This window comes from Cibotium barometz, chromosome 22, assembly GCF_041138505.1.
Source record: "Cibotium barometz isolate CiBa-2024 chromosome 22, ASM4113850v1, whole genome shotgun sequence".
NCBI classification, from domain to species: Eukaryota; Viridiplantae; Streptophyta; class Polypodiopsida; order Cyatheales; family Cibotiaceae; genus Cibotium; species Cibotium barometz.
Window position 1 is genome coordinate 15,591,072 of NC_141067.1, and position 72,089 is coordinate 15,663,160.

Genomic DNA, 72,089 nt, shown 5'->3' on the forward strand with positions numbered 1-72,089 from the left:
TTGTATATAAAGACCATATTAGGGGGTTTGGGAAAATCCCATTACTTTTGGAGTTTGGGTTTCAGTCTACTTTTTGGTGTATCTTGAGCATACCAATTCCAAATTTGTTGGAGAATGTGGATTTAGAATCTACTCTTCAAGAGCTTTCCAATGATATGTCACGAGGGGGTTTTAACAAAATCTTGAAAGGGTTCACCATGCCCCCCTTTTTTAATCTCGCAAAATGGGAATTGGGATTTTCTCAAACTCCCTAATATGGTAAGGTGGATGTTGGACTTGATGCAATCTTGTTCACTGAAAAGGAAGTGCATGTACCCATTTTTCTATATTAGTATCTTGTTTCCTAATCAACTTGCAGATAACAGTAAGCCTCATATTTTTAAGATGTCAACTATTGGACGTGGATATGGGGTGGATCTTATAAATAGGATAACACCAGGTGGAAGTTTTGGAGAGCAATGGATCCATTTGATCATGTACACAGGGTGAAAGGATGGAATACCATGGGTGCACATGTGTATGACCCACATATCAAGGAATTTCTCATAATAACCATTGGTGAATTTCAAGTTGAAGATAAGTTTGTTTTGATGGAGAATGTTGAATGAGGTGATGCTCAAAAATGGATTCTCTTTTTCCCAGTTCTTCAGGGGCTTCATGGGTGGCAGATGTAGCACAAGCAAATTGGTTGGCCATTAGAACAGTTTACAATAGAGGGCCTAAAAATGTGATGGAAGGAAAAGAAAGGACATGTTCATTTCACTAGGAGATGAATACGGTCGCACATGCTAAGAGATGTGTCAAAGAGCAACACCTGGAGCAACATAAATTTATATGTAGAAAGTGAAGGACAAGAGGCTCTGCAATAGAAGTAGAGAAATGGAAAGAATCTATTTTGTCATTCTCGACTCTTGAAATGTAAAGGATGGGGAACTTCCAGGATTACTTGAATAGTTCGATTGGTGGGATGTTCCGGTTTCTCAATGGGGAGCTACACTCCTTGAGCACCATGAGGATATGGGATTTGTTCTCCAACTATGAACTTGTCTGAAACAAAACATTCAAGCATGAGGGTTACACATGGGTACTCCAAGTACATATCACTTTATGAGGCCTGTAGTGTGGATCTAGAAATGAAAGTCCTGCAGAGTGCACACTACAAGGCATTCATGTCTACCAAACATCTTGGTACTAGACCACCATTGGAGAAGCTAAAGAAAAGATTCATGGCGGGGAAGGGTGGAAGTACTTTTGATAAGAAGTTGGTTGACTTGACACATTCAATGATATCTGAGGTAGGATACATTCACCTGAGATGTATGAGCCTCATGTGGAGAAGAGAAGTGTGAGGAGGAAGAGAGGTGGTATGGATCCTAGAGTAATACTTCCAAAACAGATAGTCATAGACAAGAATACTCAACATTCATAGTAAAAAGGGTGGATGGGGGACAAAGAAAACCAAGACAAGTGCAAGATGAGCATCTAAAAATATGCAAGGAGAGTATTGTCCACGAAATAAACTTGGCTATCTGTGGGACAGAACCAAGGAGTGAGGTCATGTGTTTTAGTTACCTGCAATCAACCAATAGTAGATGTGGAAAATTCATCAATAAGCTTGGCAAGAGTGCAACTTCTGACATGCCTGCACCATGTTTTAAAGGAAGGAGGAAGCATCCCAATGGTAAAACATGGCAATAAATTTGGTCTTGCAATGTCAATGTCATGCATACTTTGACCTTGCACGATTCCATCATTGCTTTTCGTGGAGCTGCACCGAGAATTTGGCTAATTTTTTAGGGTGCAGTGGTGACAGAGGAGAGAGATAACTTGAAAAACACGGGATTTATTTTGGAGGGTGATGGGGAGCTTGTTGTACAAGGAGAAATTGGTAGGGAAATGCCTCCACACCAAGTCAAGAGAGACCAACAAGAAGGGACGACAAGCTTGTGCGGTAGAGATCGAAGTTGAGCAAGTAGTTCCATGAGAGAATCGATCGAGAAAAAATGATGGTAGCTGAAGTGGTGAGGGAAAATATAGCTGTTGAGAGGGAGTGCCATGTATTTTTCCTTAAGATAGAAGGATCTACATCAAAAGAGTTGACATATTCAATCACCATATCTGAATATCCACGGTGCTCATGTGAGGATTTCATGCAAAGGGAGGCTGGGAAGAAATTGTATATGCCATGAAAACACATTTACTATGTGTTAATCAAGGTGCTGGGACTTCATGAGGTGTTGCATCAGCTCATCCACCAAGCAGATTTGTCCAAAGTAGAATTGTCTACTGCATTGCGTGCTAGAAATGCCTAGAATGGATGTGGATAGTGACCTCCCATTTTATGCATATTTTTATGACTTTTGTTGCTGGTATGTTTCAGTATTCACGTGGGGGTCAGGCGTGATATTGGAAGTTTCTATCTTTTTGAGTGGACCTTCCTTTGTGTCTTTATATAACCTAGGTGTAGCAAAATGCTTGACTATTTTGGGGAGAAGGAGCGTATGCTCTAATACCAAATGTTGGAAATAGGGTTGCAAGAATGCACACACATTGGAGAAGTGCAAGAGAGTACAAAATGAGATGATAAAAAGATAATGAATGTGTGTTATACAAAGAAGATAAGTATACACAAAGATGGGTGTATACTAGCATGGGAGAAAAAACCTCATAAAGAGAGAAAACGTACCCCCGCTGTCCTAGTGTGTTTACACACATCACTACCAAATATGGTTACTACCAAATATGGTTACAATATCCTGTTCAATCTTTCATCTCCTATAGCTCACACCTCTCTTAGGTATGCACTCACATTCTCCTCAAATCCTCCTCAATATTAACATGGTGAGCGCCACAAGATCCTAGGCCGCTAAAGGGAAGTCATTTGAAAGAAGAAACGGCCATGGCTTCTCTCCCTCTTTCTTGTTACTTTGTCATCGAGAAACCCTTCAATAAAACCTTGAAAGAAGAAACGGCCATGGCTTCGCAAGCCCTCTACATGGAAATAAGCTGATCATCGCATCCTCCATGCAGCTGTCCACAGTCTCTCGAGTAACTCCAGCTGATTTCTCAGCTGATTTACTCGTAAGGTGCAGAGATCGATGTCTCTATTATCGAATATATATATTTATACCTTGAATAACTCCAGCTGACGAACTTGCAACTAATTAATCACAATTTCAATGCTCGTGTTCAACTACGGCACTAGTGCTAACAAAATGGCTGTATATCTATAACTGAAACTAGTTGTTTGCTGAATGGATCGAGCCCCAGCCAGCGACACTAGATGGTAACTGTCAATTAGATAATATTTAATTATAATGGGACCCTGAATAAATTGTAAGGAAGATTTATGTTATCGAGCAGAAAGACCGCGGGCTTTAGCCCAAGGGTTGCGCCCTCTCGCATTGCACTAATGTCAAGGCTTTTTATGGAGTATTTAGGTCTATAATAGTTTTGATTTACATCTTATTTTGGCTTTAGCACAGGCATTATATTTGTAGCGGTAACGATGACATATTTTATATACACATGGTAGGTCCAAACGTAATGCACAAAGGCTAGTATTTATAAAAGCATAGACCCAATTTTGGAGGATGAAGCTATTATTTATTAGCTCCAATGGTACACTTCGGCAATACATGATTTAAATACCGACATCAAGATGGAGACACTCACACTAGGGGAATATTGTACCTATATGCTTGTGTCTTGTTCTTGTGCTTTTTGTTTTTGTGTGTTCTCAAGCTTTTATTCTATGGTGATTTCATCTCATAGAATTTCTTTATCAAATCTCCAACTCTTTAGAACAATGTCCTAGTGTTACACCTTATTTTGAGAGCCCATGACATTTTGGTCATCATTGCTATTTATTAAATACTTTCTTATTGCTATGACATTTTTAAATACTATTTAAATTACTTTATCTAAAAAATTAAAAAATGTAGTATTAAACTTGTTTTTTTCTTTAATTATCTTATCTCAAAATATTTTAAAAATATGACGAACATCAATGTTTTAGATTAGTTTACATTGCCTCTAAATCACTTCTTCAATGCACGGCCTTGTCTTCATTTTGGTAAAGGAATTATGCTTTTTTTTAATTCCTATCCTTTTTTTGTCCATGAGTCTCTACCATGGATTGATTGGTATCAAAATGGTCAAAATGGTAGGACCATTTGCACATGCACAAGATATGTAGAAGAATATAAGTGTAGGCAAAGTAAACACAACACGTGTAAAACGATAAAGGTCTAGGTAGTGTGGTCAAATAGTCTACGTCTTTGAACACTTGTACCACAAATATATCAAAATGGTCAAAATGGTAGGACCATTTGCACATGCACAAGATATGTAGAAGAATATAAGTGTAGGCAAAGTAAACACAACACGTGTAAAACGATACAGGTCTAGGTAGTGTGGTCAAATAGTCTACGCCTTTGAACACTTGTACCACAAATTCTAGGGGTAGCTAAAATATTCATACTATTTTGAAATCAAGACCTTTCTTTTATGTCACTATAACTCTGGACATTCCCTTGATTTTGGACAAAGGTGCATACCCAGATTTTGATTCTAAGATAGTAGGCTCTCACCCAAATGTTTAGCCTACACCTTCTAAGATAAAAGGCAACTCTCTTACCCAAATATTGAATACCGACATCTTCTAAAGTAGAAGGCTCATAACCTGGTGGAAGCTTCAAAAAAAACAAGGAAAATTTGATGGTCAAGCCGAAAGCTCTCAAATTTAAAATTATAATTAGAAATTTTAATAGTATTCTTTAAATTCATGAAATTATTCGAGTTTTTTTCCATTTAGAAAGCAATACAGTGCAAGGCCTTTTTTAGAAGGTACATTCTTGAAAATCGAGCCCTTATTTTGGAAATAAAAAACACCCTTGGAAATGTAATGTTGAGAAGCTTTCTATGTGATGCTTCATTCATGCATGGCTTTTCCTCCCATTCAAACTTGAATGTTCTCGGTCATCGTCACGCAATAGTTTACATGTTAAGAACAATCAAAATTTTAGATGGGGACACTTTAGAATCTGAAACCCGAAGACTTCCTTTGAAAGGCTTATTTCAACATTATATGTTTTGGAAAAGGACATATACAACACTATTTCTCTCCCAAAATTATGCCTTTCTTTCAAAGGACAATGTTTATTTAGATAAGTCCCACCTCGAATGTTACTCCAATGCAATTTGCAACCTTCACATTCTAGCTCTGTTAAAAGTTTCAAAAAAATGATTGAAATTCCAACATGGTCCCTTTGACTTTGGTAGCACGTTGTCCTATAAACAAACTCCTCCAAATAATGAGGTGGGCTGAACTAATGCTAGGGAAAAAAAAACCCAAGCCAATGAGAAAAAACACAAGTTGGAGTACAATCGGTTTTCCCTATTCAAAAGCTCATTAATAACCCGTTTCTATAACTAAAACCCTATAAATTTTATGGGTTTTTTCCCTCAAATTTCACCCAGTGCAAAATACACCAAAGGATGGTTGGTTTCTCTTTCTATTCATAAATTTTAAAAATCGTGAATTAACTAAAGGCACATATGCAAGTGTACCTTGAAACCTGTACATAGGAAAATTTGAAGGTGCAAGTGGGCCTCGAAACATGTACACACACCACCACATATATATCATTTACAACATATTGCACCAAGCAACCAATGGGTTTCAAAGTGTGATAATGTTGATCACCAACAATTATATTTTCATTTGTATATTATTTCTACAAATTCATTTTTATTAGCACCAAATGTCTTGTAGACATTTGAATATTTCTAAAAATTACTTTTTATTGACACCAAATGCCTTTTAGACATTAACCAATCAACAATAATATTGTGAGTTTAGCAATGGATCGAAGATAATCTGATAAAACAATATTATTGTCTTTTATTTTCCCTCAATTTATAATATATTTTAAGCGAGCTATATTACAATTCAACCCAATAAAACTAATAATTCATTAGTTAAGAAAAACTTACATATCAACCAATAAAACTTATATTACAACTATTCTAGTTAACCTTCTTGATCATTGGCTCGACATTTATCTATTTTTTTGTGTGCTATAGCAGCTAGCAGTGCCACTACAACCTCATTGTATTACAAGGAAGTTGAAGACAATATTCTAGCTCATGTTGAAGATGATCTTAAAAAGATACTTATTATGTGATCATTCAATTTTTGATATTGTGATCAATCGTAGATGCTCCAAACTTGATCATTGACTTGCTATTGTAATTAGTAGCTTTTTTAGTGCTAGAAGAAAACCTTTTATGCAACCTTCTATCATCTATAATGTTTATGATGTTTCAAATTAATCTAAAAGTAAAGGAGTTGACGAGCTTATTTTTTCCACATTAAAAGACATTCCACTTGAGTACTTTTTCTTTCTTTAGACCAATTTGTCATGGTGGGGTGAAACCCTTAAATGCTTTTTGTTCTTTGGTCGATTCCATTGTTAGGGTGTTTACTTCACCAATTTTGCTATTATATGTATAAGTAGACTAAAGAAAAAACATAGGTGCTTCTTTTATATTGAGTTAACGGATTTTTATAATATGCCTACTATATCTTCATGATGAGGAATTTGGATTTTTTAATCCCTTATTTGACAAAACATAGGTGGCACAACATAGTGGAGAGGAGATGTAAGAATGGATTGACACAATTAAAGGGATGTTTTGCTCAATGAGCCTTGGGGAGATATCTGTTTTTGCATATGACACTGCTTGGGCTGCCCTGGTGCCTTCCTTGAATGATTCAAGGTTTCCTCAATTCCCAAAGAAACTCGATTGGATTATCAAAAACCAACTTCTTGATGGTTCTTGGGGATATAAAAAACTCTTCCTTACCTAGTATGATAGAAAGTTTTAGCACACTTGCTTGCTTCTTAGTGGCTTTGAAAACATGGAACATGGGCCATGATAACATCCAAAGAGGTAAGTGTTTAGCATCACAAGATTTATGAGTTATGAGATCACTGTATAATCAAATACCATATATGTCAAAACTAACATGCTACATGATTTATAATTATCAAGTTGCTCAGCCCTTTACTAATGTTACCCAAGATTATAGTAATTATTTTTACTTTCTTGCCATGATTTTATTTTCATATGCCCTCTTCTAATGCTACTTCATGTTAAGACATGCTTTATTGAAGGTCCTTTGCTACTTGTGTTCTTAAGGTGTGGAGTACGTATATAAACATTTAACCAAAACAGAAGCAAATGTGGAGGATCAAATGCCCATTGGATTTGAGGTCATCTTTCTTGCCATATTGGATGCTGCAAGTGTTAACCCATTCCTAGGGTTAACAAGAACTACCACCATTATCTTACATCAAGGAGTCAAGGGAGATACACCAAAGGGTCATACATTCAAGATATAAAGTAATGGTGTCCAGAGCTACAGCTTGGACAAGAGCCCGTAATGGTCTAATGGAATACTTAGGGCGATTCTCGCATCAAGAGCGTGTGGCAGCATGTAGGATGAAGTCCCAAGTGATGTACTTTATGGATATATTATGAGAGTAGTAATTGTAATAGCATTAGCCCTCTTATAAGCCTAAAGTGCCCAACCGACCACACTTTAAGTGAGTGTGAACACTTATGGCCATTTGCATAAGTGAATATCTCTCATAATACAACATACTCTCCCATTGTGCAATTGATTCTTGCTCTTGCTAATCTCTCTCCATAATGCATGCTAGTGAGTGTGTGTGAGTGGAGTGAGGTGAGAGGAGGGACAAGTACCAGTAGTACAATGCAGCAGTGTGACAATGCTTGCGGGAGGCACGATGGAATTGCTTCTCAAGGAGTTGAAGAGCTTCGAGACCTCAGTGGTTATGAGCTTGGCCATTGGAAAGATCCGCATGACAGTTGCAGTTCACCAGGTATTCTCTTGTTGGATGTATTTCAAGGGGGGCTAGGGTGAGCTATAACAGCAAGAGATCTAGGCCTAGATCTTCCTTACGATTCACCCCCCCCATAGTGATAAAAGCTAGGGTAGACCTCGAAAAGAATATCAAAAGGTATATTTTCTTTACATCATATTGGATTTGAGGTCGTCTTTCCTATAATATTGGATGCTGCAAGAGATCTAGGGTGTAGATCTTCCTTACGATTCACCCATGGTGATAAAAACTAGGGTACACCTCGAAAAGAATATCAAAAGGTATATTTTCTTTATATCATATACTCTTACTTATTATAATAGTTTCAAATCTTTAAAATGAGTGTAAATGGAGTGCTTTATATTTTTCGTACGTTAAATGAACATTAAACATTAACAAAAACACCCCTGTTTGCAGGCTTGTATCTCTTAAACCGTGAATCTGATGAAGGCGCTCTAGTGCTCATTGAAAAGCTAACATTGTGCTCTTCAAATTCGGTCTTGGCCATCTGAAGTCAAAATTGATCGTTTTGGCTTCCAACTATCAGCCTCAAAATTCAACCCACAAATTGAGGCAAAAAACAACACAAAAAGCTCAAAAAATTACAAAAAACAGCACAAAAACGACTGTGGACCAGATTTGAGCTACTTTATGAGGGTCTAAACGATAGTCATGAACGACTCAGAGAGACAAAGTTGTATTCCAAAAATACTGTCTCTCTCACACATACTTTTTTCTAATTCCTTTTGGAACACCCTGAAAAACGTGCTGTGAAACAAGGAAAAATTTCCCAGAAGTTTTTTTCATCTTGAGACAGTGATGGAAAATAGGTTTTAGGACCTCCTCTTTCATCTGGGAAGTTATTAGTATGCACTTTTCCCAGAAAAATATCTCAGGTCGTTCAGGTGCATGTAGCGTCTAAGCTAATTAGGGCCCCAAATAGACACTCGTTTGACCCAACGAGGAGTATGCCAGGCCTCTTGAGGCTGTAATGGGTTGTGAGAAAATATAAAAAGCAAAAAAAAAACACGTGCTTTCTCATTAAGGAGAAATTAACAGCATCAAGCATGGTAACGATAGAGGGACTACTTGGGCCGACACCCTCACTAAACCCAATGGCTGACATCTTCGAGCCATTAAGATCTATGCCCCTACTATAACTCCCAATACCATTGGCCATGCCTACAACAAGCATGTCATCGGGTTTTACGCTCCTTGTCACTTCAATCCCACCAGGATTTGGTCCTTTACCTAACATTTCAACCAATCTTATAGGAACCAACCCTTGGATGCCCACACCTTAGATATACTGACTTGTCTAAGAAGGGGGGTTTCCCAATGAATCAATGAGTCTATGCCCCACCCAAACCCGCTATTTATTACATAGGAAAACCCTTGGACACTATCTGAAAAAATAGCGGGTGTGGCAACACGTCTTGCCCCTCGACGTCCGATGGTGGTGAAACTTTTCGATCAGAGGGGTAGGATCCCCATTGACTTGGTCGCAAAGATTCACCACCATTGGGAACCGTATGATAATGATGCCCCACCCAAACCCGCTATTTTTTGCATAGGGGACCCCTTGGACACTGTGGAAAAAATAGTGGGTGGTACCAGACCCTCCCACCCATCAAGCTTCGAGTGGTGGTGAAACTTTCCAAGTGGAGAGGTAGCAGTCCCATGGACACGCTTGAAAAGTTTCACCACCATCGGACATCGTATGATAATGATGCCCCACCCAAACTCACTATTCATTGCATAGGGGACCCCTTGGGCACCATGCAAAAAAATAGCAGGTTGCAACACATCGTCCCGCCATTTGGTATGTGATGGTGGTGAAACTTTGCGAGTGGAGGGATAGCAATCCCATGGACTCGCTGCTGTGAAAAGTGTCACCACCATCGACACTGTATAACAATGATGCCCCACCCAAACCCGCTATCCATCGTCCAATGGTGGTGAAAATTTTAAAGCGGAGGGGTAGTAGCCCTATGGACCCGCGCGCAAAGTTTCACCACCATCGGATACGGTATGATAATGATGCCTGTAAGATTCCTCCCTCCGGCTTTTGAGGTGTGTAGGTGTAAGAACCTCCCCTTCTGATCTTATAATTATTCCCCTCTCTGAAATAAAAGAAAGATCTTGTTTTACCCTACTTTGGCCTAGAGAGAGAAAATATCTAGAGGGAGGTAATTCAAAATTACGATATTTTTAGATATAAAAATCCTCCTAGTGTCTAAAATGGTTTCCCCTGAAATAGATATTCAAAAAGAAATTTCCAATGTGCAATTGGAATAAATTGAAATCAAGTAAAAAGGACCTTAGCCTAAGGGTCTAGATTTTTAAAAATTTTTGAATTAAGGTTCCTATGGACCAATTAGATTGATCCAAATGTAGGGAGGAGATAAATGGAAGAATAAAAGAAAATCCCCCAAAAATGTGTAAATGCTCACATAACATGAAGAGTTGACTAAGGACAAGGTTATTAGTTAAAAAAGAAGAGATATTTAGAAGAAATGATGCATTTTTGACACTTTAGTGTGGGAAATTCCCCTCATTAAGGAGGCACCTAATTCACATGTGTGGTTGAGTTTTAAACTCACAAATAATGAGATATTTTCATCCCTCCTCTCTCGTGCTTCAACTAGATCCAAAAAGTAAGCTAAACTGACCTAAAAATGGTCAAAAATTGACCAAACTAATCTCGAAAATTCTAGAATCAGTTTGCTTGGTTAGAGGCTCACTTTTTCCTATAAATGAAGCCTCCCCCTTTGTAAATGGTTAGTAGTGTTTTATGCACTGCTACTCTACTCCTCCCCAGAGCCAAAAACAGTGAATTCATTGGTAATTCATTTGTTTTTGACCATTTCCTCTTCAAAAGAATTGGTGGCCACTCTTGTTGTTTGCAAACAAGAGTAGATCCCTCAAACCATCAAGCCAAAGAAAATCTCACAAAACTCCTAGTAAGTTAGAAATTCTACTTTTTCTTATTCTATTTTATGGTTTTCTGATTTTTGCTCTCTTTAAAATGAAAATGGATGTTATGCCTTGCTGGAAAGGATTTCCCCCTTCTCTTCATTATTGAATTCAGCCTTTCTTTATCCTAGATGTGTAATCAAATTGATGGAATTAAACTTTTCATATTGTTTACTCTTAATAAAGTGGAAATTGATTAGATTAGAATGATTTAAATCATCTTGGATAATTTCTAGTAAATTTTAGAGTGAAAATTTTAAAAAATGGTTAGCCATACAAAGGAGGTTATGGCAAAATTTTCTTAAATTTGGTGAAATAAGTTTTATCTTTTTATTATTCAAAAGAGTAATCCCCACCGCTTGTGTATTCTAAAAGTGTTATTTTTATTCCATGCATAGAAAAAGGCATATTAGAAATATTTTTATTATAAAAGTGTTATTTTCATTAGAATTAATTTCTATGCATAGAAAGATGCATATTGGGAATATTTTGATTATAAAAGTGTTACTTTTATCAAAATTTATTTTTATGCATAAATAGATGCATAAAAGAATTTTTTCATTATAAAAGTGTTACTTTCATCAAAATTTATTTGTATGCATAAATAGATGCATAAAAGAATTTTTTATTATAAAAGTGTTACTTTCATTAAAACTGAATTTATGCATAAATAGATGCATAAAAGAATTTTTTATTATAAAAGCGTTACTTTCATCAAATTTTGATTAATTTTGATTTTATGCATAGAAAGATGCATAAAGAATTTATTTTTATTCCAAAAGTGTTATTCTCATCAATTTTGATTTTATGCATAGAAAGATGCATAAAGAAATTTATTTTTATTCCAAAAGTGTTATTCTCATCAATTTTGATTTTATGCATAGAAAGATGCATAAAGAATTTTTGTTATTCCAAAAGTGTTATTCTCATCAATTTTGATTTTATGCATAGAAAGATGCATAAAGAAATTTTTTTTTATTTCAAAAGAGTTATTATCATTAATTTTGATTTTATGCATAGAAAGATGCATAAAGAAATTTATTTTTATTTCAAAAGAGTTACTCTCATTAATTTTGATTTTATGCATAGAAAGATGCATAAATAAATTTATTTTTATTTCAAAAGAGTTATTCTCATCAAAATTGAGTTTATGCAATGAAAGATGCATAAAAGATTTATTTTTATTTCGAAAGTGTTATTCTCCTTAAAATTGAATTTATGCATAAATAGATGCATATATGGATTTTTATAAAAGTGTTATTTCCCACTGAAGTTGTTCTTATGCATAAATAGATGCGTAAAGAATCTTTATATCAAAAATAAGAATTCTCTTACATTCTATAAATAGATGTGATGAGATGGGATGCGAATCAGATAGATGGGAAAGAATGGATGGATAGAAGTGACGAGAATGTGAGGTGAATAGATGTGAGGAGATGTAATGCGAATCAGATAGATGGGAATGAATGGATGGATGGATGTGAGGAGAATAGAAGTGATGAGAATGAGAGGTAAATAGATGTGATGAGATGTGATGTGAATTAGATAAATGTGAATGAATAGATGAGATGTGATGTCATGTGAATCAGGATGTAAATGAATGATATAAGATGTGAATGAATGTGTTAGTATGTGAATCGGGATGTGAATGAATGATATAGGATGTGAATAAATGTGTTAGCATGTGAATCGGGATGTGAATGAATGATATAGGATGTGAATGAATGTGTTAGCATGTGAATCGGGATGTGAATGAATGATATAGGATGTGAATGAATGTGTTAGCATGTGAATCGGGATGTGAATGAATGATATAGGATGTGAATGAATGTGTTAGCATGTAAATCGAGATGTGAATGAATGATATAGGATATGAATGAATGTGATAGCATGTGAATTGGGATGTGAATGAATGATATAGGATGTGAATGAATGTGATGTGATGTGAATGAACGATAAGGGACGTGAACGAATGTGTTAGCATGTGAATCGGGATGTGAATGAATGAGATGTGATGTGAAATGGATGTGATAAGATGCGATGTAAACTCGATAGATGTTAATGTATGTGAAGTGATGAGATGTATGGGTAGATGCAAGTGGATAAGATCTGATAAGGATAAATGAGAAAATAAGTGATGAGATAGAAAAAGATGTGATTAGATGAGAATGGGAATACTTATGAAATGAATGTGGATTGATGTGTGGATAATGTGGATTAACGTGAATGGATGTATGGATGATATGGGTTGATATGTGGATAATGTGGATTGACGTGAATGGATGTATGGATGATGTGGATTGATGTGTGGATAATGTGGATGGATGTTTGAATGATGTGGATTGATGTGGATAGATGTATGGAAGATGTGGATGGATGTGTGGATAATGTGGATTGATGTGGATGGATGTATGGATGATGTGGATTGATGTGGATGATGTGGATGGATGTGGATGATGTGGATGGATGTATGGATGATGTGGATTGATGTGTGGATGATGCGATTAGATGTGATTTGATATGGGAATGATGTGATGTGATAGGGATCGATGAAGAAAAAAATTGTGGGAAGATGAGAAAAGATGGGGACTAATGTGAAAGGATGTGGAGTGTGATGAGAAAAGATGGAAATATTGTTAGAACTATATTTGTATGTGAAATCTGTTTTTAAATGACTGTTTTATGTCAAGAATGCTGGGGAAGTATTTTGACCATCTTGTGAATGACTGCTGAGATGGAGAGTCAATGGAGGACGTCTCGCGCAGCAAGGTCGGCCGAGGTCTTGACCAATGGTGAGCTTCCAGTACAGTGGATGAGGGACCAAGGAAGCGGCCTATGAGTGAAGCGCTAAGTGACCTGCGAAGGATCCTAGAGAGTGCTGACCATACGGTGCTTGGGCTCTTGGTCACCGAAGATACCCACACATACGTCGGGGAAGATATTGGAACAAGGAGTAAGAGTTGTTTTCTGAATTCGGGCATGGATCTGGTTGATTGACCTTGCTGGTCCTCAACGGATGAGTCCATGGCTCTTTTATATGGATGTGTTGGTTGATCTTGCTGATCTTCAACGAAGACTCCATTTTTGTTAAAGTGAATACTTGTTGGTTTACTATGAGCTAGGAACTATCGAAAAGGCCCCTGAGTGGACAGGGGGTGAGCGTTCTGGTTGCCAATGATGCCATAAGTACACCGATGAAGGAATGTTTGGAAATAAGGATTCAATTGGATAATTAGAGGATTATGATCAGTGACACTATGGTTTCATTAAATGATTGTTTGGAAGACTGTTGAATCTGTGAAAAAGGCAATTTCATATTGGGTGTGTAAGTGGTGTGACTAGTTTTAAGTTTGCATGAATACCCGGCTAGGGGGCCTGGGAACTCTTTTCCCTCGTACCCCGGACAACCTAACCAAATTCTTAATTGGATCCCATCACTACAGTGGTTGTGCGGTTGGCTAACCCATGGGACTCTGGATGAGATTAGGCTGGACTGATGGATCCCTAAATTGAGACTCAATTCTGTTCAGGTTCGATAGATAAATCCCGGACAAAAATTGTTCTATGGAAAAGAATCAACGGCTGTGCCTCTCAATGAGGAAAAAAGCATTGGTCTCTATGATCCAAGTACAATCTTTCCTTGATCTGACTATGGGACTTACGGGTTCGATCAGATCAGTTTAGTTAGTTAAGGCTTTTGACTACATTAGAGAAAAGTTATACTGGAGGAATCGCCCGTGCTTTCCGAGGGAAGTTTTTTCGTTCGGTTTTGGAAGAACCGATGGATTAGTCTCTTGTCCGGATATCCTTGGGCAAGGCCTCGAGTGTGGGACCCTGCCCCGTGCAAGAAGTGATACTTCTGCTGCAAGCACCCGTGAATTTGTTGCGCGGTGGGGATAGGGACCTCACAATGCCCCACCCAAACCTCGTATTTTTGCATAGGGGAGGCCATGGCGCGCTATGCAAAACAATAGCAGGTGGCAACACTCCGTCCAAAACATTTGACCCCGCCTGATGGTGGTGACACAATGCAAGCGAAGGGTTGGGAGCCCCACGGACCCCTCAAAAAAATTTGACCACCATCGGACACTGTATGATAATGATGCCTCATCCAAACCCGCTATTTTTTACATAGGAGACCCATTGGGCACTATGCGAAAAATAGGGAGTGGCAAAACACAATTGGTGAAACTTTATGAAAAGAGGTGTAGCAGCCCCATGGACCCATTCGCAAAGTTTCACCACCATCGGATATCGTATGATAATGATGCCCACCCAAACCAACTATGGTTTGCATAGGGGATCCCTTGGGCACTATGCGAAAAAATAGCGGGTGGCAACACACCGTCCCGCCAATCCAATGTCTGATGGGGAACCTCTGCAAAAGGAGAGAGGTAGGAGCCTGGTGGACCACTTGCAAAGTTTCATGACCATCAGATACCATATGATAATGATGCCCCACCCAAACCCGCTATTTTTTGCATTCAGAACCCCTTGGGCGCTATGCAAAAAATAGCGGGTGGCAACACACCGTCCCGCCCATTTGGCCTCAGATGGTGGTGAAAGTTTGCAAGTAGAGGGGTAGCAGCTCCATGGATCTACTCGCAACATTTCACTACCATCGAGCATCGTTTGATAACGATGCCCCACCCAAACCCGCTATTTGTTGCATAGGGGACCCCTTGGGCACTATGCAAAAAAATAGCGGGTGGCAACACACCGTCCTGCCCATCCGGCATCTGATAGTGCTGAAACTTTCTGAGCAGAGGGGTAGGATACCCATTGACTCACTCGCAAAGATTCACCACCATTGGACACCGTATGATAATGATGCCCTACCCAAACCCGCTATTTTTTGCATAGGGGACCCCTTGGGCACTATGCGAAAAATAGCGGGTATAAACACACCCTCGCATCCATCTAGCTTCCGATGGTGGTGAAATTTTTCCAATGGAGGGGTAGCAGCCCCATGGAAATGCTTGCAAAGTCTCACCCCCACTATCATACACCGTATGATAATGATGGCCCATCTAACCTGCTTTTTTGCATTTGAAACCCCTTGGGCACTATGCAAAAAAATAGTGGGTGGCAACACACCCTCCCGCTCGATAGTGGTGGTGAACCTTTGGGAGCCAAGGGGTAGGATTCCCATAGAACTTCTTGCAAAGTTTCACCACCATCGGACACCGTATGATAATGATGTCCCACCCAAACCCACTATTTTTTGCATAGGGGACCAGGGATTTCATTAACGTCTTCACAATTTCGTGATCACGTTAACAAAACCTATTGTTAACATATTAAAACTTGTGATCACATTGTATATTCACATGACCTGAGCAATGACCTGCCAGAACCCACTAGTCCCGTAACACCTCCGGGCTTTTATCTTTCCCGGCGGGCCCGCCGGGAAAAATAAAAGCCCGGCGGGCCCGCCGGGAAAAATAAAGAATATCGGCGGGGTACTATTCTGTATATAAACACTGCCCGACACCCATCGTACAACTTTTGGGGAGATAGTCCTTGTTTTGGGGGCGTGATATCTCTCCTCAAAGTACTTGTAGAGCTCTCGAGTTGCTAGAAGTGTCTTGTTGGGAAGAACGTCCTTATCTTAGGGGCTGTCGTCTTTCCTTGTAGGCACTCCTAAGGCTATTGAGCCACTCGTCCTTAGTTCTTTGAACTGGGGGGCAGGGTGTGGTTCGTAGCTAATACTTGCGGAGATTTAGGGACAAATTTGGAGTCATTCAGCTTTGCATTTGAGCCACGCACGTAATCTACCTCATTCTGCTTTATGAATGGTTTGATGGAGCCAAGAGTCCTGCTTAGGGGCTTGTATTGGTTCTTGATACTTGATATAGTTTAGAGTAGACAAGGGTCTATTGTCCTATGCTAGAGTATTGGGCAAGCATAGATCTTTGATTTTCTTTGTGAATGTTAGAGAAGGTCTATTGTCCTATACTAGAGTATTGGGCAAGCATAGATCTTTGATTGTGTAAAGTATCCTTAATTGGGTACAAAAGGCATCCTTCATTGGGGGTGCAATGTGCATGATAGTTTCGAAGTAGTTTTGTAGTAAGACCTTACAAGATAGTTTGAAGTAGTTTTGTGTTATGTGATGATCTTTTGTATTTGTCAAGATAGTTTCGAAGTACTTTGTCTGCTAATGTATGTTTTGTAATACGTGAGTGATTTGTTGTTTTTTCATTTGTGTATTCATTGTTATATGCTTGGTTGAATAGGTTATTTGTTGAGATGGAGGACAATGTTGGATCCAGTGATACCTCCAATAGAGTCCAAATTTCAAATAGCAGGAAAAAAAAGGCACCTGGGATAGAGTGGCAATATGCAATTAACGTTGGTGATCGATTCATAGATTGGGAGTGTAAGCTATGCCATGCAGTAAAATCAGGTGGGGTGCCTCGACTAAGAGAACACTTTTTAGGCGGACCGAAGAAAAGTCATGTACCCACCCCTCTGCACCTATAGTGGCCAAACGCAAAAGAGAAGAAATTCAAAAGAAAGATTCAAGAAAACATGACACTCCTACCGTTAATGTATCAAGCCAAACGCATAAGAGAAGAAACGCATAAGAGAAGAAATTCAAAAGAAAGATTCAAGAAAACATGACACTCCTACCGTTAATGTATCAAGGCAGCAAGAACACTGTTGTTCTAATCATCAAACTCCCGCTACATCGCCTACTTGTACCCCGAACGACAATGTGCAACCAGAAAGTAATCCCAGTGCATCTTCCTACAAGCGAAACTTTGACGTAGGAAATATACCCATGCGTCAAACTTCATTGCAAGAAAGCCTACGTCAAGGTCGACTCGATGATGCACAACTTGTCCTTGCTGAAACGATTTACTTTTCTGGGAGTGCTATGATGATGGTGGACAGTGAGCATTGGAAGAGAGCATGGAAGAAAATTGGTGAGTTTGGACCAGGGTTTTCACCGCCTACGTACCATGCTATGCGAAATGATCTATTAGAGAAATGTTATGCGCAAGTAAAAGAACGCGTACAAAGAATAATTCTTAGCAATATAGAGCTTTTTGGATGTAGTATAGTAAGTGATGGATGGTCTAATGTGCAAAGAAAACCATTAATTAATATAATGGTTATTTCACCTAGAGGTGAGACTTTCATCCGTGCCGTGGATTCAGCTGGTTCAATCAAAACTGGGGCTTACATTGCTCAAGTTATTAGCTCTGTGATAGAGGAAGTGGGTGCCAAAAATGTAGTCCAAGTCGTCATGGACAATGCAAAAAATTGTAAAAATGCATCCAAAATCCTACAGCGACAACATCCACATATTTTTCCGGTAGGCTGTAATACTCATAGTTTGAATCTTGTATTAAAAGATTGGTATAAATTTGATGATACCAAATGGTTTGCCTCAATCGTCGACACTGCTCGCCAGCTTGTGAAATTCATGCTCAAGAGACAAAGAGTGTTAGATATTTTTCGACCTCGCATGTCAGTTATGTTAAAGCTTCCAGTGGAGACTAGGTTTTGCACTCACTTTTACACTTTTGAGTCTCTTCTTAGAAATGAAGATGCAGTTTGCGAAACATTTACATGCATGGCATTTCATGATGACTGGGAGAACTTGAAAAAGTGAAAGAGAAAATCAAAGTCTTGAAGGGAGCGCTTACGAGAAGAAGTTGGTGGAACAGTGTGATGGATGCATACCATGTAATGATGCCTGTTATGTATGCTGTATGAAGTCTTGATCAAAGAGCGCCTAATCTCGGAAAAGCATGGATGCAATGGTGGACTGTCCAGCAGAGTTTGGAGTGTCCTGAGAAATTAGAGCATTCAGTGGTGGAAAAGCAATGGCGTGTACCATTCTCCAGTAGACAAAGAAAAGTTTTATTGAAGTACTTTCATGCTAGATGGATTGGAGCGCATTCACCACTACACAGTGCTGCTTACATGTTAGATCCTGAATATTGGAATATGGATTTGATGTCCAACGTTGAGGTGGTGCAAGATTTTTATAAAGTGGTAAACACTTTCTATAATAATGATGATGATCATGTACAGTGCATAAAGGAGATGACCTTATTTCGATTGAAAGAGGGTTTATTTTCCAACTCCCTTGTTCAACAAATGGCTAAAGAGCAACCTGCATGGAAGTCGTGGATGATGAATGGTGGTGAGCATTATGCTTTATTGCGCAACCTTGCGATGAAGGTTCTAAGTCAGTGCTCTTCAAACTCAGGCTCAGAAAGAAACTGGAGCATGTACAAATATATTCACAGTACTATTCGCAATCGACTTCTTGGCAGATCGAGCAGATAAACTTGTTTACATGTATTGCAATGAAAAGATCTTGCGAGACATTGAAAGCGAAGAGTATGAAGAAGATATGCCCAGATGGATGTACAATTGTGATGATGTAGTAGACGAGAACTTTGATGTTGGACGCACGTTGTGCACCACCCTTGAGATAGAAGAAAATTTAGACATTGACTTAGATGAGCTTAATTTAGCAGACGAGAGAGTAAACGGTGAAAGAATTTTGGAGCAAGATACTGACATAGAGGAAGAAGTCACTTCATTAATTTCATAAAAAGTACTTGTACAAATGATCGTATTTGGAGAAATTATCAATACAAAAGTAAGATTTGTTTTTCTTAGCTTTCATCTTGAAATAAATTACAAATTGCACTAGGAGTTGCATCTAAAGGTCCTGGTGGTTTATATTCGCTAGCCATGCCGAACACTGTATAAATACCTTGATTTATTGGGACACTGCACAATGCACATGTGGAAGTATTTTGCATTTGCCTCACTAAACATATAAAGTGGTAGTAGTGTCCACAGGGTAGTATATACTGGCCGCTCCACCCATCGAATACTTTGTAACATACAGGACATTGGGGGGTGGAGGAACTAGTAGCCTTAGCAGAAACTCCCACAAGATCAGGATGTATCAAAAAATGAGAGATGTGGTTTCCTTGGCGCACAGGAGCAATACGTGAAGAGATGCTCTGCACATCTTGGCTGATCTTTGTTAGCTGCTCTTGAATCCCTCTATTGGCCGGGGGAGGAGTTGTCGCTTGAGTTAATCGGTCAGCTTCTTTCTCCTTCTCTGCTAGCTGTGCCCCTAAGCTTTCTTTGACCTTGTTTAACTCCAATCCAGTGCCCTCCACCACGAGAGTTCTTCCCTTGTGAATGTCACTGTCTCTTCACGTATGTCGTGGGTGTTGACAATGGCCTCTCTGGAGGCGAAGTCCACTGGAGTTTCTAGGATAAATTGAGCATATAGCATCTTAGCAAAATAGAGTGAAGCGTCGGCGTTATGGAGAGGATGACCGTACACCTCCAAGAAAATGCGCTCGGCATTAGTTTTGATATCATTGTGAGTGCAACGTGAAATCTTCCATCTTCCCTTCTTAATCTCGCCATCAGGACATGGCCATATTTCTTTTATCATCTCTGTGGTTACGCGTTTGTTTATGTCTTTCCATTGGGCATAAGTTGGATTTGTCCATTTCGACAACCTGCATGCTGTTCTTGTAGCTTCGCGGGCTGTCAGGCCATGTGCAAGGGCCTTCATTCGCTCATATGCCTTCTTGGCTAACTCCTGATGCTCGTTCGCTTGCGCCTCTGCCATATCTGCAAGAACATAAATGACTTTAGAATTTTAATGAACTGTAAAGATCAACGTAAGATAAATTGACCATTACTCTCAAAATCTTAAAGTTAAACACCACGAGAGGAGATATGTATTGCAAAGACTCGATAAGAAATATCCACTTGACTCCAAAAATACTTCAAACAATGCGCGCACATCAAATTTTGAAGAGAAAACATAAACTTAAACACCACAAGAGGAGAGAGATATTGCAAAGACTCCGAATGAGATAATATTTCAAACAATGGACACATTAAATTTTGAAGAGAAACAAAATGCCATTCCTGAAACTTAATCTCTTGATACTGTATCATTACAAAGTTGGGGTGAATGACACCGATAGCTCTACAAGAGGACGTTGTGCCCTCGTTGGGTCAGTATTTAGTGATCTAAAAAATTCAACTACTTGCAAAATTGATTTTCGCTCATCGCGATTAGAAAGAAACATCCAATTTTTGACTCTATGAATAATAGTATCCATGGTAACTTTGTCATAGGAACTATTATCCATCCACAACTCTTGTACTTTCTGCCAAAAGTCATATAAAGTTTGTAATAAATATCCCAAGGCAAAAACATCAGATGCAGGAGTGTATGCATCTGCCAAAAATGGATCATAAAGCTCTGGGGCTATCCACGGCCGTTTATTTCGCTGTCTGTCTGCGTAGGAGACTTCCTGTGCCACCTTCTCAAGATTCTTGTCTGCTTCAAATACAAAATTGAGAGACACCCGTTTTTTGGGCGCTCTCAGCAGTAACCCCCAATCGATAATACCTATGCGTGGCTTCAACTCTTTTGTAAAATCCAACATTACATTGAATGGATGTAGGTCGGTATGTACAATTCCTGCTAGATGTGCTGCCGCTAGGCCTTCCACTAGGGCATGCATAATATGTGGCATGGTTATTACTATTTGTTTTATTTTAGAAAGTTCTAGATGACTTAAAGGAATATTATCAGGCGGGGGTTGTCTCCATCCTCGATCCAAACAAAAAATTGCTCTGGTGAACTCACTGAATCCGAAGGGAACCTTCAGAAGAGTATCACCAAGAGCGCCGCCATTATAGTACGGGAAAATAGTGATCCAAGGAGCTTCTTTTGTAAAGGCAATACACCGGACAATCGATGGATGTAGCACTTGCATACCCTGCTCTGCCTGGAAGCTCTCGAACTTGGCGCTGCCTTCTCCTTTGTAGTGCTTCCCACAAAAAGTAATATGCTCCGGTAAAAATGATATACCTTTAACTGTATACTCTTTTACTGTGCCAAAAACACCGGAGCCTATTGTTCGCCCTTCGAACAGAGCCTCGTGCGGGATGCCAATGAGATGTGTGCACATAGAATTGTAGATGGTACGATTAATGACACCTGTACCACTTGCATCTGCCTGGCTGGACGTTTCAGCGAAGTCCTGGGCAATGCGCACTCTTTTGGGGAGGGACTCTACATCCAACGCCTTCATGCGCTTGCTCTTGGCTCTTTGCTCGCTCCATACAACGTCCCATAACTGTAGACGTTGCATATTGGCTTCAGGCGGGGCAACATCTCTAAGATCACTGCATGCTACACGCATGCTCCCCAAAATGGTTCGTGTTATGTGTTGATGGTTGAAATCTGCTATCTTCTGTCTATCAAGCAACTCAGCGTTGCCTCCGCTTTGAAGCCGACGCTGTGCATTTTCCCATATCTGGTCTATTAGATCTCGCATGAGTATCTCAGACTCATTGATCTTTTTGACGACATCATCAGCACATTGTGACACTGTGATGACTGCTTCAATGCGAATTGCTCGTAGAACGATTTTTACGCTCTTCGGAGGAAAGCATGTTGGTCGTCTTCGTAAATCTAGCCCGGCGCACTAAACACAAAAAAACAGAATATCAAACATTACTGAAATCAACATCAAGCAAACGTGAGAGAACAGCAACAAGTATATCATTACTTATCAATGTTCAAACAAAAACGGAATATCAAATAATTTTAATGAACTCAACATCATCCAATACATCATCAAACGTGAGAGAACAGCAACAAGTGTATCATTACTTATCAATGATCAAACAAAAACAGAATATATCAAACAATATTACTGAACTCAACATCATGCAATACATTATCAATGATCAACAACCGTGTAAGATTCCTCCCCCAACCCTTTTTGATGTCTAGTATATTCCCCTATAATCAATTCCTTTTCTAAAATATAAGAGATCTTGTTTGTGGCTGTTTTAACCTAGAGAGAGAAAATATTCTAGAGAGAGAATATTCAGATTTTGAATATTTTTGGATAGAAAAATATCTCTTATAATTCAGATGAGTTTCCCTGAAACAGAAATTTAAAAAGAATTTTCCAATGTGCAATTGGAGTTAATTGGAAATAGGTATAAAGAACCTTAGCCTAAGGGTCTAGATTTTTAGAAATCTTTAGACTATGGTCCAATTAAGGTTTCTATGGGCCAATAGCATCAATCCATGTGTAGGGAGGAGATAAATCCAAATTGTAAAAAGAAAATACCCAAAAATGAGTAAATGCTCACATGAGGAAGAGTTGAAAATGTACAAGGTTTATTAGTAAAAAACTATGAGCAATATTAAAATGATTCCATTATGACACATATGTAAGGAAGGAGAGTTCTTTAAAGAAGGTGCATATTTCACATAAGATGAAGAGTTGAAAATGTACAAGGTTTATTAGTAAAAAACTATGAGCAATATTAAAATGATTCCATTATGACACATATGTAAGGAAGGGGAGTTCTTTAAAGGAGGTGCATATTTCCCTTAAATGATTTTATTATGACACATATGTAAGGAAGGGGAGTCCCTTAAATGCTCACATAAGATGAAGAGTTGAAAATGTACAAGGCTTATTAGTAAAAAAAACTATGAGCAATATTAAAATGATTCCATTATGACACATATGTAAGGAAGGGGAATTCTTTAAAGGAGGTGCATATTTCACATACTTGAATGAGTTTTAAACTCATAAAAATTAAGATATTTCATCTCTCCTCTCTCCTCATTCAAGTCTAGTTCCAAAAAGTTAGCTTAATTGACCTAAAAATGGTCAAAAAGTGACCAAACTGACTTGGAAAATTCTAGAATCAGTTTGTTTGGTTAGGAGCTCAAATTTTTCTATAAATAGAAGCCTCCCCTTGTTGAAAAAAACATAGTGTCTTATGCTTTGTTACTCTACTCCTCCTAAGCCAAAATAGATAGTGTCTTATGCTTTGTTACTCTACTCCTCCTAAGCCAAAATAGATAGTGTCTTATGCTTTGTTACTCTACTCCATCTAAGCCAAAATATATAGTGTCTTATGCTATGTTACTCCACCTAAGCCAAGAACTGTGAATTCTTTAATAATTCACTAGTTTTTGACACTTCTCTCTTTCTTCAATACCCATTGGTGGCTCCATCAACATACTAAACCAATTGATTGGTTGGGGGCCTCTACCGTGAATAAAGAATCAAGCAAATTATAAGGTAAGTATATTGAATTTTGATCTTTCTATAATTACTCAATGATTCTCTCTTCTCAACCCCTCTCAAGCTTGAGAAGTTTAATTGGTATGGTTTTTTAAATGCTATTGAAGTTAATTGGTGAATAGTAGTGAAGAGTTACATAATTTAATAAACGCTATAGAAGTTAATTTCCATTTATGTTTAAATTCTAATGGTTTTTATGTAATTTCTCTCTCTCACTCAAGAAATGGTCATATTCATGACTCATTCTCAATCCAAATGAAGCTTTTCATAAAGCTTTTCCTTAATCAAGCTATGCTTGAGGCCAAATTAATGGCTTTTTGCTATGCTTTTAGTTTATGCACATTGATGATTCAATCCATTATGGATTGATGACCCAATTAGAGACCATTCTAATTATTTCCTTAATGATAAGCTTTATCCCTTAGAAAAAAAATTGAGATTTATCAGTCATAGTAGCGGAGCTATGACAAAATTTTTATAGAAATCACGCATAAAATAAATTCATTCAAAGCATAAAAAGAGGACTTCCTACCATATCCTAGGAACTATCATCCTAGATTAATTAAAAGAATATTATTATGCATGGAGATATGGATGTTTGCATGTAGATGTAGAGGTAGGGATGTGAGTGTGAATGTGGAGGTGGATGTATGCATGTAGATGTAGATGTATAGATGTAGATGTGGATGTGGAGGTGGGTGGATGCATGTAGACGTAGATGTATAGGTGTAGGTGAGAATGGAGATGTGGATGTATACATGTAGATGTAGATGTATAGATGTAGATGTGAATAGAGATGTGGATGTATACTTGTAGATGTAGATGTATAGATGTAGATGTGGATGTGGAGGTGGGTGGATGCATGAAGATGTAGATGTATAGATGTAGATGAGAATGGAGATGTGGATGTATATATGTAGATGTAGATGTATAGATGTAGATGTGAATAGAGATGTGGATGTATACATGTAGATGTAGATGTATAGATGTAGATGGGAATGGAGATGTGGATGTATACATGTAGATGTAGGTGTATAGACGTAGATGTGGATGGAGATGTGGATGTATGCATGTAGATGTAGGTGTATAGACGTAGATGTGGATGTAGAGGTGGATGTATGCATGTAGATGTAGATGTATGGAGGTGAATGTGAATGTGGAGTGGATGTATGCATGTAGATGTAGATGTATGGAGGTGAATGTGAATGTGGATGTGGATGTATGCATAGGGATGTAGATGTATGCATGTAGATGTGAATGTACGCATATAGTTGTGGATGTATGGATGTGAATATACGATTGTGATGTGAGGGAATCTGAAGTGATGAGATGGAAATGATGTGATGGGATGAGAATACTTATAAATGGAATATGGAATAAGTAATGTAGATTGAGGAGGGATAATGTGGAAAAATGAAAGTTAAAATAGAAATTGTATTGTAAACTGTTTGTAAATGCTGTTTGTAAATGATTGTTTTATGTCAAGAATGCTGGGGGGAGCATTTTGACCGTCTTGTGATTAAGGTCGTGATGAGAAAGTTGCAACTGCTGACGGGGAGTCAATGAAGGACATCTCGCGTAGCAAGGTCGGCCGAGGTCTTGACCAGCCTCGGTGCGATTAAAATGGTGAGCTTCCGGTACGGTGGATGAGGGGCCAAGGAAGCGGCCTATGCGTGAAGCGCTAGGTTACCTGCGAAGGATCCTAGAGGGTGCTGACCATACGGTGCTCGGGCTCTGGGTCGCCTAGGATACCCACGCGTGCGTCGAGGAAGATATTGGAACAGAGTTGGAGTTGTTTTCTGAAATCGAGCATGGATCTGGTTGATTGACCTTGCTGGTCTTCAATGGATGAGTCCATGGCTCCTTATATGGATCTGTTGGTTGATCTTGCTGATCTTCAACGAGAGTCCATCTTGTTAAGTGATTATATTGCCAAGTATTATGGGCTAGGAACTATCGAAATGGCTCCTGAGCGTTCTAGTTGCCAATGATGCCATAGATACTCTGATGAAGGAATGATGGGAAATTAAGAATCAATTGGATAAATTGGAAGATGGTGATCAATGATACTAGGGTTTTATTAAAGGATTGTTTTAAACTGGTTGAATCTGGTTGAAAATGGCAATTTCATATTGGGTGTGTGAGTGGTGTGACTAGTTTTATTTTGCATGAACATCCGGCTAGGGGGCCTTGGAACTCTTTTCCTTGGTACCCGGGACAAAACCTAACCAAATTCTTAATTGGATCCCATCACTACAGTGGTTGGGCGGTTGGCTAACCCATGGGATTGGATGGGGTTAGGCTGGACTGATGGATCCGTAAATTGAGACTCAAACTTTTGTTTTTACGATAGAAAAAAAAAAATCCCGGACAGTAACTGTTCTATGGATAGGAATCAACGGCTGTGCCTCTTGAATGGGGAAAAAAGCGTTGATCCCAATGATCCAAGTGCAAGTTTCTTCCTTGAACTGACTAAGTATCTTATAGATGTAATTGGATCATCTCGATCAGAAATGATCTTGACTACGTTAGAGTAAAAAGTTATCCTGGTGGAATCGCCCGTGCTTCCGGTTAAGAAAGTTTTTCCGAGTTCGGTTTTGGAATAACCGACGGATTAGTCTCTTATCCGGATATCCGTGGGCGAGGCCCCGAGTGTGGGATCCCTGTCCCACGCGAGAAGCGCTACTTCCGCTGCCAGTACCCCGATTCCGTTGCTCGGTGGGAACAGGGATCTTACAGTTGGTATCTGAGCATTTGGTTAATAAAGATCAACTGAGAAGACAAATATGTCAAAAATTTATCAAGAAACACAAAAAGGTTATAATTGTGTGATATAATTCATACAATTTGATATTCAAACTGAAATTCATAATTTGGTAATTGGTTCTTCAGATGGAAGTACCGCAATTATATAGATTCCTTGACTTGCTTGAGGCCTAGACATGATAGTATTTACCTTATAATCCCAAGGGCCGTGACTACCCGTATATACCGAGAGTATACTGCAGCTCTTTACTGACAGTATATACGAGTAAATCTAAGACTTGAAATTATAAGCATTAATGCTATCCAGATGATGATTTCGAATGTGATTGATATGATTTTTAATTCTGTTTGAGAATGGATGAATTGATTTGGATTCTGATTGAAAATGCTGATTGAAAAATGTTGATTTTTAAAAATTAGTTGAAATATAATGAAACCACAATGAGGGGGAATGGGACGAGTCCCTGTGATGATATTCATAACTAGAATGATGATAACAAATTCAGCAAATCGCTATGATATTGGTGGGTTGTGCTGTCAGATTGCTACTGTTAATACTTGACCGGTAGATCAAGTTAAGGGATGTCAAATTGAGAACTTGCTTGACTAAAATTTCCGTGGAGGAATGTTTCGAAAGAAACTTTTCGGTCTAATGGATCATTATCATGTTAAAGATATGAATGATATGATCTAAATGAATTGTTATTTAATGTTGAGTTCTATATAAGGGATATTTATCCCAGTGTTCTGTTGGGTTGACCCGAATATAAGGAACCCCAGAATAAAATTGGATCTTAAGAAAAAGAGCTGTCCTCTACCTTGCGAGATGAGGACATCTCGCACTTTTTAAGTGGGGTAGGATGTAAGATTCCTCCCCAGCCTTCGAGGTATACAGGAGTAAGAATCTCCCTTTCTGATCTTATAATTATTCCCTCTCTAAAATAAAAGAAAGTTTCTGTTTAAAAAAAAAAGGAAGACCCTTTTTCCTAGAATACTTCTCAGGAGTCACGCCTATTTTAAGGATTTAGAACAATGAGTTTAGAAGTGAGAATCGGTGTTTTGGATACCAAGGTTTTGGTTTTCATTCGAGTATGGCCCAAAAGAAGTTCTTTATCTCTTGGGGAGTATAAGAAGTTATCCCCCAGATATTGTGATCCTTATATCTGAATTCAATGAAAGTAGGTGACTTAGCCTACAAGTTTCTTTTATCTCCTCATCTCAAAATTCTTAATGCCTTCTATAGAAAAATGTGCCAAACCCAAATCATGGAAAGACGGTAAAACTTCAGTGGCAAGTTACCGTTGGCTTCTAGGTTACGCTAGCTCCTTCCTTTATATAAGTCGTAACTTTTACTTGCCGCTCACAGTAATCTTACTCCCATCAATCTCCTTTCTTTCTTAATCTTCTTCATGGCTTGGCAACAGGAATTAGTTTTATCCCTGATGATTTCTCACCTTCAAGACGCAAGAGAGTCTGTGAAGAAAGACTTTATAGAACAGTATGAGCGCTCACTTTTTCCTCACCTAGGAACTTCTGTAGCGTAGACCAAATGGCGGACCTATCAAAACATAACTAGGGTAACACCCTGGGGTCAGCAACACTTTCGTAACAATGTCCGCTTGGCCATGGTTATTGAAGCTTTGGATTGGGTCCCCGATACTACTGTGTCATGAGATCAAGGCATCTTGGGTTTTCTGAGCGGGTCTTCTTACTGGCGTGTTTTCTTCCTCATGAGAAGATATGCCTTTATCCCGTTTTTGGCTTGCCTCTCAGAGGTCCTTTTGTTAGATCACCTCATACCACTGAGATAGGTGCGGCAATAACCAGCAGAATCATTCCCATAGATGAGTTACCCTATACTTGTGTAGCTTGTGAGGACTGCTTTTGTGACCATATGATGGACGGGCTTATGGAAGTGTAAAGAGTTCTTCTATCTTTACTGTATAAGTTCCGTGAATGAATAAAGTTTAAATCTTGTTCTTATTTTGAATCTTGCTCTCTTTAAGACTTTTCTTGGTGGTTAATCGTGATTAAAATTTTTCTCTAAATCTCATATTCGTGCATCTTGCGAAATTATTCCAAGTTGCGAGATGAGGACATCTCGCGTTTTTTAAGTGGGGTAGAATGTAAGATTCCTCCCCCAACCCTTTTTGATGTCTAGTATATTCCCCTGTAATCAATTCCTTTTCTAAAATATAAGAGATCTTGTTTGTGGCTGTTTTAACCTAGAGAGAGAAAATATTCTAGAGAGAGAATATTCAGATTTTGAATATTTTTGGATAGAAAAATATCTCTTATAATTCAGATGAGTTTCCCTGAAACAGAAATTTAAAAAGAATTTTCCAATGTGCAATTGGAATTAATTGGAAATAGGTATAAAGAACCTTAGCCTAAGGGTCTAGATTTTCAGAAATCTTTAGACTATGGTCCAATTAAGGTTTCTATGGGCCAATAGCATCAATCCATGTGTAGGGAGGAGATAAATCCAAATTGTAAAAAGAAAATACCCAAAAATGAGTAAATGCTCACATGAGGAAGAGTTGAAAATGTACAAGGTTTATTAGTAAAAAACTATGAGCAATATTAAAATGATTCCATTATGACACATATGTAAGGAAGGAGAGTTCTTTAAAGAAGGTGCATATTTCACATAAGATGAAGAGTTGAAAATGTACAAGGTTTATTAGTAAAAAACTATGAGCAATATTAAAATGATTCCATTATGACACATATGTAAGGAAGGGGAGTTCTTTAAAGGAGGTGCATATTTCCCTTAAATGATTTTATTATGACACACATGTAAGGAAGGGGAGTCCCTTAAATGCTCACATAAGATGAAGAGTTGAAAATGTACAAGGCTTATTAGTAAAAAAAACTATGAGCAATATTAAAATGATTCCATTATGACACATATGTAAGGAAGGGGAATTCTTTAAAGGAGGTGCATATTTCACATGCTTGAATGAGTTTTAAACTCATAAAAATTAAGATATTTCATCTCTCCTCTCTCCTCATTCAAGTCTAGTTCCAAAAAGTTAGCTTAATTGACCTAAAAATGGTCAAAAAGTGACCAAACTGACTTGGAAAATTCTAGAATCAGTTTGTTTGGTTAGGAGCTCAAATTTTCCTATAAATAGAAGCCTCCCCTTGTTGAAAAAAACATAGTGTCTTATGCTTTGTTACTCTACTCCTCCTAAGCCAAAATAGATAGTGTCTTATGCTTTGTTACTCTACTCCTCCTAAGCCAAAATAGATAGTGTCTTATGCTTTGTTACTCTACTCCTCCTAAGCCAAAATAGATAGTGTCTTATGCTTTGTTACTCTACTCCATCTAAGCCAAAATATATAGTGTCTTATGCTATGTTACTCCACCTAAGCCAAGAACTGTGAATTCTTTAATAATTCACTAGTTTTTGACACTTCTCTCTTTCTGCAATCCCCATTGGTGGCTCCATCAACATACTAAATCAATTGATTGGTTGGGGGCCTCTACCGTGAATAAAGAATCAAGCAAATTATAAGGTAAGTATATTGAATTTTGATCTTTCTATAATTACTCAATGATTCTCTCTTCTCAACCCCTCTCAAGCTTGAGAAGTTTAATTGGTATGGTTTTTTAAATGCTATTGAAGTTAATTGGTGAATAGTAGTGAAGAGTTACATAATTTAATAAATGCTATAGAAGTTAATTTCCATTTATGTTTAAATTCTAATGGTTTTTATGTAATTTCTCTCTCTCACTCAAGAAATGGTCATATTCATGACTCATTCTCAATCCAAATGAAGCTTTTCATAAAGCTTTTCCTTAATCAAGCTATGCTTGAGGCCAAATTAATGGCTTTTTGCTATGCTTTTAGTTTATGCACATTGATGATTCAATCCATTATGGATTGATGACCCAATTAGAGACCATTCTAATTATTTCCTTAATGATAAGCTTTATCCCTTAGAAAAAAAATTGAGATTTATCAGTCATAGTAGCGGAGCTATGACAAAATTTTTATAGAAATCACGCATAAAATAAATTCATTCAAAGCATAAAAAGAGGACTTCCTACCATATCCTAGGAACTATCATCCTAGATTAATTAAAAGAATATTATTATGCATGGAGATATGGATGTTTGCATGTAGATGTAGAGGTAGGGATGTGAGTGTGAATGTGGAGGTGGATGTATGCATGTAGATGTAGATGTATAGATGTAGATGTGGATGTGGAGGTGGGTGGATGCATGTAGACGTAGATGTATAGGTGTAGGTGAGAATGGAGATGTGGATGTATACATGTAGATGTAGATGTATAGATGTAGATGTGAATAGAGATGTGGATGTATACTTGTAGATGTAGATGTATAGATGTAGATGTGGATGTGGAGGTGGGTGGATGCATGAAGATGTAGATGTATAGATGTAGATGAGAATGGAGATGTGGATGTATATATGTAGATGTAGATGTATAGATGTAGATGTGAATAGAGATGTGGATGTATACATGTAGATGTAGATGTATAGATGTAGATGGGAATGGAGATGTGGATGTATACATGTAGATGTAGATGTATAGACGTAGATGTGGATGGAGATGTGGGTGTATGCATGTAGATGTAGGTGTATAGACGTAGATGTGGATGTAGAGGTGGATGTATGCATGTAGATGTAGATGTATGGAGGTGAATGTGAATGTGGAGTGGATGTATGCATGTAGATGTAGATGTATGGAGGTGAATGTAGATGTATGGAGGTGAATGTGAATGTGGATGTGGATGTATGCATAGGGATGTAGATGTATGCATGTAGATGTGAATGTACGCATATAGTTGTGGATGTATGGATGTGAATATACGATTGTGATGTGAGGGAATCTGAAGTGATGAGATGGAAATGATGTGATGGGATGAGAATACTTATAAATGGAATATGGAATAAGTAATGTAGATTGAGGAGGGATAATGTGGAAAAATGAAAGTTAAAATAGAAATTGTATTGTAAACTGTTTGTAAATGCTGTTTGTAAATGCTGTTTGTAAATGCTGTTTGTAAATGATTGTTTTATGTCAAGAATGCTGGGGGGAGCATTTTTACCGTCTTGTGATTAAGGTCGTGATGAGAAAGTTGCAACTGCTGACGGGGAGTCAATGAAGGACGTCTCGCGTAGCAAGGTCGGCCGAGGTCTTGACCAGCCTCGGTGCGATTAAAATGGTGAGCTTCCGGTACGGTGGATGAGGGGCCAAGGAAGCGGCCTATGCGTGAAGCGCTAGGTTACCTGCGAAGGATCCTAGAGGTTGCTGACCATACGGTGCTCGGGCTCTGGGTCGCCTAGGATACCCACGCGTGCGTCGAGGAAGATATTGGAACAGAGTTGGAGTTGTTTTCTGAAATCGAGCATGGATCTGGTTGATTGACCTTGCTGGTCTTCAATGGATGAGTCCATGGCTCCTTATATGGATCTGTTGGTTGATCTTGCTGATCTTCAACGAGAGTCCATCTTGTTAAGTGATTATATTGCCAAGTATTATGGGCTAGGAACTATCGAAACGGCTCCTGAGCGTTCTAGTTGCCTATGATGCCATAGATACTCTGATGAAGGAATGATGGGAAATTAAGAATCAATTGGATAAATTGGAAGATGGTGATCAATGATACTAGGGTTTTATTAAAGGATTGTTTTAAACTGGTTGAATCTGGTTGAAAAGGGCAATTTCATATTGGGTGTGTGAGTGGTGTGACTAGTTTTATTTTGCATGAACATCCGGCTAGGGGGCCTTGGAACTCTTTTCCTTGGTACCCGGGACAAAACCTAACCAAATTCTTAATTGGATCCCATCACTACAGTGGTTGGGCGGTTGGCTAACCCATGGGATTGGATGGGGTTAGGCTGGACTGATGGATCCGTAAATCGAGACTCAAACTTTTGTTTTTACGATAGAAAAAAAAAAATCCCGGACAGTAACTGTTTTATGGATAGGAATCAACGGCTGTGCCTCTTGAATGGGGAAAAAAGCGTTGATCCCAATGATCCAAGTGCAAGTTTCTTCCTTGAACTGACTAAGTATCTTATAGATGTAATTGGATCATCTCGATCAGAAATGATCTTGACTACGTTAGAGTAAAAAGTTATCCTGGTGGAATCGCCCGTGCTTCCGGTTAAGAAAGTTTTTCCGGGTTCGGTTTTGGAATAACCGACGGATTAGTCTCTTATCCAGATATCCGTGGGCGAGGCCCCGAGTGTGGGACCCCTGTCCCGCGCGAGAAGCGCTACTTCCACTGCCAGTACCCCGATTTCGTTGCTCGGTGGGAACAGGGATCTTACAAACCGCAACAAGTGCATTATTACTTATGAAGTGTATACATTATCGAACGAGAGAGAGAGAGAGAGGGGGAGGAAGAGAGAGAGGTGTGACAGATAGAGAGAGGAAAAATTAAATGACATTTTTTATAGTTTTGTGAGTTCCTAAAGAGAAAAATAATGTTTTGTAATCCTAAAGCACTCCTCATCTACACACCTATCGTGATAGAGAGAGAGATGTGAAGTGTATCATGAGAGAGAGAGAGAGAGAGAGTTGTGAAGTGTATCATGAGAGAGAGAGAATTGTGAAGTGTATCATGAGAGAGAGAGAGAGAGAGAGAGGAGAGGAAGAGAGAGTTGTGACAGATAGAGAGAAGAAACATTAGATGACATTTTTAATGTTTTTGTGAGTTCCTAAAGAGGAAAATAATGTACTGTTTTAATTTTTAAGTAAATAGAGGGAGAAAAAAGAAATTATTAGGAATTATGTATATTTTAAGAGAAATAAAAAGAAATCCTTATCTACACATCTATCGTGTTGTGAAGTGTATCATAAGAGAGAGAGAGAGAAAGAGTTGTGAAGTGTATCATGAGAGAGAGAGAGAGGGGGGTAAGAAGAGAGAGATATTCATATTTTTCGAGTTACGAATCACGATATTATAAAATAAAACGTTTAGACAATATGATGTAAACTTTGATCCATGAAATACTCATGCCGCGTTAGCAACCAAGTATCGCATGGATCAAACACAATAAAAACAATACAAGTCAAATCAAACAAATTTACGACATTTTTTCGACCGCGTTAATGATCATATGCCGTAATATGCAAGCAAATTTACGACATTTTTTTGACCGCGTTAACGATCAAATGCCGCAATATGCAAAAAACAATTTATGCACTAGCGGGGACGACACCAACTTGCCGCGTTAACGACAAAATGCCGCCCGATTCTATGGGAATACGAATAGGATACGAACATACACTGGCCGCGTTACCGACCATATGTCCGCATTTGACAAAGGGAAGGGAAGGGAAGGTGACATTGCCATAACGATACTATGCTTGCCGCGTTACCGACTAGTATCGCTACGGCGTGCCATACTTACCATAGGACACAAACTAGCCGCGTTACCGACTAAGTGCCCCAGGGTAAGCACCATTCCGAAGAATGGCCTTACACACACACCTGTCGTGTGGCGGGCCACCCACATCCTGCCACGCATTGCAACAATGGGCGATTGCCCACACGAACACACATCCACACACACATCCCTCGTGTGGCGGACCACCCACATCCTGTCGCGCATTGCGACAGTGGGCGGCTGCCCGCACGAACACACCCACATACACACACACACACACACACACACACAAGTTTCATTACCTGTGTATGCTATCAGCAATGAACTCCCAAAGGGCCCCGCGGGCCCATATATATAGGGAATTGTACCCCGCCGGGCTAGATGACGACCCCGCCGGGACTCGCCGGGATTTGCTTTATCCCGGCGGGACCGCCGGGTATAGCAAAAGCCCGGCGGGATTTTATCCGGTTACCAGGTCGCTTGCCCACCGGCTTTTTTGAGAACATGTTAACATGTTAACATGTTAATAACATGTTAACACATGTTATTAACAAAAAAAAAATTATGATCACGTGAATATAAAATCATTGTAGGGGACCCCTTGGGCACTATGGGAAAAAATAGCGGGTAGCAACACACAGTCCTGCCCATCTGGTGACCGATGGTGGTGAGACTTTGCAAGTGGAGGGGTAGGATTCCCTTGGAACTTCTCGCAAAGTTTCACCACCATCAGACACCATATGATAATGATGCCCCACCCAAACCATCTTTTTTTTGCATAGGAGACCTCTTGGGCACTATGCAAAAAAATAGCGGATGGCAACACACCATCCTGCCCATCCCACGTCCGATGGTGGTGGAACTATGTGAGTGGAGGGTTAGTAGACCCATGAACCCAGTGACAAAGTTTCATTACCATCGGACACCATATGATAATGATGCCCCACCCAAACCCGCTATTGTTTGCATAGGGAATCCCTTGGACACTATGTGAAAAATTAATGGGTGCCAACACACTGTCCCGCCCATCTGACATCCGATGGTGGTGAAACTTTGCAAACGAAAGGGTAGCAGCCCCACGGACACGCTCATAGAGTTTCACCACCATGGGGCACTATATGCTAATGATGCCCCACCCAAACACAGTATTTTTTGCATAGGGGACCCCTTGGGCACTATGCAAAAAAATAGCGGCGGGTGGCAACACACCGTCCCGCCCATCCGAAGTCCGATAGTGGTGAAATTTTGTGAGTGGAGGGGTAGGAGTCCCATAGACCCTCTTAAAAAGTTTCACCACCATTGGATACCGTATGATCAGGATGCCCTATCCAAACTTGCTATTTTTTGCCTCGGGGGGTTCACTATACGTAAACCCTCTCTATCATGTGCGTTCAAGGCCTATTTTAGAAATACCTTACCCATGATTTTTTTATAAATAAAACATACCCTTTTTCTATTCAACCTGTGAATATCCCCTTTAAATGCTATCCTTATGAATGTAAAAAATGTGTAAAAAGGGGGGTTTTAAAAATCCCTTCTGTTGAACCTATGTGCTACACTTACATATTTATGAGTGAACCCCCCGTGAGTTTTTTGCATAGGGGACCCCTTGGGCACTATGCAAACAATAGTGAGTGGAAACACACCATCCCAACCATCCGGTGTTTGATGGTTGTTAAACTTTGAGAGTGAAGAATTGGTAGAGCCACATGGACCCACTCGCAAAGTTTCACCACCATCGGACGTCGTATGATAATGATGTCCCACCCAAACCCACTATTTTTTGCATAGGAGATCCGTATGCAAAAAAATAGCGGGTGGCAACAAACTATCCCGCCCATCTGGCATTTGATGGTGGTGAGCCTTTGCAAGCCGAGGGGTAGGAGCCCCAATGGACCTCCTCGCAAAGTTTCACCACCATCAGACACCGTATGATAATGATTTTCCACCGAAACCCACTACTTTTTGTATAGGGGACCCCTTGGGCATTATACAAAAAATAGTGGGTGGCAACACACCGTCCCACCACTAGCGTCTAATGGTGGTGAAACTTTATGAGCGGAGGGTAGCTGCCCCATGGACCCACTCACAAAGTTTCACCATTAGACGTCGTATGATAATGATGCTCCACCCAAGCATCCAATGGTGGTGTAACTTTGCGAGCAGAGGGGTAAGAGTCCCATGTACCCACTCGCAAAGTTTCACCACCATCGAACACCACTCAATTGCAAAGGTTCACCCCCAAACCATTCACAAGATACAAAATATATGGGCACAACTTAAAAGACAACTCATAAGATATATGGGTAGAAGATACAATTAGAGAGAAAGGTACAAAATGAAGGGCAGTAGATACAAAAAACAAGAGGGAGGAGGCTCTAATATCAATTCGTAGACTCTCTAGCTCTGAGGGTCTCCAAGATTGTTAAAACCCTAAGATCTCTCTAGATAATTGTTATGCATAAAACATGCATAAATCAGGCATAAACTCAACCACCCACCACCCCCGAGCCCAAGGGATGCACACATGAATAATGAATGAAATACATCATACCTCTACCTTGATGTCCCATACCATCAAGAGGTATAACACAATCCAATAGCATGTAGATATAGTGTGAAATGGTAGGTGAGAAGATATGGACCTCTACACAAGAGACCATAGCATAAGCCTCCAAGCCTCCAAGCTCCAAGCCCCCTTGAGTGTGCCCCATGCCCCTATTATATAGGAGGGCCCTCAAGTGACTCTTGACTTTCCATTCCTCATGTGTGACCCTTGGATGCCTGACCCTAACCTTAAACCTTAAGGTTAGTCCTAACCCATGCTCCACTAGAGCTTGTTCCCATGCTCCCATGCTCACAAGCCTAATGTGGGTTAGCCTCCTAGTATATGCACACATAATGTGTATATAACATAGCACACATAATGTACATATAACATACTTCCCCTCTCTCAAAACATTGCACTCTTGCAATGAAAAGAAGGAGAACTGCGCTGAACAATCTCAACCGACTCCCAAGTCGAATTCTCAATTTCCCTATCTTTCCACCTTATTTTAACCTCAGGGATTAGTCAACTACAAAGTTTCCTTTCCGTGAATTCAAGTACCTTATCAGGTTCATGTGGAACATAGGATAATTCATCGACTTCAACGAGTTCTTGAGGAGTAACTGTGTTATCCTCACCTCCCAGTTTCCCTTTCAATCTATCGATATGAAAGACTGGATGAACCCTAACAATTGGAGGTAGTCTTAGTTCATACGCAACCGTGCCAATCCGATATATAACTCGAAATGGACCACAATATCTAGGAGATAAATTCGAGCATTTTTCCATTGACAAAGTCTAAAAATATTTAGGAACATTAAAATAAACCAACGCTCCTGGTTCAAAAGACCGAGATGAGCGTCCCCTATCAGCATAAAACCGTGCCCTATCATGAGCACTCCTGATAGAATCCCGAGATTCGGTCAGAATTTCCTGCATATCTCGCAAGAAATCCCTCGATGCATCAAGCTCGATGTCCTTAAGACTGACATCAATAGGTGCCCTGAGTTGATACCCATACATAAGTATGCACGGACTAAAATAATAGCCGTAAATTTAGAACTGTTATAGGCAAATTCCATCATTGGAAGATATTTCCCAATATGATGATTTTCTAGAGACATATGCACAAAGCATATACACTATAATCTGATTCATACACTCTGTTTGCCCATCAGACTACTGCGGATGATCAGAACAATTCACATTCAAAGTAACTTTTTTATTGTAAACCGTTCGGAATAAAGTAGGAAAACATGGCATTATAACAGCAGAAACCAGGGATTCACCGGCGCCCCGACATACCCACATCTGCATATGGAATAATCGATGTCTCGAGTTACCCATATCAACATAGAGAGTCATCAACGTCTCGATGAGTCACATATATCCATCCGTAAACCTATCAGGTTGATTGTGTAAATCACCTAAAGTACGGAACTAGAGAAAGAAATGCCCACAAAGGAAGAATCCAAATTTCCTTATCCGAACACAACAAGATAAACTTGTTTGAACTCTAAAGAGATTTCAACAAGTGAAAATGCCGACGAGATTTCCCTCATCAAAACATGCAGGCTATAGATAAAAGAAGTTTATCTAAAGAATGCCCACACTATAACTTCTAGTGAATTTAGAAAATAAGATTGTCTTTGAATGTTGAGGTCAACATGCTAAGTGATGTAAGCAAAGTAACAATCTTGAGCCCAAATTATCCCATAAGATAGTATATGTGAGGGATCCCTAGCGTCCCATACCACCATGATACCACCCATACATACCTTAACAATTTGAAACTCCCTAGTATGCCGTCTAGGAAAATATGAATAAAATCCTGTATAAAAGGAATAAGATGGCCTTATCCAGACTTTCACATACTAAACCTGTCTCTGTATACTTGAGACTACATCAAGGAATAAATCCTTCTGAGTACATCATTAGAAAAGAAATTGAATTATTGGCACCTTTCTAATGATAACTATCCAAAACACAATAAAGTTAGGGTAGAAAAATAACTCACCTAGATATATAAGTAACTAGGTATCCGAGTTGGAATATATACAAGAGTATAAGAAATATACTCCAAAATTACGTGCAAAAAACGAAGGCAAATGCTACCTTCAAAAACAAAGGCAGATGCTACCTTCAAAGCACATGTAAATATTCAAAAGATCAAAAGACCCTTATAAAACCATGGATAAAAGCATAGAAGCTCCTTAAATCCATAAAAACCATAGTTGATCATAAAAATCAATGCATACCATCTAATGGACATAAATCATGCCAAAAGAAGCATTTAAATTGGTGGCCAACTCATCAATTTGGAGCATATGAACATTGTGTTGTTCAAATAAAACTCCAAAGTAAGAAAGTGAAACACATGTGTGTAGCACTCAATAAAAAACCCCTAGACACAAGTGATCTAGGCAGAACCTGATGAGTCCTTATAAAACTTGGAAAACATCCAATAGAAATCCACCAAAATAAACCGATCAATCAACCCATGATAGAGGCTTAAGAAATTAAGCACAAGCCACACTTAAATAAGTGCAAAATAAATTATCATGAAAAAGTGTCAAAGGTGAAACACACTTTGAACGAAAATTATAGCCATCAAAAGAAATTAAGGAACATGTCCAAAAAGAATGGCTAAAAAAAGGTAAAAAATCATGAATAGATCGTTTAGAATTAATCCAAACATAAATATCCATTAATACGAGGTATAATCGTATTAATAATATGTGAATAACCCGCATCTATCTAATGTCAGTATGAGAAAACGTACTTCAACATTAAATAACCCTCGAAAATATTAAATTCTCGAGAAAAAAATTATCATGATTTTTTTTTAATTTTCCCAAATTTATAGGGCCTCAAAATATAATAATTTTGAATTCCACCAAACCTATCTCATGGCATTCCAAACCTATATTTTTCCAGAAAATTTTTAGCAATTTAATTTGCCAAAATACCATTGATATTTTAAAAATACCAATTTTTAGGATTTCTAAAAATAATTTCTAGAAATTTCCTAATTTTCCCTGAGAATCCCATCGTTCACGAAATTTCCAATTCCGCCCGACAATTCTCAAATCCAATGAAAATTTTTAATTTTAATGGATTTTTCTAATTTTCTGGTTCAAAAAATATATTTTTAAAGGAATTTGAATGGTCACGGGCGCCCGAATGGACACACCACGTGCCAAACACCAACCCCACATTTTTCCAAAATTTAAAATAACCTTTGTCTAATTTTCCACTAATTTTCAAAATTTTTTTGAAATTTTTAATCAACCCCGAACGCATTTAGAATACGAACGGTCAAAAAATTTCGGAATTCCAACGGTTTTCCCGGAATACGGAAAGCCAAAAGTTTTGGGAAAATGAAAAGACAAAAAAAGTGAAAGGTCAAAAGTTTCCGGAATACGGAAGGTCAAAAGTTTTTCCGGAATTCGGAAAGCCAAAAGGTTTCGGGAAAACGGAAAGCCAAAGGTTTTCCGGAAGTTGAAAAGCCAAGAAATTTTAAGAAGAAAATTTCAGGGAATTTTCAGAGAATTTTTTTCTCAAATCCCCTATTTTTCAGTATTTTCCAGGCTTATTTTCAAGCTTTTTTCTGAAAAAATATCAAAAAGCCTTTTTTTTGAAATAAAAAACTCATTTTTTAAAAAAAATGAAAAAAAAAATAACCTTAGCATTATAGCCAACTTGATTTTTTAGGGGGGGGGGGGGCGTTTTTTTCCGCCCGGCTGCAGCGCAGCCCCCCCCCCTCCCGTCGCCGCCTGCGCCTAAGAGAGAGAGAGAGAATTTGATTCTCTCTTCTCCCCTCTCTCCTCCCTTTCCTCTCCATTCCTATCCCTCCTCCAATCTCTTCTCTCTCTCTCTGTTAATCAGAGAGAGATTAGCTTAATCTTTGATTAAGCTTTTTTTAAATTAAATCCTTAATCATAATTAGCATTAATTATGATTAATGTTTTAAAAAAATCATTTTCAAGAGAATTTTCACCCGGAAAAGAGAAAGAAAAGTCAGATTTGAGAGGCGGAGAGAGTCCCACACACACGGGAGAGCATCTCATGCATCAACACGCTGTCCCCTACTGAATTTCAGTAGAAATTGACAGAAATTTGATCGCATTCCGGTGGAAAAAACCCGCAAAAAATGTATAAAAATACATTTTTAATCATAAAAATGCTCAAAAAAATCCTAAAAAATTAGAAAAAATTTCTAAAAAATTCTAGAAATTCAGGGAATCCATCCTACAAAAATATCCACCATAAACTTTATGATATTTTTGTAAAAAATTCCATTAATGCTCGATTTTAACCATAAAAAATAGAGAAAAATAGCATTAACTCACGGAATTTCCCCGCAACGTCGATTCGTCCATTGAATTGAAGTACCACACGTTCCAATCACCATAACGATGATCCATGTGCATTTCATCAACACAAATCAACAAAATAATATTTTTTTAGTAAATATTAAAATGTACTAAAAAAAATCAACAATTAAATAGAGATTGCTCTGATACCACTGTTAAAACCCTAAGATCTCTCTAGATAATTGTTATGCATAAAACATGCATAAATCAGGCATAAACTCAACCACCCAACCACCCCCGAGCCCAAGGGATGCACACATGAATAATGAATGAAATACATCATACCTCTACCTTGATGTCCCATACCATCAAGAGGTATAACACAATCCAATAGCATGTAGCTATAGTGTGAAATGGTAGGTGAGAAGATATGGACCTCTACACAAGAGACCATAGCATAAGCCTCCAAGCCTCCAAGCTCCAAGCCCCCTTGAGTGTGCCCCATGCCCCTATTATATAGGAGGGCCCTCAAGTGACTCTTGACTTTCCATTCCTCATGTGTGACCCTTGGATGCCTGACCCTAACCTTAAACCTTAAGGTTAGTCCTAACCCATGCTCCACTAGAGCTTGTTCCCATGCTCCCATGCTCACAAGCTAATGTGGGTTAGCCTCCTAGTATATGCACACATAATGTGTATATAACATAGCACACATAATGTACATATAACAAAGATACTCACATGATCATGCTGGGCTAAGAGAGAGTGCAAAGGTGGCCGGATTTGTTGAGAACTAGAAGTTTGGACTAGACACCAACTTTTGGCCGAAAGAGTATCCTCATCTACGTCTCCCTCCTTCTCTTCCTCCTCTCAAGCTACTCCCTCTAATAAGCCGCAGTCCCATTATCATTTGATGTGCCTGAAATCCGTGCAGCAGGCTACATTTGTTGGCAATTCAACAAATATATATATATATATATAAACAAATTAAACAAATATATATAAATATACATTTGTTGGTAATTAAACAAATATATATATATATATAAACAAAATATTTTAACCCGCGCTAATAATATGTCATCGAATAAGAAAAAGTCACAACCTTTGAAGAAAGAACCGGCATAAAGCCTTCTTGTAAAACCTTTTCATAATACAATCAAACCTTCTTGTAAATACAATCAAACCTTTTCATAATACAATCAAACCTTCTTGTAAATACAATCAAACCTTTTCATAATACAATCAATCGATATCTTGTCTACAGTCGCGCTCTCTGTCTCCTGAGTATTTCTGTATCTCTGAACATTACAATTGAATAATGTTTTATAATTAATGCTTAATTATAATCTCTGTAGAGGTTAGGCTTGTCTACATGGTATCATAAAGACAACGCCTCGTATCCTGTGATTTAACCACCTTTGCTTCTGCTGTAGCACTTTCTTCTTGATCAGATCTGGACTTTTCAAGAAGAAAATGGCCGCACAATCGTCAACGTCCAATTTTTACGACATCGAAAAATTAATCGGCCCAAATTATCTGCTGTGGAGCATGCGCCTCAAGATGCTTCTTGAGAAAGGGGGCGTTACTGCAGGAACCGAACCTGACCTTGATGTGCCCACTTCATACTCAAGAGCTTCCTTACAATTCCCCTTGTTAGATTTGGCCTTTGGCATCATCTAAAATGTTCAAAGGATTTTGAAAGGGTTCCCAAACCCCAAATTGAATGGTCTTTGGCTCTATAGAGATGTGATTCAATGCTCTATCCATTTTTGTAGCATTTGACTTGGTCAACCTTGTACTATTCTTTGTTTTCACTTTTTTGAAAAGTCAACTTCAACACAAAAGTGACCAAATCTTGATCAAACAAAATTTGATTTTGAAGATATTTAGTTTGATGGAATGCTTAAAGTAAGCACTATACATCCATGTCAACACTTTGACCAAGTTTGACTCAAAACATTCCTTTGTGTCGACCCCTTTGACCAGTCAACTTGGGGGGTTCAGTATATGTAAACCCTTTGTATCACATGTGTTCAAGGCCTACTTTAAAAATCCCTTATCTATGAACTTTTCATGAATAAAACACACCCTTTTTCTATTCAACCCGTGAATACCCCTTTAAATGGTACCCTTCTGTATGTAAAAAATGTGTAAAAAGGGGATTTTTAAAATCCCTTATGTTGAACCCACGTGCTACGCTTACATATTTATGAGTGACCCCCCCGAGCCAGTCAACTAGTTCCATTCGACCAAGTCTTAAATGATGTCAAAATTAAGATCTCTTTGGTTTGTCAAGAAGCTAATGGCATGTACAATGCACTCACATGCTCAAATCTTAAACTTAATTCACTGTTTTTGACTAGGCACCACCTTTGCCTTACGGTGAGACTTGCCAGGTTGGAGAAGCAAACGGTGTCAGAACGGAGCACTTGAGGGATCCAAATGTAGCCCTTGGAGAGGCGAATGAAGCTATGTAAACCACTTGAAAACATCCCCAACCCTTTTGGACTGAATTAGTGTTTAACACCGTGGGCAGAAAATTGTCAAAATTGTCTCCACTTGCTATCCACTCCTTCCCTTTGCATTGGCAATGCCTTGGAACCATTCAAAAGCATGCAACACATCAATTTTCATCTTTGGGCATCCAAATCTAACCCCAAGTTCTATGCATATGTGCTTTTTGCCAAAAACATTGACGGCATCTCCTTTGTATTTGCAATGAAATCTCAATGTAAACTCAAATGAATTTCAATTGCAATGCTATATCCATTGTTTGCCAAAACTTTGCCCTACCAAAATACATCAATTGACAACTCTTGGAGGTCGATGTAGCGCGTTGAGGCTTGTTGATCTCCCGTCCAAGCTCTTCCAACCCCCTTACTCAAGTTTGAAATCCAAGAGCAAGGGTTTGGGCCATGGCTTTACCACCATTGTACGTAGTCCCTTTAATCCATACCACTTTTCCATGGCACTCACGGCATGGAAAGTTCAAGACACATCTCCTTGGCATCTTCTCCTTATTTCCAAGGTGCCTTCACCACATATTAGCTTTCTACTTATGCTGTAAGAATCAAATGAAAGCAACATTAGTAAGTGATCAATGGCTAGTAAGCTCCACTCACCACCACAAGAAAATGCGACTGCTCCACGGCATCCTCACGACCATAAAATCTCCCAGAAAATCCACCAATATCAAGCTCAAGATGAAGCTTGTGCTTTCTTGAGCCTCTCCCAAGCTTAGGCAAGCTTCAATGTACGATACAAGCTCCAAAATGAAGGAAAAAATGTGCATCACAGACTAGCGTCCTCACGTGCAAAAAATGACCATAAAATTCACCAAATGGATAGCTCTTTGTGAAGCTTTTAACATGCCAACTAAGATTGCAAGATGAAGGCACCATAGCTTAGAGAAATGAAGCAAAGATGAGGGAGAAAGAAGAAAACGTTTTTAGATTCGAAACACTAATCTTAATTAGTGAAAATTTTCCCCAATTTTGGTCCTAGGATTTGAAATTAGGTGCGGGTCACCAAAGATTTGGTCCACATAAAACCCATGGCCCCAAAATCTTAGGAAGAAAACAAAGAAAAGGAAATTAAACCATTCAAGGTCACCATATCCATCTTCTTGATCAAGAAAATCAAGAACATCAAGAAAATACAGAAAATTCAAGCGGACTATAAGAAAATTCGAGAAAATGGATCAAAAGCATGGCTCTGATATACCAATGAAAGAAAGGGACATCTAGATTAGCCTTGGATTAGCCTAGAGTAAGAGATTAGTGTAGATTTAGAGAGAAAAGAGAGTAATGACTTTTATTTCATAGATTATCAAAAGTTAGCCCCAAATATGGCCTATTTGGTAAATATACATGACCGCCCCTTTCACACTATCATAAGTGTTGTCCATGGGCATGGTCCATTGGCCTTGGGCCCATTATTCATGGATATGAGACCATTAACTTTGTTACACATTTTGGAAAAGGAATTATGCTTTTTTTAATTCCAAACCTTTTTTGTCCATGAGTCTCTACCATGGATCGACTAGCATCACAATGGTAGGATCATTTGCACATGCACAAGATATGTAGAAGAGTGTAAGGGTAGGCAAAGTAAACACAACATGTGTAAAACAATTTTCCAATTTGTTTGCCACTTGGAGCGAAACAATATAGGTCTAGGTAGTGTGGTCAAATAATCCAAGCCTTTGAGCACTTGTATCACAAAGTCTAGGGCTAGCAAAAATATTCATAATATTTTGGAATCAAGGCCCTTGTTTTATGTGTAAATGGAGTGCTTTATAACTTTGTTAAGTCAAATGAACATTACATTAACAAAAGGATAACTCCAAGGTAGTGAACACATATATGATCATATTGAACATTAAACAATAGCATTAGAATAGCTTTAAGGTGGTTAACATTGATTAAAAAGTTAAAGGGTGCTTTATAATTTTGTTAAGTGAATAAATACTATTATTATAAGTCCTTTAAGAAACTTCAATCTTGTAATTTTATTAGAAGTCCTCTAAGAAACTTGTAATTTTATTAGAAGTCCTCTAAGAAACTTGAATCTTGTACTTTTAGTGTGTCCACAAACTAACCACATTGCGGCATGAGAATTGGCTTGAAGTCTACATAATTGCTTCATGATGGGGTAAGGAGAAAAAAGATGCAAAAAAGTACACAAAATAAAGTCAATTTCCAACACTAGCAGATTTGTTTTGTTAAGGTGAGAATTAAAATTACAAGGTTTACTTTCATACTCTGATAATATCAACATAATAAACCTTCTGATTGTTCGATAAATGGCACAAAGACTAAAGAGATCTTAACGTACTCTTGTGATAAAAGACACAAAGATTAATCTTGTGTTAAAGGCACCAAGAGGAAAGGGATCTCAGAGTTGTCTTGTGAGATAAAAGGAATAGAGAGTATAGAGATTTAAATCTTTTAAAAAAAGGAAGTTATGGAAAACTTTACTTTTTGTAGGGAAAGGGATGTTTGAACCCCGATGGAACACTACAAGTTTCGTAAAGATATCAATCTCTAAGTTTTAAATGCATGAAAAAGTAGGTTAGAAACTATAAAGGCCATGCTTATGGTGATATACCTCCCATGCTTATGGTGATATACCTCCCATAGATTCTTTGTGGTAGGCTAACTAACAAATGAAAATGTTTTTTCCTATGGTATCGATACTTTTTGTATAAACCCTTACATATATGGAGTTCCTTTTTGCATATAAACTAATAGGGGAGAAAAGGTCCTCCAGTAGGAATATTTCTCCCTATCCAATTCTTATCTCCTATTGAGATATAAAATTGGTGTCAAAGAGAAAACATTTTTACTATTCAAAAGAAACACAAGATCTTGATATTACGACTAGTCTATAAAATTGGTGTCAAAAGAAACACAAGATCTTGATATTACGACTAGTCTATAAAGAAATAAATGTGCCTATTTATAATTATTCTATAAAGGTAAGGTGGCTTCAAATAAACAAGACTAGATCCTACATTTTCCAATTCTACTAAATGTGAAGTTTAGCACCATCATTGAGGGTTGCTTTTGGTACCCCAATAGTACAATTAGTACTATATAGTAGTACACAAATTAACCTTTGTGTTTTATTACTACTATATTTTCCTTTACTCATGACATCAGATTTTGTGCTTTAATAATACTATATTCTACTTGACATCATTCTATGTTTTGTTGTTCAGTGTAGTATTCCAATGGGGCTACTCCATAGTTGCCCAACCACCCTTCTATACTTTTTAGAGGGACTTCAAAACTTGGTGGATTGGAAAAGGTTTTTGAAATTCCAAACAAAAAATGGATCTTTTCTATTGTCACCATCCTCTACTGCATGTGCTCTCAAGTACACGGGTGACAAGAAATGCCTCGATTATTTGAATTTGGTATTGGAAAAATTTGATAATGTAGGTAAAAAAACATACGTATATATAATGTATATACATATACATACATAGGGGTGTATATATATATATATATATATATATATATATATATTGTGTGTGTGTGTGTGTGTGTGTGCATGCGCACATGCATGTTTGATATGTGTAGTACCCCCCCTCCCACCCCTCCCCCCCCACACACACACACACACACATACATGCATGCATGTGCACATTCTAACCTATATTCATTTATGTATATAATACATATAAATTAGACACATACATATAATATATAGGTACACATACCTATATTGATTTATGCATATAATATATATATGTATGTATGTATGTGTGTGTGTGTTTATGTATATGTATGTATATATGTGTATATAATATAGATACAAACAGATATATTAAATGTATAAAACATTACAGCAGATGTACATACACATACACACACATAGTTACTTACACAAATAGTACATGCATGTATGCACTCGCATGTACCTATGGCATATAGTATGCTTGCATGCTCACACGTAACCTATGCTTGTGGTAGGCATTAATTACATTGATTTTGTTCACAGTGTAACTTAGTTTCCTAACTGATTTCACAAGATTGACCTTTGCCATGATCTTATAACTAATGTAGCAAATGAGATCTATTCAGCTTGCTGTGAGGTGAAAAAAAGAAAGAAAAGCCTGCCTCTATAGCCCTTCCACCTCGCAAACTTGGAATACACACACGAACGGGGGCACCACCAGCCACCGGCTGGAACAATTCTCGCACTTCACCACCCAACCCACGCCAGACAGACAGCAAAAAACAGGGGCACCGTAGACAAAACAACCACCCAGCAATTTATATTTCCAGATCAAACATTTCATACAAGCTTCTCCCGACACAGAAGCCTTACTCACACAACCCACAAACAAAACACTCAGGCCTGTGAGCCGAGGATACACCACATCCCTGATCACCACGAACACTCTCGCCTGCCTGCTGTACCAATCACACCAGAATGAACCCGGCCACTCTCACTCCAGAAGGCGCCCACACCAGCTAACCCTCGAGTCCTCTGCAGCCTATCACTTTTGCATGTGTCATCAGCAGCAGCTCAACCATCATCTCTCTCTCACTCTCTGTCTCTGTGCTGATCCTCTGCCAGCCTCACAGCAAACCCAGGCAGCTTATCTGCCCTGCTACCGGCCCACCACCAAGCAGCAACACCAACCTCTCTCTGTGCTTCACTTGGCACCCATTCTGTCCACAGCCCTGTCTCCTAGGCGGCCCACACCAGCCAGCCTGTCACTTGTAGCTTATCTGCTCCTCTTTTGTCCTTGCTAGCAGCTCCCTTTGATGCCAGCACCGGTCTCTTTCCCACAGGCAGCGCCCCACCAGCCTCTGCCTTCTCCAACACGCATGTCTTCCATGCTTGCCTTCAGCACCTACCTTGCCCATAGGCGGCTTCCACTTGACCCATCTCTGTCGGGTTCTTCACCAGGGAGGCTCCCCGTCAATCACGTCGGCTGCTCTCCACTCAGTCTACCACTGCTTCCTTCGGCCACGAACACCTCAGTCAAAGGCGGCTTCCCACGCACCTGCACTTCATCAGCCCATAGGCTTCTTTTTGCCGCCAGCAGCTCCACACGCCAAAGGTGGCCTCCTACACTTTTGTTGCAGCCCTGCTTTCAAACTTTTCTGTCGCCAAGCTGCAGCTTCACTCGAGGCCCCCTATGTCTGCATGATGGCCACTCTCCAGGCGCCTCTCTCTCTGTCTCACGCCAGCCAACCTGTATCTTCATGCGCTGCCTACTGCAGTTGCGCACTCCTCTGCAACACCTCCAGTAGCGCTCCGGAGCCCCCCACTCCTCCAAATGGCGACCTCCGCTTTGCAGCTGCGCCCAGAGAGCCTCAGCACAATATGGCGACCTTCTCCACCTTTTTGTCTGCTAGGCGGCTACTGCACTCAAGCCTGCCTCTACAGAGAAATCGCCCGCTCTCCGCAGAGAATGACGAGACCCCCTATCTCCTTCAAAGCGGCCGACCACCTTATCTGCACGCTGCCAACTTCCCCGCTATCACCTTCTTCTAGAATATGCGCTGGCGGCAGTAATAAAGCTCCACGTTCACTTTGCTTTTTTGGCCATATAATATTATATATATATTTTTTATTTCACCTAAAGCCTAATGGAAGGCCACATAATGCTTTCACACTATGTCCAAGCAACCTTAGCCATCATCCATTATTACTCCCATGCTTCCCATATACTCAAATGCGACCTTCTCTAGTACCCACTCCACTTAAGGGAACGCATACACATTTCAAGGCGACCAAGCAACTGAAACCACCTCGAGTCAACTACATTCAGGACAGGCCTACAACAAACCCAAATCAAATGCCGTCCACCCTGTACACCTGGAGACGCATTCAAAGCCAACCCTTCACAACTGCCATGCACACCATATATACACAAGCCCGAAATACTACTCAGAAAAATGCCTGACACTTGCTATAAATGTATTTCTTACTAGATTATTGTTGACGTCTCAAATCAAATAATTTCTATTAATTTTGTGTTTTTTGTAATGTGTAATTTTGAGAAAATGTACTAATATATGAGATACAGCAAGGAGCTAGTACAATTTAAATAAAGCAGCAGAGATTGTCCAAAATATAAGCCAAGAAGATTATTCTATACTATATTCAAGATGTGGATTGCATGATTATATTATTAGTTAGTAATAAAATTTCACTGCCTTTGAGCACATGTGGATGGTAGACCGGTTGGAGAGGCTTGGCATATCAAGATACTTCAAGAGCGAGATTAAGAAGTGCTTGGACTATGTGTATAAGTGAGTAAGATATGCTCTAGCAAAGAGATTCCAACTCAAGTCCCACTCAAAACTAATTCTAAAAAAGATTTAAACATGAAAAAATGGTGTTTCATAATTATTTTTCTAGTTTTTATCATGAAATAAAAGGTACTGGACAGACAATGGGATGGCATGGGCTAGCGACTCAAATGTCTATGATGTAGATGACACCGCAATGGGATTTCGCTTGCTCCGCTTGCATGGCTATGATGTCTCTCCAAGTACTATTAAAGTATTATTATCATCATCAGACAGACTTAATAATATTATCAAAGCAAATTATCATTTATCATAATTATAGAGTTAATCATGACTAGATCACCAATACTAGGATAGATTTATTTCTAAGAATTATTCAACACAACATATAATTTATATTGTCTCTTGTTGACCAATTTATGAAGCCAAATCATTGTATCCAGATCAACAACTACTAGAATGCTTCAAGTCCTTCACCCCCCCCAACACCCACACACATAATATAGCAAAACATGGAGAACATAACATCTTTTATGTAGTTTCTGCATGTCTCATGTAGAGGTCTTCTGCCATTTCAAGAAAGGTGATGAGTTCTTTTGCTTCGAGGGGAAAACAAGCCAAGCTCTAACTGGGATGTACAACCTCTATCGAGCCTCCCACACTATGCTACCTGGAGAATCTATTCTACATGAAATCAATACCTTCACCAAATCCTTCCTTCTCAATAAACAAAAGAAGAATGAGATCCAAGATGAATGGATCATTTCTAAGGGCCTCAAAGGCGAGGTACACAAGAACTCTTACTTAAACAACTCTTTATCTATTTAAATGGTGTTTATCAAGCGGAATGGGTGTTTAAAAGGCATCATTGAAGTCCTAACCACATGCGTTACATTCTTGAAGTGTCACCCAAATATTTATTCATAGTTGTTGGGCTACATGAAGTAGGATCAATGCAAAGTTTTTTTTATAGGCCCCTAGTCATTTCTCCTTAATCATGCCTTTATTTTGAAGACTATGTTCCTTTTAACCCTTATTTTCATAGGTAAAACCTTCAGCCAACATGGGTAAGCCCTCCAACAGACATACTGCCTTTATTTTGAAGACTATTATTATTTTAACCTTCTTTTCAAGGGTAAACCCAGGTGTGGGTTAAAGGGTACTGAACCCTTAAACCTAGGTTGGCTACCGACACTTCCACATGTCCTATACCATCAACCACTCCTATGAGTTAACCTTATCACTTCCTTACTCTAAATCCTTTAACCCACATGGGATGATAACACTTTCAAAAGTCCTTACCATCAACTCATGTTATCACTTTTTCATATGTAACCTCATCATCCCTATTGCATTCTTATCCTTCACCCCTCATTGTTTCTTTAAAACTCTCCCCAATGTAAGATTGTAGACACATATATTCATTTAAGTCTCAAATTTCATCCACTCTATCCACCTCTTAAGATCCTTTAGTGTATAAAATAAATAAGAGTCCACATTTTTAGAGACACTTTAACATCTTGAAGAATTTTGTAAATTATATGCATGTTTTGTTTCCTTCCACATCTTAGATATCTATTGGATATGCTTTGTTTCCTTCCACATCTTAGATATCTATTGGATATGTTTGTCTTACATGGCAATCCTTAAGTGCACAGAGTCACATATGATGTTGCAAATATCTAATTCCACCCCTCAGGATGCAAGACAAGGTTCTAGTTACAAGAAAATTTCAAAATATCTTTTAAAGATTTGAGTATCCACCTCGTTAAGGTACTGTGTAATGGATAAGAATCTCTTGAGTAAAAATTATAATAACTCATGGGCATATTATGCCTTAAAACACAAGAAAGGTTATTGTTTTTTATTCCAATTGAGAAACCCCAAAATTCTATATGTGGATTTGATGGTAGGTACAATATGCCTTAAATCATCCATGGTATCAAAGTCTTCCGCGCATTGAAGCACGACACTATATTGATCAGTATGGAGTGGATGACATATGGATTGGAAAATCACTATACAAGTAAGATCATTGTTGGAAAATGATTTGTTGGATTTATTAAATAGAACACTTAAAATTACAATGCATTCAACTGATTTTTGAAAGTTATGTGACATGCACAGGATGTTTTATGTTAATAATGAAACCTTCTTAAATCTAGCTAATGAAGACTATAACTTGTGCCAATCGTTTCATCAAAAGGAGCTTACAAAAGTCTTGAGGTGACTACTTTTTGTAAATAAAATCCTATCCTTTTATACATTATTCTCATCAGCCTTGCATGCATAATGAGTGCATACTCGAAAAGGAATATGACTCTAGCACACTCTTATATGTGATTTTGTAGGAATGCCAATTTGATCAGCTTAAGTTCTCACGATAAAAGACCGTAGAGTGTTTTTTCTCTGTAGCATCCACACTTTTTGAACCAAATTATTCACTTGCAAGAGATGTGTGGACAATGTGTTGTGTTCTTACAATAGTTATTGATGACTTCTTCGATGTGAAAGGCTCTTTATTGGAGCTTACCATGTTTTTAGATGCAGTAAAAAGGTATATTTTTGTCTTAAAACAATATACAACTAGTACATGAAATATATATCCTTGATGAACAACTCTTTTCTATAGATGGAATCATAAAACTTTGTTTTGCTTACAATTGGGATCCTAAACTAGCCAAAAACTTCTCCCAAGAAATGAAGATATTATTCATGGGTCTATACAACACAGTGAACAATGTCAGCCAAGAGGCTTTTGTAGCTCATGGACGCGATATTACATCTCACTTAAGGCACTCTGTAAGTCAAATTTTAATTCTTTAACTTTCTTTTAAAAATTTCCTTTACATATACTTATGTTATCATTGTATGCAATGTTATAGTGGGTAAGATGGCTCACCTCTTTACTGGTTGAAGCAAAATGGAAGTTTTCTAATCGCTCTCCATCACTTGAAGAATACATGGAAAATGCAACAACATCAATAGGAATAGAGCTAGTAGTGCAGCCCACTATATTATTCATGAGTGAAATGCTATCAGAAGAAGATGTCATGCATGAGGATTATTTTGTCATTATGGATTTACTGAACAAAGTGGGACGGCTTAGTAATGACATTCAAGGTTTGAAGGTAAGTAATCTTAATAATAGAAATTATTAAATTATAAAGTTCACATAAATAACCATTGAAACATCTAAAAAATCATAAGAGTTTATATGCTTTATCATAGAAATGTTACATGGGATTAGCATTTTTAAGAAATATATACTTGAGAGATACACTGCATGTGACAAATGTTGATTCATAACCATTCTTGTCTTTATGCAGAGAGAAAATAGTCAAGGAAAGTGGTCAGGTGTGACCGTTTATTTAAAAGAAAATCCCAAGGCCATAGAGGAGGATGCAATAAATTATTTGAAGTCCTCAAAACAACATGCCATGTTATTATTAGTCAAAGAGTACTTAAGAGATACAAATCTTCCAAGACAATGCAAACAAGTCCACCTGAATATGGCTAAGATATTTAACTTCTTTTATGCCAAAACAGATGGATTATCATCAATCACTGAGATGGCTCAATATGGTGAAACAGATGGATTATCATCGATCATTGAGATGGCTGAATATGTCAAAACTACACTTTACACAATAATATCTTGATATATAGGCACATATATCTCTTTGTAAAATTATATCTATCGTACCTTCTAAACTTGTAACTAGTCCATTGAGATCTAGTTATAAATGAGCTCTACAAAGGGAAGAGAATATTATTTGAACTCTCCATCATCAATTTTTTAAAATAGTTTTATTATAGAGTACCATGAGGAAGCATCTAGATGTTTTAGATACACTTTCTCTATACTCAAAAATAGTGCACAAGAGTAATCTTATCTAGTTTTTTTATTTTTCAAAATGTAATTATAGAGATGTTTAAGGTATAATGTATATTAGAAAATCTTGAAAAAATAACTTTAAGAGAATATGTGAGAACTATAATTATAAAGACGTTTAAGGTATAATGTATATGAGAAACTCTTCAAAAATTATAAAGATGTATATGAGAAACTTTTAAGGTTTTGTATTTTGTGATTATAAAGCTATTAAATGTATAATATACATGAGGAACTCTTCAAAATTCACTTTAAGAGAACATATGAAAAGTAAGAGAAATTTTCACTATAAGAGAATATATGAGAAAACTATACGAAATTCTCACTACAAGAAAATGTATGAATACTATGTTTTTTTGCATGTCTCATTGGAGATAGGAAAAGTTTTGGTATGAATGGGTACTTAAATAAATCTTGAAGATGATTTATTAGATAAACATATAAAGTGATACGAATGTAAGCCGATTTAGCCAAAACTTTGGGATGAATCATGGATTCTTATATAACTCTTCAAGGTAGTTTATTAAGTAAACATATAAAAGTAATTATTATGTAACCATCAAAATTTATGGGGGATAACAACGCTTTTTTTTCATTTTAAAAAACATCAAGAAGGGGAAATAAATTATTGCATGTAACTAAACTCACAAAAAAAGTTAAATTTTGTTGAATTTTGGTGTTTGACTAAAAAAGAGAAATTATAACAACTATGTACATATTTTGGTGTTTTACTATAAAAGAGAAACTACAAAAACTATATACATATTTGTTAATTGATCGCGGTGGTGTCATATTTATTAAGAAGATTGTTGTCCTCATATTAAAATCTATGTACATATTTTGGTGTTTTTCTACTATAAAAGAGAAACTTTAAAACCTATGCACACATTTGTTAATTGATTGTTGTGGTGTCATATTAATTAAGAAGATTAAATGGATAACTAAATTATGCCAACAACTGAATTTATAAATCACTTGAAAGCAGTACAAAAACTTAAAATTGTTTACAAACTACTTTTTGCAAGTAGACAAACTTGAAAGTGTTAGATCTCTTAAAGTGTTTATCTTTATTTTTGGAACCTTTACTCTCTCTCTCTCTCTCTCTCATGGAGTTGTTATTCAACACATCTTGTGTTCGAATCTCACTCCCATAGGACAGATCATATTTGTTCTCTTGGGATTGTTCCTACGACGTTAAAAGAGCTTCTTCTTCTTCTTCTTCTTCTCTCTCTCTCTCTCTCTCTCTCTCTCTCTCTCTCTTCACACACACACACACACACACACACACACAATTTGATATAGCTTGCTAAGTTTCTCTCTTATATACAACTTTTAGGTAGTATGGTTGGCACTAGAAGGGGTTGGGACCATACATACTAGAACTGTTTGATGGGATTATGTGCAACATAATGCATGTCAGTATATCTGTCTGAAAATAAAAGGACACTAGAAAGTTGTATGCAGTGGTATTGACACTAGAAAGTTTTATGCAGTGGTATGGACATTAGTGGTATGGACACTAGAAATTTGTATGCAGTAGAAAGTTTTTATGGGATTACGTGCAACATAATGCACGTTAGTATATCTGTCTGAAAATAAAAGGACACTAGAAAGTTGTATGCAGTGGTATGGACATTATTAATATACTAGGGCAATTGACGTCACACTAAAGATCACATCGGAGCACCACAATTGTGCTTTAGAGCTATGTTATCATGCCTTTGTAGGCAAAATTGTGGCCACTCATGATATACATAGCTTAATTGAAACTTTATCTACAATTAAGCATTCGTGATACACATAGCTTAATTGAAATTTTATCTTTAGTCATTCGTGATCAATTTTCCACGTCTTTCTAATTTGTGATCAATTTTCCATGTCTTTCCAAACATATTTAATCAAACATATTTAAACAATTTTCCACATCTTTCTAAATGTGTTTAATTGAGCCCGTGCACCCACAATCATTGTATATCTCTGAAAAGATATTGGTATAATCAGTAAAGTTCCCAATTAAAACTTGTGCTCTCTGGATCATTGGATGCATGATTGATCTTGACAATTGTAAAACAATGAATACTAGGATTGTGGTATAACATTCCACGATTGTGATAAAAAAATACCTCGATCGTATTACGATCATGGTATTTAAATTTCTCAACCATTGATGATCAATGCACATCCAATGATCCAGAAGTTTTCCAAATGAAAATTTCTAAAAACATTTTCCAAATTATATATACCAAGATCGTGGGGTGATGGTTTAATCGAATTATATGAAAACCACGATTTTCTAAAGCATTATTGTGGTATTTTTTTTTTTCCGGGAAAAAGATCCTTCTATTAGTTAATGAGAAAACGCCATAAGGCTACAAAGCTCACCTCGCAAGGAGGGATAAAACACAGTGAACTCCTGAGCTCCACCCCCGTGGCTGGCCGCTCTCTGGGGGGGGCTACCTAGTAATACATATGGAAGGTGAGAAAAGCCAGACTGGAGGCCTGTAGTGCCAAGTGACATCCTCGCCCCTCGCGGTGAGGAAGGGGCCAGGGTGCCAAGTGCGGAGGAAAGCCTTGCGGCGCCCTCTCATGCGATCCGAGTCGCCCTGGAGTTTCCCCCAGTGTCCTCTCAAGGTGTGAATGATGTCCACCCAGAGGGCCTGTATGACCTCCGCCGGTGGAGTCGCCTGGCGGTCAATGACCTCCCTGCATCGGGCTCTCCATATGTGCCAAGCCGTCATGCTGCTGATCATCTCCCATCTGTGCCCGACCCCCTCCTGAGGAGCTGCCGATGAGAAGTCTGGCGTCGGAACCACCGCCATCGCCCTGTCAGAGACCTGGATGGTCGCGCTGCCAGGGACGTCCTCATATCCAAGGGCCGGGCCGCTGTCCGTGGCCCAAGCCACCGCACCCCACGTCACCAGCATCTCACCTGGTGAGCCTGCAAAAACCATCCTGAGAGCGCGCTGCCAGACCTGCTGAGCCTGCAAAAACAGCCTGTGGGCAATCCCATAAGCAGTGCCGCTGCGACTCCTGTGTATGGCCGCACCGAGGGCAGGACGCTGGGTGTCTGCCAAAAGCTAGCCATGCCCCCACAGCCAGTCCTCTATGCGCTGTGAGCCAGAGAAAAAGCGTCACCTTTCGGGGCCGGAAGCTGGCCCAAAGGCGCTGCCAGAAGTCCCTAAGAAAGGCAGGGGAGAGCCCCTGTCGCCGCCAATGCTCGGCCGCCGCCGGGGTGCTCGCTATCCTGTGCCTCTGAATCCGCTGCCCCAGCCTCGCTGTGTACTGAAAAAAGGGGATGCCTGGGCTGGTAGGGGCCAAGTAGGGATCTCGCCAAAACCACTCACCTGGATCCCACTGAAGGCGAATAAGAGGCCTGCTGTCCCAAGCCCATAATCTCCAAGAACAGTCCTCCCCTATCGAGGCCGGTGAGGGGTCTACATGCCACTGTCTCTGATGAAAGCCGACCACCCGCACCCTCTGAAGAATACAACCCTGGAGCCCATCCAAATCTAGTCGTGTCCTCTGAAGCTGGCCACCCTCTCCCACCTCGAAAGTGAGTGGGGCGACTCTCTCCGCTGTGCCACAGACCGCTAGAAGGATCTCATGCCGAGTAAAGACACCCATCCACTGTGGAGGTGGAGGGTCCTGTACTGGGGTCCGCCACTCCCGGGGGATGGCCGCCTCAATGTCCTGTCTCATCAACTCTCTGCCCCTCATCCCACTGAGTCTCCTCTCCTGAGCCTCTAGAGGCAGCTATACTGAAAACATATCCAGTCGTCTAGGGACTGGGCTGGGCCGGAGCTCAAAGGGCCCCACGACACGTGAGACCGCGATCCAACCATATGGCCACTGGGAAGTCGAATCAAGGGGTTCCAGATCAATGGCTGCCTCAGGCGCTCCTCATCGGTGCCCGGAGGAGTCTGGAAGAGTGACGGCCTCAGATGCGACCAGGCCCTCAGAAGGCTAGCTGCAAAACGCTCCTCGAAGCCAAGGCCCACTCCTCTGGATCGCTGCTCTGTAAAGATCCACCTAATGCTGGGGGTCCAGGGGCCGCTAAGAGAAGGGGTGCGGCTGAGCATCCTGGAAACAAGAAACTCCTTCCACGGCTCAGCGCCTGGCAGGAGGCCACGAACTACCAACTTGCCAAGCAATGCTCGGCTTTGGCAAATAGGATCAACAATGCCCAGGCCGCCTCTCTCCCTCGGCTGAGTGATCACCGCCCATGCCACCTTGGCCCTGGCGGGCCGCCCGTCGCCACCGGACCAAAGAAAGTTCCTGATGAGCCGCTGCACCTGGCCAATGCATGCCCGAGAGAAGGCCCAGCAGGAAGTGATGTACCACATAGTAGCAAGCAGAACCTGGTTGGCCACAACTACTCGGCCAGCCAGAGATAATCTAGCGGTACTCCAATACAGAAGCTTCTTCCGAATGCTCAGAAGAAGGGGGGCTATCTGATGCTCCGGAGATATGTCAATGCCCACGTAACATCCCAAATAACGCACTGTAGTGCCAGGGGGCAGCCACTGAAAACCGTCAACTGGCCTCCAAGTCGGGGGGGGCATAGAGCTGACCCACAGCCCACACGACTTGTGCCAGTTGATCAAAGCGCCCGAAGCTCTGCAAAACCTGTCCATGGCTAAGGCGAAGCGGCGGAGGTTCTCCTCACCTCCTTGAAGATAGACAGCAGTGTCATCCGCAAACTCCGAGTCTAGGAGCTCCTCCGAGGTACGGATGGGAAGCTGGAGGCCCCGCAAACCTGTATCCTGTGCCGTCAAAAAAGTGCTCATGGCCTCCGCCACAAAAAGAAAAAGAAAGGGCGCTAAGGGACACCCCTGCCGCACCGAGCGCGAGAGCTGGAACCTCTCTCCGCGCACGCCCTGTATCAGCACCTGGCTATGAGCCGATGAGTAGAGTGCAGAGACCCCACGGATCCACTGAGGGGGGAAGCCCATCCTCTCCATAGTGCCTTCCAAGAAGGCCGAGTCCACCCGATCATATGCCTTCTCGAAGTCGAGAAGGAGCACTGCCAGATCCTCCTGTCGAAATCTAGCCAGAGCCGTAGCCTCCCAGAAGGAGAAAATGTTATCCAGAATGCTCCTATCCTGGATGAAGCCAGTCTGCGTGGAGTGGATGATGTCCGGAAGGTGAGGCTGAAGCCGCCTACTGATCGCCTTAGCTAGGACCTTGTAGGCCGTGCCTAGCAAGGTGATCGGTCTCCACTCTCTAATCTCCAGTCTGTCTCCTCCCTCTTTGGGGATCAAGTGGATCAAACCCTCAGCCATGCTGTCCGGCATGACTCCTGACTCCATAATCTCCTGGAATGCCAATCTGAAGCCCCTGTGTAAGAGGCCCCAGTACCTCTGGAAGAAAGCCACCGAAAGACCGTCCTCTCCTGGGCATTTGCCCCGAGGTAATGCCTGAAGAGCCTCCTCCAGTTCCGTATCCGAGAAGGGAGAGAGAAGGGAGTGCTGTAAATGGGCCGACACAACCGGTCTCGTGAAGCTCCAGACTGCCTCCCGAGCCTCTCTCACCCTGTCATCTGCTGGCTCAGCAGAGAGAAGGTCCCTGTAAAAATCTGTGGCTATAGCCCGAACCCTGGGGGGATCCACCACAACCTGGCCATCAGCCTGCCGGAGACGCCTGAGACCCTCTCGTCTGAAGCGAGGCCCTGTCGCCTCAAAGAAATCTCGAGTCACTCTGTCCCCAGCCTGTGTCCAAAAGGAAGCCCGAGCATGGAATCGGAACTCCACCCTCCTCTCCTCGATGGATCTGATCTCCGTGCGAGCTGACTCCATCTGCTCTGAGATCCAAGGGCTCGTAGGATCCCTCTCCTGGAGTCTCTGGAGGGATGCTAGACTCCTCCGTAGGCTCCTCTCCTGCTCTCTGAAAGCCTCCAGCCGGTCCAAGGCAGCCTGTCTGAGCATCTGGCTAACCTCCTGCAAGCCATTGGCAAGATCGCTGGGCTGCCGATCCTCTCCTGAACTGCAGCTCCTGCCAGACCTGCTCAACTCTGATCGCAATCTCGGGCTCCTCTATGAGACAATCTGGAATCCGGACGCTCTGGCCCTGCTCTCCTCTCGTGGGGTCCTCGATCTGGAGAAGCACTGGATAGTGATCTGAAAACGAGCAGCCTGCAAGTATGCCCAATGTGCCACCTCTATCACAGGCCCACTCATCAATGTAAAACCTGTCGATGCAGGATAGGTTAACCCCTGAGGCCCGTCTATCCGAGCGCAAGAAAGATAGGCTCCCCTGCAACCTGCCAAACTCCGGGAGAGTCCACGGATCCTGGCCTCTCACCTGAAGCACTAGTTCCTCCCAGACAGCTAGCTCCGGCCCATGAATGGTCTCCTGGCTGCCCCCCATCCTGTCCTCTGCATCCTCCAGCATGTTGCAATCCCCTCCGAGGCACCAGTGGTCTGCCAAGGGGAGGGACTGCCTAATGGTGCTCCAGAACTCGGCTCTCCCGGTCGCCCCATTAGGGGCGTAGAAGTTGAGGAAGCCAATGCGGTCTTCCCCAACCCGAAGGATGATCCACTGCGCACGACCCTGGACCAGAATGCCAGAGTCCACAACTTCAGATAGAAGCTGCTCGCTGACTGAGATGCATACTCCACCCTGGTTCCCCTTGGAGCCATATGCCGGTGACCAAAAAGTGTAACTCCTGCTTGGCAAGATCTTCCCGCAGGTGCGGGTACGCCCGGCAGAAAGGTGGTGCTCCTGGATGAAAAGGATATCGATGGGTCCTCCAACGAGAGCCCTCTGGATCTCCTGGCGAAGTCTGCCCCGGCCAATGTAGCAGCGATGTCCACCGAGACCCTGGATGTTCCATGAGAGGATCCTCATGGATGAGCTATGGCAAGTGAAGCAGCCTCCACTGGCTCACCCCTCTCAGCCGGCCCGGATGATCTGCCCTCCACTTTGTGAGTCTTGGGCGCCGGCTTGGAGGGAGAATAATCACTGTCTGTCCGGGTGCGGAGTCTCTCCAAAAAGAGGGTGACCTGTCTCTGTGTCCAGCCCCACTCCGCCTTCGCCCTGTCCAGGGCATAGGCGTGAGACCAATCCTCTGCATATATGTATCTAAAGGTAGGCTGCACCCTCGGGGCGGCATGGAGGAGAATCAGAAGCACCGCCTCAACTGAGGTGTGGACCGGATCCGCCCGCCAGTCTCCTATACCAAACAGGCTCATGCGGGCTGAGTGTAATCGGGTCTGCAATAGGTCCGTGAGCCCCAAGTCACTGAAGTGGTGAGAAAACTCCAGTATCTGATCACGCAAAACTTCCTCTACAGAGTTGCAATCCCATGCTGTGTCTGGGGCAACACTGAGAGGAAAGGAGAAAGCCACCATGCTGCTCACCACAGAGGGAGAACGAGAGGGATGGCACACCACGCAAACTCGCAAGGGCGCGACCAGTGTCTCGAACGGGCCAGCGTCCAGCTGGAGGCACCTGAAAAAACCGTAATCCACTGGTAGCCCCATCACTCGCGGGGGCCCCCCAGGGGAGGCTGGAGAGAACTCTGTGGCGGGCGAGGCGAGGATTGCCATCTCCACCGGCCCGGAGTGGCGGTGGAACAGCCGCTGGACTGAGCTCTGGCCTACCCAGCTGCGCTGCCCCGGGGCAGTGGGTGGTCTGGCGAAGTATCCTGGAGAGGCCGAGGGAGGGATGGGGGCTCGTGGCGAGGAGGGGGGAGAGCGAGGAGAGGATGGAGAGGCATCTGCCAGAGGATAGGTGTCAGGGGGGGCCGCCGGGGGAGGCGGGAGAGGGGGGGCTGGGGGGGGAGAAGGAAGGGTGGAGGGAGTGCTCTCCGGGTGAGGGGAAGGGGAGCCGGGGGTCGAAGAGTGCAGCCCAGGATCCTCAGGAATCTGCTCCAAGGAGGGTGGGGGGCCCCCCGCGGGGGGAGGCGGGAGCGGGGTCTCCACGTGGGAGGCTCCACCAGCGGCCTCAACGGGCACTGAGTCTGAATCCTCGTCCATCGGGGTGGGACCTGCTGGCCGCCTATCCCTGACAGGAACATAAGTGCGGATAGGTGCCTGTACGCCAGCCGGAGTCGCCTGTCCGCCAGCCTGTGCTGCCTGCTGGCGTCTGCGACGACGGTCCCTGCGGGCCGGGCGTTTCCGCCGGCGAACCTCCTGCCATCCGTCAGCCTCCTGGGACTGCGCGGCATCCTCCGCGCGCCGGGGCCTGCTCGTCAGATGATGGCGCCTGTTGTGACGAGCCAGGGATGTCCGGTCTCTGAAGTGGATGGCCACCCCTCGGGTCTCCTGCAGGGGGTCCGGAGGCGGCATAACGTGAAGGATGAGCCCCCTTGCGGGGACAGGCGCGTGCGAGATGGCCCATCTCCCGACATATGTAACACTGGCCGGGGAGGCCCGAATACTCCACGCGCTGTATCATATGTCCTCCAGAAAGACAAGGGAGAAGGATCGTCTTCGGGAGGGACTCCGGTGACGGAACCACAACCCGAATGGCCGGGAGTCCTGCTGCCCGAGCAATCACTGAAGCCGCTGTCTGAGGCGTCTCCACCACCTGCCCGAACGCCTTGCCAATGGATGACAAGAGGGGCAAGTACTCCCTACGGAGTCCAGGAAAACAGATAGTGACGGGGAAACCTGTCGCGCCTGCTAGCGGGTCAGAAGCGGGGTCGAAACCATGAGTCCATCGCGCCAGGAACGCTCGGGAAGAGCGGAGGGCAATGGGGCTCCGAGCCAGCACCATCTGAGCTGCCTGTGGGGACTCGAAATCCACCTGATAGTAGCCACGTCCCAAAAAATCCACGCTGACGATCTTGGCGGGCACGCCAACAAGGCTGCCTTGCAGAAGGTCGCGAAGCTCTCTCCGCATCGGACGGCTACCCACTATCTTGCAGACCAAGGAGGAGGCCTCAAGAGCGGAAACTGTAGAAACAAACAACTGAAGATCTTCAGCTGTGAACTCCAAACGGAGACCGGAATCGGCAGGGTTAGTCGGAGCGGCTTCCATGGAGTCCTCCAAAGGGAAAAAGCCAGAAATCGGGGTCACCAACGGGAGGGACACAGCCCTGCGAGGAAAAAAGGAGAAGCGGAGGGCTACAGGATAGCGGGGGCGGGGCGCGGGGGGGGGAGCTAAGGCGGGGAGGAGTTAACGGTGGGCGGAGGGGCGGGACGGAAGGGAGGAGAAAGAGGGCGGAGGGGGGAGAGGTGGCGGGGGAGAGAAGAGAGGGGGAGGCGAAGGATGTTAGAGAGGCGGAGGAAAAAGGAATGGGGAAGGAAGTAAATGGCGGGGGGAGAGGCGGGGAATACAGCGAGGAGGGAGGCGAAGGAAGAGAAGGCGGGGGGGGGAAGAAAGCGGAGAAGAGGAGGGAGGCGGGGGAGTGGAGGCGGGGGGGTGAAGGCGGGGGAGAAGCGCGAGGCAGAAGGCGGTGGGGAGGTGGCGTAGAGGGGCGCGATGAAGAAGGCGGGGGAGAGCGCGGAGGAGACCGCGGAGGGCTGGCGGGGGGGGGGGGAAGAGATGCGCGATGGCGAGAAGCAGCGGGGGGGGGAGAGCGGAGCTCGCAGGCGAGTCAAATGAGTTCCAACCTTCATATAAATTCAAAAGTTATTTATTGTGGTATTTTAAACCATGATTGTGTTCTTTATAAAGCATTATCATGGTTTTTGAAGCATGATCATGGTATTTTGAACCAAAATCACGGTGTTTGTAAATCACTATCATGGTTTTTTAAGCACAATGGCGGTGTCTCATTTTGTGACACATCACCGTATGCAAACTAATCCTATATTCATAGTTTAACACCATATTAGATAAAATGGAAAAAATCACATTCCTAGATTGGCCCCCTTTTTTGAGTTTTTACTGTTTTTCTTCTTTCCCAAAAAGAAATTAAAAATAAGGCCACTCAATCTGTAGAATCATGTATTAAAAAATGTTCAAATCAGCAATGTTTCTATAGAACTTGTCTCTTAGACTAGTAAGGGGAGCATTAAACAAACAAGATTTGGTTTAAAACAAACACTTGAAAAATCAAAGGTGAGATAAGTATATTAATAATAGGATGTTAAAAATGTCCCAACTAGGGCCACTCTAGATCTACCATGCATGCCAACTTATTGAATGACCCTAGGTCCATTCTACCATGCACACTCTTTCTTAATGATACATAAAGGATATGGAATGGCCCTAGGGCCACTCTACCATGCACATTGTTTTACTTGTAAAGTGAAACGGGTTGGAGAATGGCAATAGGGCCATTCTACCATGGGCACTATGCTCTAGTGAAGCACAAGGTGTGTCCAAGTGCCATGGGGCCTGACGGTCCAAAATCTAACCATATCTTAATCGTACAACTTAATCTAAGAAAACATTAAACTCACTTAATCCTACTATTTCTGCATAGTAATGCAATCAAATCAACCTTCCCAAATAACAAACAAGCATCCAAGGTTCTTATCACATAAGCAAAGAATCGTGTAATCTCAAACAAACATTCACCTGATATAAATCTCAAACAAACATTCACCTGATATAAATCTCTATCAATTACATCATAGTATCTCAATGAATCACAATGTATGTGTCTATCTTAAGATTCTATCATCATCACCATGCTCGACAACATGGTTAGTCATAAAGACCAAAATCCAGCCAATCTAGGGCTTTCTCCGATGCCCGTCCACCCAACCTCCTTAGCACTGGACATCGCCGCTATCCAGGGTATGCCTCTTTTCGAGTCTCGTCCTCTCTGGGTTCTACCACATGGCTCCCAGAGGGCATAAATATCGTTCTCTATCCGGCGTTCCCTCTCTAAGGACAGCCGACCCGAATCTCAAAATCTCATGTTAAGTGTCATCATACACATGCATATCAATTAGTCATACGCGTGCATATCAATCATTCATCTCAAAACAAAGCAATCATAACTCATACATATCATTTCACACTCATCTCTAGTCCATAATCTTTCAAGGCATGCATATTCAAATTAATCACAATTAATTTCAAGTATAAAACATGCTTTTAATTTAAACAATCTTTAACTTCTCTTTATCTTTTAAGTCACATGGGAATCCTTGTTTTTAACATAATCAATTATCATGTTCTAACGAGCAAGGTCATCTCTAGTCACTCTATAACTAAGTCTTAACTATGCTTATGCGTAAGTCCATCCGGTCTATATAGATAAGATAGTCGATCTTGATAGCAATTTCTAAGGCAAAGCCTAATAACTAGTCTCTTTTGGAGAGTAATATCTTCCAATCTATTTAGAATTAGAGAAAAGTCAAAACTACAGAGTTTTAGGACTTTTAATGCACTATAAAGTACGCCTCAGTGATGGTTCTCTAAAAATGAGTTCTAAGGTCTCTTTCAGAGCATTTGAAACAGCCAAAGTTGTGTTTTCAGATAAAACTGGCAAAAACAGCTAAGTGCCCCACTTTGCACTTGAATAACTTAAAAATAAAAGGGATTTGGCTTTCTATAGTCTCATACACTCTTGTAGAGTTTCTTGTCCTCTAAAATTTTTATCTTCATGTAAATCTCTTATTCTAAACATATGGAAAGATTAATGCATTGCAAAACAACCCCTAATGAAGGTTATACCTAAAATCTAGTCACAAACTAGTCAAATATATCAACTTGATGTAAAACATTAAATTTATATTCAAAACATTCTTTCTACGCAAAAGATCAACTTTTTTTACAATACTTGATGTTTTGTATCAACGTTATACAAAACATCAACTTCCCACAAAACTTGATGTTTTGCATTAACTCGATGTTTTGTATCGAGTTGATGCGTGTAAAAAATTTGATGTTTTGCATCAAATTTGATGCAAAACATTGAGTTGTGTGTGGAAAAGTTGATGTTTTGCATCAACTCGATGCAAAATATCAACTTCTAGCCTAAAAGTTGATGTTTTGCATCGAGTTGATGCAAAACATCAACTTTTCCCCACAACTAGATGTTTTTGCATCGAGTTGATGCAAAAAATTAAACTTTATAAAAAAGTTGATGTTTTGCATCAACTTTTTCATAAACTCGATGTTTTGCATAGAATTAAAGAAAAAACATACCTAGGATAAGATGATATAGGTAGAACATAGGTTTACAGCTAAAGACGTGAAAAACACATATGGTCGCAACCTTTGACTACAAATTTGAGAGGAGGTCATTAAAAAAAATGCTTGTCTATGTAACCATGTAACCTTTGTATCATAAATAATATCTCGACATAGTAGATGTCAATAAATCATGATAAGAGAAGAGCTAGATGAGATAATCCATGATGACCTATAATCCATTGGTTTTAATCCAAATGTACAAGGCTCCATTGATTTGGAATACCACAAGTCGATTGATTCGCCAATCTTGATTTTTGTTCTACAGTTCAATTTTAAAGCTGAAGAACTATAAGCAAATACACGTGGTGCGACCATCTATGTAGAGGAGGAGGGTGCATGTGAGCCTAGACTCTGTCATGCCTATGTGCAGTAGTATGCTCTCCAGCATAGGGGACCTTGAATCTATCGTCATCATCATGAAAGCTCTAAGTTCTAAGCTCTTCTCTACCACCATTCCAGAAAGCCCTAAGCTCCTCTTTTTTCTCTTTGTACACAAAGACAATGTCACGAGCGAAGATTGCATCTCTCAACATCCTTTGCATGTCCTCTAAATAATTATAACAAGAGTTCATTCTACACTACTCTTAGACATACCATCTTTCAACATCCTTCAAATGCACTATAAATAATTATAATTAGAGCTCATTCCTACACTACTCTTAGATATACTATCACCTATGTTCATGATAATGGCTATCTGGATCAAACATCAACATATGCATACTATGAATTTTTGCCACCACCACATATGTGCATGATATAGGCTACAATTTCTTCCTGCCGTCCTTATCCATATTGCATAACAAAAATTTCCTTCATGAAAACAAATGCCTATGTGGGTTGAAATTTATACCCATAGGCTATATGATGTCTACCTGCTGTAAGATTGTCCTACTAAAAAATATCTCTTTTAACATGCTTAGGTTTACTCAAAGCCTCCATAGTTACCATCTTCTACATATATATATGAATACAAGTCTACCTTTGCACACCTATAAGTTGACCTCTTTAAAATCTTAGCATTGGTTGTATATCATATCCACTGTCTACTTATAAAAAATAGAGCAAATAATTATATCATGTAAACTGTCAAGGTAAGTATATACTAAAGGCTTTACTATTTGGGTCTAGAAATAGACTCAAGGATGTTTGTAGATTTTTTCATAAATTATGGAGCTTATATTGTTATGTATTCTAATATTTTTTGAGTACTTATCAAATAATGTGCATATTTATGTATAGTGGTAGAATTTATCTCAAAATTCCATTGAAAAAATTGTCTTATATTCATGAAATTTATAAAATATTTTTTTATTTGAAAAAGATTGATATTTCTTTAAGTTATGTAGACTCCTATGTAATTTTGTAAGTCAATTTTATTTTTATGTCACAAACAACAGTAGTTTATAAATCTACGAAGGTCACGTGTTCTCAATCTTGAAAAAAATAGCAAAATTCATGTATTTTTTTAAATTTATACATGGAATTCTAGATGTGTTTTCAAAAAACTGTCTTTCAGCCATTTTTGAGATTTCACACATTTTGGGAGGAAATCTTTTTAGGTAACCCTCGTTAGTTACCTATTTTGCTCGCAATACTGTTTAATTGAGAAGTCAATCTTGAATTTTCACTTAGTTTTAACACTTAGAATCTTTACTACTAAAAAACCACTAAAAACCTGCTGGAATTCATTACTGAAATCTGTAGCATCCAAAACTTAGGATTATCTTTAATCATAACTTGGTTAATCTCTTGAAGGTATCCCCGTTGAGAAATCATCATCCTCGACGATAAAAGCATCTTATCCTCAATGATTAGACCTTGAGAAATAGTTTTTCTTACTCAGCTATTATACTTGATATAGTGCTTGAGAAGTCGTATGCTTTTAACTTTCAAGGAAACTATAAATATCCATATATCTTCGTCTTGAGATTTCTTCAAGTAGCCTTGGTTGGAAAGAACGACTTGACAACTTGCTTGTCTAAGATCTTAACTTGATATAATAAGCTCTTAACTTGATTTTTCATTTGTTAGCTATCGCTTGGATAAAATCAACATACTTGGTAATCACTGTATCTATCAGAATCTCAGTTCTATATAGCATTATTTTCTCTCAGTATTGTGCTCTCTTCCATTTATATCTTCGATAGATCTTATCTTGGATAAATGATTTTATATGTTAAGCTAGTTATGTATTCTAAACTCTAGCATAAGAGCTTACTAGTCTTAATTCTATAAAATTTAACTCCAAATAAGAAACTAGATAGATCTTGAGACATTACACAAAGTATCTTGATCTTGTCAATTAGTCACTGGTCATGTCATAAAGAAGCCTTCTTGGAATCACAACTTAATAAACAATAATAAATTTGATGAAAGACATTATCGTTGTATTGTCTTAAACTTCAAGGTAATCAAACAGTTTGCAAACTCTTATTTTCACTTTGCTTGTAGCTTTAGACTTAGTCAAATTTCTTCAACAAGAGAGTGATCTTGTATCTTTCTTCAATTAAGGAGCTAAGAAAGCGAAACACTTTCAAACTTTACAAACAAATGTGGCTACATAATGTTTCTACTGATGGACTTCCAATCTCCACAATAGATATAGATATCTTTCTTCAATTAAGGAGCTTAGAAAGCGAAACACTTTTAAACTTTACGAACAAATGTGGCTACATAATGTTTCTACTGATGGACTTCCAATCTCCACAATAGATATAGATTTTCCAACCTACACTTACTACCTTCACAATGATAACTTACTATTAATAAGCAAATAGTATACTACGTGAAATACATTTCTTGCTCTGCTCTACAAAGCATACATCATTCTAGATTCTACATCACATCCTTTGACCTTGTATAAGTAATAATCTTTACTATCATCTCCAATCATGCAAACCCGCTTCTCATGACACAATATCTTGTCCTTTTCTAGGCACTAACCAATCTATCCCTAATATGGCATCATATATTCCCAAAGACAACACATGGAAAATCAGCTTTTGACTTGAGGCTGCCTATGAACGAAAAGCATATTCTTGACATACTCATTACATGTCTATTGCTTTCTCTAAGCAAGCTCTACCATATGATTCTTTTGGTTAAATTTAGTTATTCTTAACTATTTTACCACGTGAAGTGATTCAAAACTATGCGTGCTTCTTGAGTTAATCAACACTTGAAATACATTATTCATAATCTTGATAGGAATATTAATAATTGAATCTTGGTTTTCAACCTTACCTGTATAAACAATAGCATTGACATGTGCATATTCTTCAATCTCCCTCGACCACAGTTGTGGAACTTTTCCTCTTGCTCCATGAGCATTGTCATTACCTGAAAATCCACGTACATTCTCTTGTACATTTTGCCTTGTTTTCTAATCTTTTTTATTTAATCTCTCACGCACCTCACGTGATGCTGGCTTGTTTTTGCACTCATTAGTTTTATGACTCTTTTCTAAACAACGAAAACATGGTCCTTTATGCCACACCTTTTCTATCATCTCTGGAAACAAATATGTGACCAATCTGAGATCTCTTATTCTGCATAAAATATGAATTCTCATTATAAAATGGATTTGTAAGCCATCTTGTGACTATACAACAAAATTGCAAAAGCTTTTTTAAAGAAAATAAACTTATGTTTGTATCACATGAAAATAAAATAATAATATCAATTACCCAAGACCTGTAACATCTACATTTAAGTGCGAACTACCCAACTTATGCTCTTATACCAACTGTGACGGTCCTGAATCTAACCATACCTTAATCGTATAACTTAATCTAAGAAAACATTAAACTCACTTAATCCTACTATTTCTGCATAGCAATGCAATCAAATCAACCTTCTCAAATAACAAACAGGCATGCATGCCATATCCAAGGTTCTTATCACATAAGCAAAGAATCATGTAATCTCAAACAAACATTCACATGATATTAATCTCTATCAATTACAGCATAGCATCTCAATCAATCATAATGTATGTGTTTATCTTAAGATTCTATCATCATTACGATGATCGACAACATGGTTAATCATAAAGACCAAAATCCAAGCAATCTAGGCTTTCTTTGATACCCATCCACCAACCTCCACACTGAACATCGTAGTTATCTCGGGTATGTCTCTTTCTGAATCTCGTCCTCTTTGGGTCCTAGAGGGCATAAATTTTGTTCTCTGTCCGGCATTCCCTCTGTCTAAGGACGACCAGCCCGAATCTCAAAATCTCATGTCAAGTCTCATCATACACATGCATATCAATCAGTCATATGCGTGCATATCAATCATTCATCTCAAAACAAAGCAATCATAACTCATACATATCATCACACTCATATCTAGTCCATAATCTTTCAAGGTATGCATATTCTGATCAATCACAATCCATTTCGAGTATAAAACAAGCTTTTAATTTAAACAATCTTTAACTTCTCTTTATCTTTTAAGCCACATGGGAATCCTTGTTTTTAACATAATCAATTATCATGTTCTAACGAGGGAGGTCATCTCTAGTCTCACTATAGCTAAGTCTTAAACTATGCTTATGCGGTAGTCCATCTGGTCTATATAGATAAGATAGTCAATCTTGATAGCAATTTCTAAGGCAAAGCCTAATAACTGGTCTCTTTGGGAGAGTAATATCTTCCAATCTATTTAGAATTAGAGAAAAGTCAAAACTACAGAGTTTTAGGACTTTTAATGCTCTATAAAGCACGTCTCACTGATGGTTCTATAAAAATGAGTTCTAAGGTCTCTTTGAGAGCATTCGAAATAGCCAAAGTTGTGTTTTCAGCATAAAACTGCCAAAAACAACTAAGTGCCCCACTTTGCACTCGAATAACTTAAAAATAAAAGGGATTTGGCTTTCTATAGTCTCGTACACTCTTATAGAGTTTCTTGTCCTCTAAAACTCTCATCTTTATGTAAATTTCTTATTGTAAACACATGGAAAGATAAATGCTTCATAAAATAGTCCACAATGAAGGTTATACACCTAAAGTCTAGTCACAAACTAGTCAAATATTCTATCTTCTAATTCTTTAACTCCAAAAGTGTTTATTCTATGAGTCAAACTAAGGCAATCAACAATAGATCTTGGCAGAACCCCCCCCTCTCCTCTTCTCGCGGTGTTTCCCCATCGCTGCCATGGTTAAGCATGCCATACATCGACTTAGATTCTCCCATATACACGCTTATCGATTTATTTATTTAATCTCAAAAGAACTTAAATCAAAATAATAGAAGGAATGTTTGTGTACTTCCCCGATATATTTGTTGATATCTTGATTGATTGGGAATCCATGTCTACTCTCCAAAAGTTGTGGAAGAGATGCTTATAGATTTGGTAAGCCTCTGAGATCCGCTGTCAGGGCTGCAATCTGTAAACAAGTATAGCTTCGCGTACTGTTATTAGATATTAGTCATGTGGATACTTAAAATTACCAGAACTGATGCGGTCTACAACCCAACGTGGGCGAAATTGCCACAATTAGCTATATGTGAAAGTCAACTCCAAACATAGGTCACGTTTTACTTTTTTTATCAAATTTTGATTTGCATGTCCATCTACACATTTAAAGACTTCTTTTGAGTATACTAACTAATTGAAAACTCAATCTTGAATTTTTACTTAATTTTAACACTTAGAATCTTTACTGCTGAAAAACCATTGAAAACCTACTGCTGGAATTCATTACTCAAATCTGTAGCATCCAAAACTTAAGATTATCTTTAATCATAACTTGGTTAATCTCGGAGGTATGTTACATGGCCATTCTCTAATGCAAGCAAAAAAGACACGTAGAACATGTTAGAATGTGTCAAAAGTTATACATGGCCTCAAATGAGTACACAATTAAAGAGAATCATGACAGACGTATAGTCCTTATGTATATGTACAAATCTCCATCAACCACCTTTCAAGTAAACATCCATTACATACTTTGTCTCTCAATCATGAACGGTGCTTAAAATGGTGTTACATGACTTGATATAAAAAGCTACAGGGTTTTGTTGTATTTAAATTGAACCTCTAAGTTTTGTTGTATTTAAATTGAGCCTCTAAGTTTTGTAAACAACTCTTGTATTGAAATCAAAGGAGTCCCCTTGTAGTAGGATGCAGCCTGATTCAAATTCCACTCCAATGAAATACCACAAAAAGTATACTAAAGTTTAAGAAAACTCTTGTATTGAAATCAAAGGAGTCCCCTTGTAGTAGGATGCAGCCTGATTCAAATTCCACTCCAATGAAATACCACAAAAAGTATACTAAAGTTTAA

General features: G+C 39.8%; 1 pseudogene; it reads left to right on the top strand.

Annotated features, from left to right (window-relative positions):
* The first annotated feature begins 6,664 nt into the window (after positions 1-6,664).
* On the top strand, positions 6,665-53,609 carry LOC147626321 (ent-kaurene synthase CPS/KS, chloroplastic-like; annotated as a pseudogene).
* The last annotated feature ends 18,480 nt before the right edge of the window (positions 53,610-72,089 follow it).